General features: G+C 48.8%; 1 protein-coding gene across 1 annotated transcript; it reads left to right on the plus strand.

The window, feature by feature from the left end:
- The first annotated feature begins 7,594 nt into the window (after positions 1 to 7,594).
- LOC132583701 (uncharacterized) lies at positions 7,595 to 39,919 on the plus strand. The gene is given in 4 exon segments (XM_060255368.1): positions 7,595 to 7,739; positions 34,256 to 35,669; positions 35,671 to 36,064; positions 36,311 to 39,919. Coding segments are annotated over 4 exon segments (5,562 nt in total).
- Positions 39,920 to 72,089: the final 32,170 nt, after the last annotated feature.

The raw sequence follows: 72,089 nt of genomic DNA on the forward strand, positions 1-72,089 counted from the left end.
AGATGAACAATAAGATAGATGTTGGAAATGTAAAAAACATGAAGGTTCTTTCTACCATATGAGGTGGACTTGTGAAAGAGCAAAAAGTATTGGCAGATGATTCAGCAAGAAATTTCTAAGATCTTGGGATATGAATTTAAGAAAGCTGCAGAGACTTTTCTGGTGGGATTACAAATGGAAAAATTTCCAAAAGAAGATAGAACTATAATTTGGTACTTTCTTTCAGCTGCTAGGACATTATATGCGCAGTTGTGGAAGCAAGAAAAAATACCAGAGAAATGGGACTGGATTGTAAAAGTTATGGCATGGAGGGAAATGGACAAATTAACAAGAATTCTATGATTTAGAAGTTTTTTAAGATGGAGTGGAAAAAGTTCAGAAGATATGTAGAAAGAGTAGAAAGTAAAAGGACATTGGACCATTTTTGATAATGATTAAGTCTTTGAAAAAATGAGAATATTAATTTTTGTTTTATTAGTTAAGGGTACCTTTAAATATTAATACTTTAAGTAAATAACACCGGCAGGGGTCAAGTAACGGGGGGAGGGGTGGGTAGAAAGTAATATATGGGATAGATAAAAGAAGTTATTAATGATGCAAGAAATGCAAGAAATTCTTTGCACCATAAGGCGCTCCGGACCATAGGACACACCTTCCTCCTGGGGGGCGATCCGCTGCCTCCGCCTCCGATCCTGGCGCTTCCCCTGCACCTGCCTGCCTGGCTCTAGCTTCTTCCAGCAAGCGCTGGGATCGCTCCACGCTGCCCCCACAGCAAACTCCGATCCTGGCGCTTCCCCTGCGCCTGCCTGGCTCCAGCTCTGACGCTTACAGCAAGTGCCAGGATCGCTCCCTCTGCCCTCCAATCCCGGCGCTTGCTGTAAGCATCAGAGCTGAAGCCAGGCAGACAGGCACGGAGGAAGCACGCTGCCCTTTCCACAGCCGGCGCTTGCAAAGCACTGGTTTTGTGGAGGGGGCGGGTGCTTCCTCCGTGCCTGTCTGCCTGGCTTCAGCTCTGATGCTTACAGCAAGCGCCGGGATCGGAGGGCAGAGGGAGCGATCCTGGCGCTTGCTGTAAGCGTCAGAGCTGGAGCCAGGCAAGCAGGCGTGGGGGAAGCGCCGGGATCAGAGGCGGAGGCAGCGGATCGCCCCCCCCAGGAAGGTAGGTACCTTCGCTCCATAAGACGCACACACTTCCCCCCCACTTTTTTGGGGGGGGGAGTGCGTCTTATGGTGAGAAAAATACGGTAACTTGTTACAAGAAATGCAAGAAATATAACTTGTTACCATATGTTACCAAATAAAATTGTTTTAACATAACAATAGCAGCAGCAGCAGCAGCAGCAGCAGCAGCAGCAGAAGAAGAAGAAGAAGAAGAAGAAGAAGAAGAAGAAGAAGAAGAGAAAGAAGAAGAGTTGGATTTATACTGCGCCCCTCACTCAGCATCTCAAGAGTGGCTTACAATCTCCTTCCTTTCCTTTCCCCACAGAAGACACCCTGTGAGGTAGGTAGGACTGCGAGAGCTCTGAGAGAATAGTGACTGACGCAAGGTCACCCAGCTGCTGCATATGGAGGAGTGGGGAGTTAAACTCAGTCCTCCCAAATTCTCCTGCTCTTAATCAGTCCACCAAACTGGCTCGCAACCAGTCCAGAAGATAAGCAAAATAAGCACTGATAATATGTGAAAATTCTTAAACAAATTCTACAGGTCCCTTGAATAACACACATTTTGGTTATGAGCCATAACCTGACGGAAGGGCTCTTTCCAGCGCCGCTCAAAGAGGCTGTGGTCCGTCCCCTCTTAAAAAAACCATCTTTAGACCCGGCCCAATTGGCACACTATAGGCCGGTCTCAAATTTGCCCTTCCTGGGCAAACTTATCGAGAGGGCAGTGGCGAGGCAGCTACAGACTTTCCTGGAGGACGCTTCCGTCCTTGACCCACTCCAGTCCGGCTTTCGCCCAGGTCACGGGACGGAGACGGTGTTGGTTGCCCTGGTAGATGACCTTCAACGGCATCTGGATCGGGGTGGCTCGGCAGTGCTGATGCTGTTGGACCTATCGGCGGCGGTCGATACGGTCGACCATCGGTTACTGACTTGCCGCCTCGCCGACGCGGGGATTCAGGGGCTGGCCTTGCAGTGGCTTTCCTCTTTCCTTGAAGGTCGGGGACAAAGGGTCGCAATTGGGGGGGAGCTATCCCGGAGGCACACACTTAATTGTGGAGTGCCCCAGGGAGCGGTTCTCTCCCCGATGTTATTTAACATCTATATGTGACCTCTTGCCCAGATTGCCCGAAGGTATGGGCTGGGGTGTCACCAGTATGCGGATGACACCCAGCTCTATCTACTTATGGACGGCCGACCGGTCTGCGCCCCAGAAAATCTGGACCGGGCACTACAGGCCGTGGCTGAGTGGCTCAGACTGAGTGGACTAAGACTGAATCCTGCGAAGACAGAGGTCCTTTGTTTGGGCCGTCGTGGTTCAGGGGGGGAAATCCCCCTACCAGCTTTTGACGGTGCGCCGCTGATGGCGGCGGACAGGGTCAAAAGCCTGGGGGTGCTACTGGAGCCGTCCCTAAAGATGGAGGCTCAGATAGCAACCACTGCCAAGTCCGCGTTTTTTCATCTTAGGCGGGCAAGGCAGTTGGCCCCCTTCCTGGACCGCGACGACCTAGCAACAGTGATCCATGCTACGGTCACCTCGAGGTTGGATTACTGCAATGCCCTCTACATGGGGCTGCCCCTGTGCCGGACCCAGAAATTGCAGCTGGTGCAGAATGCCGCGGCCCGGCTGTTATTGGGCCTCCCAAGGTGGGGGCACATTCGGCCGGGTCTTCGGGCTCTGCACTGGCTTCCAATAATATACCGGGTCCGGTACAAGGTGCTGGTCATTACCTTTAAAGCCCTATATGGCCTGGGACCTGCCTACCTGAAGGACCGTCTCTCCCCACACGTTCCCCAGAGAGTACTGAGGTCTGGGACGCAAAACCTTCTCACCATCCCCGGGCCCAAAGAAGTCCGTCTCAAGACAACCAGAGACAGGGCCTTTTCTACAATGGCCCCCACATGGTGGAACCAGCTGCCGGAAGAGGTGAGGGCCCTGCGGGATCTTACTCAGTTCCGCAGGGCCTGTAAGACAAGCCTCTTCCGGCTAGCCTACGCCTGACTAGATTAATGTAGCTTATCAGACTTTAGTGAAATATACGGTATAGTTTTAATGTTAAGATTTTATGGTTTTTAAATGCTTTGACTTTTTAATTGTAATAATTTTGCACTTTGTTTATTGTTTTATCGTTTGTTGTGAGCCGCCCTGAGCCATTTTATGGGAAGGGCGGGATATAAGTAATAGAATGAATAAATAAATAAATAAATAAATAAATAAATAAATAAATAAATAAAACCATTCTAATAAGCCGAAGAATTAGGGGATTCATGGTCTCAAGACCAGGATGAATGGGACACATGATCATCTATCCTTGTGTTTTAGAGGAAACTAACAGAGTAAACATGGAAAAAATAGGTGAGTTGAAAGCATGAAATTGCCATTGGATGGAGATCAGAACCCAAAAGTCAATTATCCTTTCCTTTGTGACTTATGTGCAAGTTGCCCTTGGGCAAATCCAACCAGCTGCGGCTGCCACCTGTATCTATCTTGTCTTGAGCATCAAAGGACTGACAAATCCTGCTTGTGATGTTTATACAGAGAGAAATTATGAGTTTTGGAGGCAGCGAAGTGGGTCAACGAAGGCAACAGATAAGGCGAAGGCATGCAGCCAGCAGTGACAGATCCTGCTTTTTAATAATGATTCTTCCGCTGGATGCATCACAAGGAATGCTTTTTTTATCTTTGTGAGTTCAGATAACCTTTGCGATTGTCTTCTGGGCATTGGTGCCTTCTAGTGTTGATACAGGATTTTCTGCATCATGATTGCAGTCATCCTCAAGATTTGGTTGGCCTTGACATATGAAAAACAAACCAAAAAAACCCCCCAAAGTATGACGATTGAGCCAAGTAATTCAAACCAAAAAAGATTAAGAACGCATTTGGTTGGTAAATAAGGAAGTCTCCAGTGGTGTCTCATTTCCTGCGGTTCAAACCGTCAGAGCTGTATAAAAAGGCCACCAATGGGCCAGGTTCCTCATTCGCTCGCCTTCGCTTGCCTTCACTGCTTCTTCAATCTGTGAACAGGGTAAGTAAACTCCACCCCACCCCCCTTATACTGAGGAGCTGGGAACCATAGAATTTAATGGGATGCTTTGCTTTAGAATTTAGTGGGATGTGTGACGCAGAGTGGTCAAGCTGCAGTACTGCAGTCGGAGCCCTCTGCTCATGACCTGAGTTCAATCCCAGCGGAAGCTGATTCAGGTAGCCAGCTCCAAGTTGACTCAACCTTCCATCCTTCCAAGGTCGGTAAAAGGAGTGCCCAGCTTGCTGGGGGGAAAGTGTAGAGGACTGGGGAAGGCAATGGCAAACCACCCCGTAAAAAGTCTGCCGTGAAAATGTTGTGAAAGCAACGTCACCCCAGAGTCGAAAACGACTGGTGCTTGCACGGGGGACTACCTTGACCTTTACCGTTTTTTGCTGCAGTATGCGTAAGGATGTACAGCAATATGAAGTTTCAGACAGATGGGATCCTTACTTTTTCAGAGGGTGTTGGCCTAAAGCGGAACTGCTAGATCTGAGTCTAGTAGAACCTTGACGACCAACAAGAATTTCACAGTGTGCGCATTCAAGATTCAAACTTCCCTTTATCATATCGTCAGATCCTTACTGGTTCTGAAAGAAGCTTTCTTGGACTTGACCCTGAATGTAGCAAGTTTTTAAAATGCACAGAACGGTTCTCAGGGGATCAAATTCCCATACTGCTTCTGGGTCCAGAATCCGGCGGCGCGAGTCCTGACGGGAACGCCATGGATGGCACACACTCTACCTGCGCTGTGCCAGCTGCACTGACTTCCGGTTGAGTACGAGTCAGATTCAAGGTTCTGGTTATGACCTTTAAGGCCTCGAGCAGTCTGGGACCGATGTATCTATGGGACCGCCTCCTCCACTTTGTTCCTGGAAGAGCACTACGCTCTGCAAATAGAAATCTGCTGGTGGTCCCTGGCCCTAAAGAGGTCCGGCTGTCCTCAACGAGGACCTGGTGGAACACTCTTCTGGTGGAACACCTGGTGGAACACTCTTCTGGTGGAACACCTGGTGGAACACTCTTCTGGTGGAACACCTGGTGGAACACTCTTCTGGAAGACACTAGAGCCTTGCTGAATCTTTTACAGTCTCACGGGGCTTGCAAGGCAGAGATGTTCCGCCAGACTTTTGTTTGAGGATAGTGACGTATTCCTCTCCCTCCAACCCCTCAATGTGGGGGGGCGGGTTCCCTACCCTGATGCAGTGTCTAGAAAACAGGAACTGATAGCACTTCATAACAGACATCATTGGGTTTATAACCCGTTTTTAGTAACTGGTTTAAAAGATTATCGTATGTTTTTATTGTTGCACATCGCCTAGAGCAGTAGCCCCCAACCTTTTTGGTACCAGGGCCCGGCCCCAGGGCTGGCCCACCCACAGCGGTCCCGGGGTTGGCAGGGTGGGGGCACCGAATTCGGCCTCCCTTTGCATCGCCCTCTCATGGTGCATCCTCCCCCCCTCCATTTTCACAATTTTAAGGTCAAGGAAGGGGCGGTGAAGCACCTCCCGGGCTCTTTAAAGGCTGACCTCCCCTCACAGATCAGCTGACCGGTGGGGAAAACCATGGCAGCAGTGGTGAGCGACCTGCTGAAAAAGTGGTGCTGCCCTTGCCTCCTCCCCACTTCCTTCCCACGCCCAGGAAGGAAGTGGGGAGGAGGCAAGGGTAGCACCGGGGGGGGGGGCGGCCTTTAAAGAGCCCAGGAGATGCTTCACCGCCGCTTCCCAGGCGGTGTGAAAAAGGAGGGAAGAGGAGGCACTGTGGGGAAGGTGGGTGGGGGGTGGCAGCTGCGCGGCCCAGTTGCTTACAGGCTATGGACTGGAACCTGTCCACGGCCTGGGGGTTGGGAACTCTAGGCCTAGAGTTCAGCTTTGGCTGGGATGAAGCAATTAATATAATAATAATAATAATAATAATAATAACAACAATAATAATAATAATATGCTCAGGGACCTGTCTATCTGCGGGACCACCTTTCTCCTCATATTCTCCAGAGAGCACTGCGTTCAGGGACAACAAATCTATTGTCCAACCCTCGACCAAAGGAGGCTAGGTTGCGTTTGATGTGAGCTAGGGCCTTCTCGGTGGCAGCACCAGAATTGTGGAATGCTCTCCCGGAGGCCATAAGGGCCCTGCGGGATCTTTCTACTTTCCGCAGGGCCTGTAAGACCGAATTGCCCACCCACAGTGACAGCAAAGCCAAAGGTGTCCCTGTGCTTAGTCCCTCTGTTTATCTTTGGATAAGCATATGGAGCAGAGGTCCATCAGTGGCTATTAGCCACAGCGTATTGTTGGAACTTTCTGTCTGGGACAGTGATGCTCTGTACTCTTGCTGCTTGTGGGGGGGGGCACAGTGGGAAGGCTTCTAGTGTCCTGGCCCCAATGGTGGACCTCCTGATGGCGCTTGGGTTTTTTGGCCACTGTGTGACACAGAGTGTTGGACTGGATGGGCCATTGGCCTGATCCAAATTGGCTTCTCTTATGTTCTTAGCCACAGCATGTTGTTGAGGCAGTGATGCTCTGTATTCTTGGTGCTTGGGTGGGGGCACAATGGGAGGTCTTCTAGTGTCCTGGCCCCACTGGTGGACCTCCTGATGGCACCTGGGTTTTTTTGGCCACTGTGTGACACAGAGTGTTGGACTCGATGGCCCATTGGCCTGATCCAACATGGCTTCTCTTATGTTCTTAGCCACAGCATGTTGTTGGAACTCTCTGTCTGGGGCAGTGATGCTCTATATTCTTGGTGCTTGGGTGGGGGCACAATGGGAAGGCTTCTAGTGCCCTGATCTACTGATGGGCCCCCTGATGGCACCTGGGCCTTTTTGGCCACTGTGTGACACAGAGTGTTGGACTGAATGGCCCATTGGCCTGATCCAACATGGCTTCTCTTATGTTCTTAGCCACAGCATTTTGTTGGGGCAGTGATGCTCTGTATTCTTGGTGCTTGGGTGGGGGCACAGTGGGAGGGCTTCTAGTGTCCTGGCCCCACTGGTGGACCTCTGGATGGCACCTGGGTTTTTTGGCCACTACGTGACACAGAGTGTTGGACTGGATGGGCCACTGGCCTGATCCAACATGGCTTCTCCTATGTTCTTAGCCACAGAATGTTCTCTCTGTGTGGGGCAGTGATGCTCTGTATTCTTGGTGCTGGGAGGGGAAACATGGAAGGACTTCTAGAGTCCTGGCCCCACCAATGGACCTCCTGATGGCACCTGGGTTTTTTGGCCACTGTATGACACAGAGTGTTGGACTGGACGGGCCATTGGCCTGACCCAACATGGCTTCTCTTATGTTCTTATGCCCCTTGGTTTCTGGTTGTGATTTCCTATTTCGTTTTGCCAAAAAAGGTGCATTTGCCAATAAGGGTTATTCTCTGATTTTTTTTAAGGTTCACCTCAAGGAACACCAAAATGAACGGCGGCTGTGGAGGATGCCGACTCATCGTGATTAACAGCGGTAACAGCGGCGGCGGCTGCGACTGTGACTGCGGCGACTGCTGCGGGGGAGGGAACAATTCAGGTTGCCGAGTGATCATGCTCCCAAATTCGTGCTGCGGTGGGTGTTGTCAACCACCTCAACCGATGGTGTACAGCTGCGGAGGAAACAACAGGGGCGGCTGCTGCGGCTAAGCGATCCAGCGAGTCTCCGAAGTCCAAATCTAAAAGCTGAAGATCCCTCTGAGATCCGCGGGAGATCCGGTTGGTTCTTTCCTGCTGCAGATGTTGCGATGCTCCCTCCCCATCCTCTTCCAGCTACTTACTCTTCACCTTCCCTTCCCTGCCTAGAGATCATGTGCAGCACATAATCTGTAAGAACGGAAAAGCAAATATCCATTGTGGGAAGATGATGCGTTCTTTCTGGCTCCCGACCGAGGAATGTGTTTATCTTCTGGGAGTGAGAATTGCTGTTCCTGCTGTAATGTCATTTTCTCTTCAGGGACAATAAAGCTTGAAAGCATGGAAACGTTCTGTGTTCTAGTGTTCATTGCAGAATAACAAACGCTTCTCCACCTAGGTTCCACATTCTGCCTCGCTACACTGTCCCAGAGGTCTTCATTCTGCTGTCTTCTTCTCCAGCAATAACCAGACAGTCCCTCAGTCCCGCTGGCATCTCTCAAAACAGAATTCCTTGCCGTTCTCTCACTAGGGATGTCTCTCGGGCCTGCAAAACCAGCTGGGCACCTGGGTCATCTCGGCTGCTCTTCTCTGTCTGGTGTAGTGGTTAAGTGTGCGGACTCTTATCTGGGAGAACCGGGTTTGATTCCCCACTCCTCCACTTGCACCTGCTAGCATGGCCTTGCGTCAGCCATAGCTCTGGCAGAGGTTGTCCTTGAAAGGGCAGCTGCTGTGAGAGCACTCTGCAGCCCCACCCACCTCACAGGGTGTCTGTTGTGGGGGAGGAAGGTACAGGAGATTGTGAGCCACTCTGAGACTCTTTGGAGTGGAGGGTGGGATATAATTCCAATATCTTCTTCTTCATCATCCCTGAGTAGCCATTCCTCTGGTTCAAAAGTTAGAATCTGCGACCTTACGCATGGCGCAGGTCGTTGGTCAAGATATTGGTGACGTTGGATTTAGATCCCACCCTAAACTCTGAATTTCAGAGTCACAGAGCCGTCACAATCTCTTTTATCTTCCTCCCCCACAACAGACACCCTGTGAGGTGGGTGGGGCTGAGAGGACTCTCCCAGAAGCTGCCCTTTCAAGGACAGTCCCAGAGCGGTCACAATCTCCTTTCCCTCCCTCCCTCACAACAGACACCCTGTGAGATGGGTGGGGCTGAGAGGGCTCTCCCAGCAGCTGCCCTTTCAAGGACAGTCCCAGAGCGGTCACAATCTCCTTTCCCTTCCTCCCTCACAACAGACGTGAGGCAGGTGGGGCTGAGAGAGCTCTCCCAGAAACTGTCCTTTCAAGGACAACTCCTGCCAGAGCCATGGCTGACCCAGGGCCATTCCAGCAACTGCAAGTGGAGGAGTGGGGAATCAAACCCGGTTCTCCCAGATAAGAGTCCGCACACTTAACCACTACACCAAACTGGCTCATGCTGCTCCAGAATCAATTCTGGCCTTCCGGTAAAATCTTCGGTCAGGAGAATTTCCTCCTCAGCCAGCAGGTCTGGCTCTGTGCATCCCTGGGCCAATTCAAAAACCAAAGTGCACTAATCCAAAGTAACAAACTCTTCACAGCCAGGTGCAGTAGTTTTGCACAGAGTAGAAACAGGAATTTGACTCCCACAACCTCAGGGTGATCCCAACCGCTGCCACCGTGTCAAGGACTTGGTCCATCCCGGCTCCGGTTGAGAACTCCTTGTTAAGAAAGGTAAGGGCAATACTACAGCAGGGGTGGCCGAACTGTGGCTGTGCGAAAGACTTGGAAAAGGTATTTCTCTTTTAAAATCAATTCTCCAAGCCAAGCCAGCTGGAGGCTTGGAGAACACCTTTAAAGTTGCTTTCTTTCCACCTCTCTGTCCCCTTCCCCAATTTATTTCCCTTCCTCCTTTCCTTTCCTTTCCTTTCCTTTCCTTTCCTTTCCTTTCCTTTCCTTTCCTTTCCTTTCCTTTCCTCCCTCCCTCCCCCTCCTTCCCTCCCTCCCTCCCTCCCTCCCTTCCTTCCTTCCTCCCTCCCTCCCTCTCTCCCTTCCTCCCTCCCTCTCTCCCTTCCTCCCTCCCTCCCTCCCTCCCTCCCTTCCTTCCTTCCTTCCTTCCTCCCTCCCTCCCTCTCTCTTCCTTCCTCCCTCCCTCCCTCCCTCCCTCCCTTCCTTCCTTCCTTCCTTCCTTCCTTCCTTCCTTCCTTCCTTCCTTCCTTCCTTCCTTCCTTCCTCCCTCCCTCCCTCCCTCCCTCCCTCCCTTCCTTCCTTCCTTCCTTCCTTCCTTCCTTCCTTCCTTCCTTCCTTCCTTCCTTCCTTCCTTCCTTCCTTCCTCCCTTCCTCCCTTCCTTCTAGCTCTCAGCATCTGATGTTTATTCTATGTGACTCTTATGTTTGGCCCCCCCTGCTGTTCAGAGAGACTAATTCTCACTGTAGCCTAGAAGGTGGGGGCCACCAGTCCTTTCTGACTACTCCCAATAGCACAGGAGTGAAAGGACAAGTTTCCTGGCCTCTCATGGAGTTAACAAGAAACAGCCCTGCAGGGTAGGACAGCAACCTGATTTTCCCAAACGAAAATGTTATCCAGTAGGCGGCGAAAGGTCCAGGCTCTGGACTTAGGCTTTGAGGCTAACGAAGGCAAAAATCCACAATGGGATAAAAATATAATTATTTTGATTAAGGTGAAAAAAGCAGGCAAGACGGAAGTGAAGGAATAAAGCAACAAACTCTATGCTGGTCCGACTTGGCTCGTACAGTAAAACAAAGTTCCACGTTACCAAGTGTAACCCAGAAGCTATTGGGGCCAGCAACAAAGAGACTCTGGCCTTCAGAGAAAGGTGGGCGCAGTAGCCTACAGGAGCAACAGGTCAAGATGGAGGCCACCAAATAGGGTTGTGTAATATGGTGGGTTCTTAGGCATTGATGAGGCGAGGCGGTAGTGAATAAGAGCTCTTTATTGGGTACTGCCCCTTGTTCCCAAGACCCAAGCTCAGTCCTTCAGGCTCCAATGAGCCAGGCAGGGACACCATCCATAACACATTGTCAGTTCCCAGGTGGGGGCAGGGGATCCCCCAGTTTGGAGGCCCTCCCCCACTTCAGGGTCATCAGAAACCAGGGGGGGGGATGTCTGCTGGACACTCCATTATTCCCCATGGTGACCAATTCCCATAGGGAATAATGGAGAATTGGTCCATGGATATCTGGGGCTCTGGGGAGCTGTTTTTTTTTTTTGTTTTTTAGGTAGAAGCACCAGATTTTCAACATAGCATCTGATACCTCTCCTCAAAAGACCCTCCAAGTTTCAAAAGGATTGGACCAGGGGATCCAATTCTATGAGCCCCAGAAGGTCCCCCTATCCTTCATTATTTCCAATGGAGGGAAGGCATTTAAAAGGAGTGCGGTCCCTTTAAAATGTGATGGTCAGACCTCCCTTTGGAGTTCAGTTATGCTTGTCATACCCTTACTCTGGGCTCCACCCCTAATATCTCCTGGCTCCACCCTCCAAAAGTCTCCTGGCTCCACCCCTAAAGTCCCCAGATATTTCTTGAATTGGACCTAGCCACCCTACCACCAAAGCTGAGCTGAGTAACCATTGACATCCCTCGTACCAAGTAGTCACTGAGCTCCAGAAGGGCAAACGCAACCTAACTTTATAGGGAAAGAATTCTGATGGCCCCCAGGCCTGATTGGACCAATCAGAAACCTGAGAGGTGACGTAGCTCTCTCTTGAGTTGCTAAGCACGTGATTTACAGGGGGACAGAAACATAAGAACACAACAGAAGCCATGCTGGATCAGGTCAAAGGCCCATCCAGTCCAACACTCTGTGTCACACATTGGCCAAAAAATTCCAGGTGCCATCAGGAGGTCCACTAGCGAGGCCAGGAGACTCGAAGCCCTCCCATTGTGCCCCCCCCCCCCAAGCACCAAGAACACAGAGCATCACTTGCCCCAGACATGAGAACATAAGAGAAGCCATGTTGGATCAGGCCAAAGGCCCATCCAATCCACCACTCTGTGTCACACAGTGGCCAAAAAAACAGGTGCCATCAGGAGGTCTCCCCCTGCACATCACGTGCTTAGCAGCTCAAGAGAGAGCTACATCACCTCTCAGGTTTCTGATTGGTCCAATCAGGCCTGGGGTCCATCAGAATTCTTTCCCTATAAAGTTAGGTTGCGTTTGCCCTTCTGGAGCTCAGTGACTACTTGGTACGAGGGATGTCAATGGTTACTCAGCTCAGCTTTGGTGGTTGGGTGGCCAGGTCCAATTCACTAGAAGCCCTCACCCTGTTGCCCCTCCCAAGCACCAAGAATACAGAGTATCACTGCCCCAGACAGAGAGTTCCAGCAATAACCTACTGCATGTTTATTTTACCACTTTTCCCTCAGGTGCAAATCATGTCTCCAGGGCTTTGGTATTTACTCTCTGAAAGACCAAGGTGAGAGGGAAGGCAGGAGTGGTACTCCCTTCCTGTCAGCGAGGTCCTTATAACCATTGTTTCACGGTCTCTGGGAAAGAATGCACAGGCCTCTTGAGCCTGAAACAAAGATTTTTATACAGGCAGAACTCTGGAAGAAACCCTCTTTGCTCATTATAACTTCCGCGGCATAATTGCTAACTCGTAGAAATTGCAGGCACACAAAGCATATGCTTGGCTGACATTTGACTGGAAGTTGTTTGTGCTCAGGGCCAGATTAAAACAGATATGGATACTTTGGGGCGGACTTAAGTATAGGATTGAAAACCCTGCGTCGGGAAATTCCTGGTGATTTGGGTGTGGAGCCTGGGGAGGGTAAGACTTGGGAAAGGGAATATAACACCATAGAATAGAAGAGCAAGGCCAATTTCACACGCACCCTTACGCTGCTCTCACGTCTTCTCCGTGTGGTGTCCTCTCTTTGTTTTAAACAATTTATTGGTAGCATATGGTTACAAAGCTTATCTATTTCTTAATTTTTTCTTTTTTCACATTAACCCATATGACATTTCCATCCCCCCTCCCTCCAATGTTGACTTCCCCGAGGTTATAAGTTCAAATCCATACTAAAGGCACTTCTGACTGCTCAAAGTTCCGTATATATATTCTTACAACTAAAAAAATGTCCAATATTTCTTTACTTTCCAAGTTTTCTCCATATATCCTTTAAATTTTCTCCACTCCCTTTTGAATATCTCTAAATCATAGTCTCTTAGTGTTCTGGTTAATTTGTCCATTTCACACCACGATAAAACTTTCATGGTCCATTCCCATTTCTCTGGTATTTTTTCTTGCTTCCAAAGCTGCGCGTACAAAGTCCTAGCAGCTGATAACAGGTACCAAATTAAAGTCCTGTCTTCTTTTGGGTATTTTTCTAATTGTAATCCAAGTAAAAACGTCTCTGCAATTTTCTTAAAATCATAGCCCAAAATTTTGGTGATTTCTTGTTGTATCATCTTCCAGAATTCTTTCGCTCTTTCACATGTCCACCACATATGGAAGAAAGAACCTTCATGTTTTTTACATTTCCAACATCTATCCGACATTTTCTTACTTATCTTAGCCAATTTTTTCGGAGTCATATACCACCTATACATCATTTTAAAACAGTTCTCCTTAATGCTTTGACAAGTTGATATCTTCATTGAGTTCTTCCAGAAGTTGTTTGTGCTCAGGGCCAGATTAAAACAGATATGGATACTTTGGGGCGGACTTAAGTATAGGATTGAAAACTCTGCGTCGGGAAATTCCTGGTGATTTGGGTGTGGAGCCTGGGGAGGGTAAAACTTGGGAAAGGGAATATAACACCATAGAATAGAAGAGCAAGGCCAATTTCACACTCACCCTTACGCTGCTCTCACGTCTTCTCCGTGTGGTGTCCTCTCGATTTTCCACTTTTCCCGATTTTCCATTGGTGCTGGGGGGGGGGGCAAAGTGGAAGGGCTTCTAGCCCCACTTGTGAACCTCCTGATGGTACTTGGGGGTTTTTTGGCCACTGTGTGACACAGAGTGTTGGACTGGATGGGCCATTGGCCTGATCCAACATGGCTTCTCTTATGTTCTTATGTGACATAGAGTGTTGGACTGGATGGGCCACTGGCCTGATCCAACATGGCTTCTCTTATGTTCTTCTGTGACACAGAGTGTTGGACTGGATGGGCCACTGGCCTGATCCAACATGGCTTCTCTTATGTTCTTCTGTGACACAGAGTGTTGGACTGGATGGGCCACTGGCCTGATCCAACATGGCCTCTCTTATGTTCTTATGTGACACAGAGTGTTGGACTGGATGGGCCATTGGCCTGATCCAACATGGCTTCTCTTATGTTCATTTGTGACACAGAGTGTTGGACTGGATGGGCCATTGGCCTGATCCAACATGGCTTCTCTTATGTTCATTTGTGACACAGAGTGTTGGACTGGATGGGCTATTGGCCTGATCCAACATGGCCTCTCTTATGTTCTTATGTGACACAGAGTGTTGGACTGGATGGGCCATTGGCCTGATCCAACATGGCTTCTCTTATGTTCATTTGTGACACAGAGTGTTGGACTGGATGGGCCATTGGCCTGATCCAACATGGCCTCTCATGTTCTTATGTGACACAGAGTGTTGGACTGGATGGGCCACTGGCCTGATCCAACATGGCTTCTCTTATGTTCTTCTGTGACACAGAGTGTTGGACTGGGTGGGCCACTGGCCTTAACCAACATGGCTTCTCTTATGTTCTTCTGCTCACTATTTGTGCTGGGGCTGCAGCAAACATCACGGTTTTCACGCAGCAAATGGAAACCGCTAAAGCCAGTTTCCATTTGCTGCATGAAAACCACAATGTTTGCTGCAGCCCTAACGCAAATAGTGGTAAATAGGGAGGACGCCGCGCGGAGAAGACGGACATGAGGGCAGAGTAAGGTGAGTGTGAAATCGGCCCTTGTATCCTGTAGCGCCTAAAAGACTAACAGAAATTTGCGGCAGGGGACGAACTTTCATGAATCACGTCTTCAGGTACCTTCCAATACCTGGTAGCTTCAAATTTCAGATTCGGTTTAAGTCTAAGCATGATCCTTAAGGATTCGACAATCTAGAGTTGGGGCTGACATATTTCACCATTCCCCACTCTACAAGGCTCTGCGGATTTCCCAAACTGCACTTCTTTTTGCTTCTAAAAGAATGAAAGGGAGCTTCTCATGAATGGCCAAGAACCACAGCACATTTTTTGGGGGGGGCCCCCAACAAAATGGCTCTTCAGAGGAGACCAGCCAAGTGGAAACATTTCTGGCCAAGGAAACAAGGGCCTCAGCAACTGATGGAGGATACTTTCTGCTGAGTACACCTCTCGCAACCAGGAAGGAAGTGTCCCAGCTGTATAATGGAAGGCTTAGGTTGAGCATTCCAAGCTAGCTTACCTTCAAGCCATTAACCTGTTTCATGTCTTCTGGGCAGCCAGATCATTATCTCTTAGGTTACCGTCTGAGTTGGCAATTAGTTTTTCCACTTTTGAGTAGAAGGTGGTGTGTGGTAGGTAGGGATGCCAGGCCCCCTGATGCGGGCAAGGGTTCCCCCTGTTTTGAATGCTCCTCTCTCTTCTTTACCATCTCTAAACAGGCAAGAACCTGTAAATAAATTGGTGGACCTCCTGATGGCACCTGGCGTTTTTTTGGGCCACTGTGTGACACATAGGGTTGCCAAGTCCAATTCAAGAAATATCTGGGGACTTTGGGGGTGGAGCCAGGAGACTTTGGGGGGTGGAGCCAGGAGACATTAGGGGTGGAGCCAAGATCCAGGCTGTGACAAGCATAATTGAACTCCAAAGGGAGTTCTGGCCATCACATTTAAAGGGACGGCACACCTTTACAATTCCTTCCTTCCATAGGAAATAATGAAGGATTGGGGCACCTTCTTTTGGGGCTCATAGAATTGGACCCCCTGGACCAATCTTTTTGAAACTTGGGAGGTATTTTGGGGAGAGGCACTAGATGCTATACTGAAAATTTGGTGCCTCTACCCCAAAAAACAGCCCCCCAGAGCCCCAGATACCCGCAGATCAATTCTCCATGATTTTCTATCTGAAGAAATCGCCATAGGGAATAACAGAGTTCCCAGCAGACATTTCCCTCCCCTCCCCCCGCTTTCTGATGACCCTGAAGCGGGGGGAGGGCCTCCAAACCAGGGGATCCCCTACCCCCACCTGGGGATTGGCAACCCTAGTGACACAGAGTGTTGGACTGGATGGGCCATTGGCCTGATCCAACATGGCTTCTCTTCTGTTCTTATGTGACACAGAGTGTTGGACTGGATGGGCCATTGGCCTGATCCAACATGGCCTCTCATGTTCTTATGTGACACAGAGTGTTGGACTGGATGGGCCATTGGCTTGATCAACATGGCTTCTCTTCTGTTCTTATGTGACATAGAGTGTTGGACTGGATGGGCCATTGGCTTGATCCAACATGGCTTCTCTTATGTTCTCATGACATACCTGTGTCATCTGGAAGTGACGTAGGCACATTGGGGGGACACATTCTGGTTTTGGGGTAGAAGTTAATTCTACCATAGAAGTTTTGACCATAAACCAGAGCATCGCCCTCAATGTGCCTATGTCCAGGTGACATGTGTGCATCGCATTTGTTTCTAGCTTTTCCCTTCCCTGCTCCCGTTAGGTTTGCACCCACCCCATGCCCAATGTCCCAACAGACTTGGCAAACCTACCTGTAGGCCACATCTGACCATATCCCATCGCCTAAATTCTTGTAATAGCCAGGGCTTTTTTTGAGCAGGGATGTAGTTCCAGCTTGCTTGGCACCAGGGGGTGTGGCTAATATGCAAATGAGTTCCTGCTGGGCTTTTTTCTACAAACAAGTCCTGTGTGTTACAATGGTGATGTCACGGGGTGTGGCCTAATGTGCAGTTGATTTCCTGCTGGGCACATTCTACAAAAAAAGCCCTGTGTGGAACAATGGTGATGTCAAGGGGTGTGGCCTAATAAGCAAATGTGGTTCTGCAGGGCTTTTTCTACAAAAAAAAAAGCTCTGCAAGACCATAATCTCTTAGGACCTTTTGATTTCCTCTAAACTGCCCAGCCAGTTGGACAGAATTTTATTCAGCTTTTACTCTGGGTGTCCTGTAGGTGATCCTTGGATTATTTTTAAAGAAAGGGGCAAAGCCACATATCATTGGCCCCTTGTTTACCATTCACAGAAGAACCAGGGCTGCACGGTGGAGCATTTATTCGGAAGAGCGTGCAGACGGGTCCCAAGCATAGTACCTCCATTTAGAAGGATCGCAGAGCCAGTTTGGTGTAGTGGTTAAGTGTGTGGACTCTTATCTGGGAGAACCGGGTTTGATTCCCCACTCCTCCACTTGCACCTGCTAGCATGGCCTTGGGTCAGCCGTAGCTCTGGTAGAGGTTGTCCTTGAAAGGGCAGCTGCTGTGAGAGCCCTCTCCAGCCCCACCCATCTCACAGGGTGTCTGTTGTGGGGGAGGAAGGGAAAGGAGATTGTGAGCCGCTCTGAGACTCTTCGGAGTGGAGGGCGGGATATAAATCCAATATCTTCTTCTTATCTTCTTCTTCTTCATCTAAAGCTGAAGTACTGCAGTCCTAAACTCTTCTCATGACCTGAGCTCGATCCCCAGTGGAAGCTGGGTTTTCAGGTAGCCGGTTCGAGGTTGACTCAGCCTTCCATCCTTCCGAGGTCAGTAAAAGGAGTCCCCAGCTTGTTGGGGGGAAAGTGTAGATGACTGGGGAAGGCAACGGCAAACCACCCTGTAAGAAGCTGGGTTCAGGTAGGCGGCCCGAGGTTGACTCAGCCTTCCATCCTTCCGAGGTCGGTAAAAGGAGTCCCCAGCTTGCTGGGGGGAAAGTGTAGATGACTGGGGAGGGCAACGGCAAACCACCCTGTAAGAAGCTGGGTTCAGGTAGCCGGCCCGAGGTTGACTCAGCCTTCCATCCTTCTGAGGTCAGCCAAATGAGTACCCAGCTTGCTGGGGGGAAAGTCTAGATGACTGGGGAAGACAACGACAAACCACCCCGTAAAAAGTCTGCTGTGAAAACGTTGTGAAAGCAATGTCACCCCAGAGTCGGAAATGACTAGTGCTTGCACAGGGGACCTTTCCTTTCCCAGGTAGCACATCCCGAAAAAGCCTTTTCCACCTGAGCGCTTCTGCGATCAAGACAGAGAGCACTGAATTTGAAGGACCCGCACTCTCAGGTGGTAAAAGAACATATGATCCTATTTGAATTGAAACAGAGCTACGACGTGTTTGTTATTATGCAATGAACACTAGAATGCAGGTTTCCGTGCTTTCAGAGTTTATTGTCCCCAAAGAGAAATGTCAGTACAGCAGAAAAAGCAATTAAAGGAGATCTTCCATTCCCAGAAGATAAAGAGATTTGGCGTTAGGTAGTGAGAAAGAGCACACCATCCTCATGTTTGCTTTTATGTTGTCGCAGATAATGTGTTGAACATGATCTCTGGGCAGAAAAGGGAAAGTGAAGAGTAAGAAGTTTAATAGGATGAGGAGGGAGCATCACAACGTCCTCAACAGGAAAGAACCACAGATCTCAGAGGGAAGCTTCAGCTCCTAGGTTAGGATTTTGAGGACTTCCTGAATTGCTTACTAGCCCCTGTTTCCTCCGCAGCAGTACACCATTGGTTGACAGCACCCACCACTGCATTGAGCCGGGAGACATATCACGCTGCAGTTGTTATTATTTCCCCCACAGGAGTTGCAGTCGCAGTCGCTGTCGTTATTATTTTTGCAGATTATGATCATTTTGTTGCATCCACCACAGCAGCCGTTCATTTTGGTGTTTCTTGAGGTGAACCTTAAAAAGCAACCAGAGAAGAACCCTTATTGGCAAAGGCGTCTTTGCTAAAGGCTCAGAGAGAAATAGGAAATTGCAACCAGAAACCAGGGGGCACTAAACAGAGGGGCACTTAAGGCTTTTCTGTCACTGTGGGTGGACAAAACAGTGTCTGTGCTATACTGTTTCAGCCCAAATGCTACGACTTCTTTTGTAGGAAAATGCTTCTTTTGTAGGAAAAAAACAATTAATCCCCTGATCACAGAGAAAAAAAGCCCTACCGTTTTAGTAAGATAGCAAGGGGTTATGCTGTAATAGGTACGAATGTTGGACTATAACTTGGGAATCCTAAATTCAAATCTTCTTATTGGAAGACACTGGACAAGTAACTGCCTTTCAGACTAAACTGTTCATGGGTCTGTCATGTAACCTAAAACGTAGAAGAGAATATCTAGAGATCTTGCCTTGAGATCTATGGAGAAAGAGCAAGACAAAAATGTGTTTTCTAGACTGAGGGGGCAAGCTAGAAGCCCTCTCTTTGGCTTCACAGGATCTTCATTGAGGCTAGATGGCCATCTGACAGAAATGGAGATTCTGTGAATTTAGGAGGAGGTATTTGTGAGTTTCCGGCATTGTGCAGGGGGTTGGACTCGATGACCCTGGAGGTCCCTTCCAACTCTATGATTCTATGGCTTCTAGGTTTTTCTGTGCGAGGAATTTTCTTTCTCTATGGAGGATTGTTGATGAGCCCCATCCTTCATTCTGAAGAGGTACTAGCCAGGCACTAGGTAACTATGAAACCCCCTTTCCTGTGTCTTCGGAAAAGAAGATAGAAACTGTATGAAGTCAAGCAGAACAAACTATCACTCGTAGGAGATCAGTGGGATAAAAATACCCCTTATATATAAATAGAATCATTTGTAGATATGACTGCCAATCATAGCCTCCACATACGCAGGTAGTACACCTCAAGTGCCAAAAGAGCTTCTGCTTTCTTGCTCAGCATGCAATGTTCCAAGAGACAATCGGTTCATCTTAGTTATACCCAGAAAGGCATTTTTAATGTTGTTAAAGGAAGCAGTATGGGATAAAAAAAAAAGGTAAAGGTAGTCCCCTGTGCAAGCACCAGTTGTTTCCGACTCTGGGGTGACGTTGCTTTCACAACATTTTCACGGCAGACTTTTTACAGGGTGGTTTTGCCATTGCCTTCCCCAGTCATCTACACTTCCCCACCAGCAAGCTGGGTACTCCTTTTACCGACCTCGGAAGGATGGAAGGCTGAGTCAACCTCGAGCTGGCTACCTGAACCAGCTTTCACCGGGATAGAACACAGGTCGCGAGCAGAGGGCTCCGACTGCAGTACTGCAGCTTTACCACTCTGTGCCACGGGGCTCTTTAGTGATTTTTAGGGATAGGATTCCCTAAAAACTGTTCTATGCATTTAAACTGTCTGCTACATTCAGAGTTGAGTCAAAGTTCTGTCAGAACCAGTAAAGATCTGACAAGGGCTTGTACCAAATGGCCTGTATGGCCCCTCCCAGCTCTGTGATTCTATGACAATAGAACAAAGGGGGCTTTAACTCTTGTATGCTCATACACTGAAAATCTTGGTCCTCTAATGGACTCAAATCTAGCTGTTCTGTTGCAGACCAGAACCCTCTGGAACAGTAAGGATTCCATCTGTCTAAAATATCGCATTGCCTTACAAGACAGCCAGTTTCGTGTAGTCCTATGATTCTCTGCCGAGATGACCAAGGAAGCTTTGGATCTTGAACGCTCATACGGTGAGATTCTTGTTGGTCTTCAAGGCTCTACTGGACTTAAATCTACCTGTTCTGCTGCAGACCCACACCCTCAGGATTTCATCGGTCTAAAATTTCATATTGCCTTGCATCCTTATATACATTGCATGAAGTCCTACAGTTCCCGCATAAAAAGAGAGAGAGAAAAGCTTACTTACCCTGTTCACAGATTGAAGAGTCAACGAAGGCAAGCGAAGTCCAGCAAATGAGGAACCAGGCCCACTGGCGGCCTTTTTATACAGCGCCGAACAATCTGACCCCCAGGAAATGAGACACTGCTGCAGAATTCCTTATTTACCAGCCCAATTTTTTTTACCCTTGGTGGCATCTCCCAGTTTGAATTAATTGATTCAATTGTAATTTTTTTCTAATACAGAGAGCCCCAAGGGTCCTGAGGGTGACTATAATAATGATCCAGAAATTCCTGTGCCAATACTAGAAGGCAGCAGTGCCCAGAAGACGGTTGAGAAGGATATCTGCCCTAATACGGATAATGACAAAGAAGAGACGTTTCTTGTGATGCATCCAGGGGAAAGAATCATTATTATGTGGGGGAGGAATGAGTGAATTTCTTGCAATGTGCAGGGGTTTAGACTATGTGACCTTGGTAGTCCCTTCCATTTCTATGATTCTATGAAAAAGCAGGATTTGTAGCTGCTAACTGCCTGGAGTTGGGAGTAAGCAGTGATGTGGCTAAGCTTGCGGATGACATTAAATTGTTCAGGGTGATGAGAACCAGAGAGGATTGTGAGACACCCCAAAGGGATCTGTCGAGGCTGGATGAGTGGGCGTCAACGTGGCAAATGAGGTTCAACATGGCCAAGTACAAAGTAATGCTCATTGGGGCCAAAATCCTAACTATAAATACAAGTTGATGGGGTGCGAGATGGTGGAGAATGACCAAGAGAGAGATCTGGGGGTCATGGTAGATAACTCATAGAATCATAGAAGGGATCTCCAGTGTCATCGAGTCCAACCCCCTGCACAATGCAGGAAACTCAGAAATACCTCCCCCTACTCACTGAAAATGTTGAGACAGTGTGCGACTGCAATAAAAAAGGCCAACACTATGTTGGGAATTATTAGGAAGGAAGTTGAAAACAAATCAGGAAGTATCATAGAAATCGATGGTGCGGCCTCATTTGGAATACTGTGTATAATTCTGGTCAGCACACTTCAAAAAAATATTATAGCATTAGAAAAAGGGCAGAAAAGGGCAAGTGGAATGATTATAGGATTGGAACACTTTCCCTATGAAGAAAGGTTAAAACACTTGGGGGCTCTTTAGTTTTGAGAAACATCGACTGAGGGGTGACATAAAGCAGGAGTCAAGTGGCACCTTTAAGACCAACCAAGTTTTATTGAGAACGTAAACTTTTGTGTGCTCTCTCTATGAGGGGTGACATGATAAGAGATTTACAAGATTATGCATGGGATAGAGAAGGTAGAGAAAGAAGTATGTTTCTCTCCTTCTCACAATGTCATGGATATTCAATGAAATTGCTGAGAAGTCAGGTTAGAATGGATAAAAGGAAGTCCTTCTTCACCCAAAGGGTGATTAACACATGGAATTCACTGCCATAGGAGATGTTAGCGGCTGCAAGCACAGACATCTTCAAGAGGGGATTCAATAAACATATGGAGCAGAGGTCCATCAGTGGCTATTAGCTGAGCCCTGGGAGAGATGGGGAAAGATGTGCTGCTGAAACAGTGAGTGTTTGTCTTTTCTGAACTGCTTTTTCTTAACCGCTGAGGGGGAATTAGCTGGGTGCTACTCTGTGGGAGAAGGGAGTCTGTGTTTGTGTGGTTGCTGTGGAACTGCTGTTCATTTTGAGTGGGCTGTAGGTGATTGCATCTGATGATGGGGAGTGTTTCTGTTGCCTAGAGCTGACTGCTGGCCCCACCCTTTTTACATTTATAAGGCTGCACTTTTGCCAGAGGCACGAGCCTTTGGCATGAACCGAAGGGCAAGAGCTAAAGGGCTCTTGGCCTGCAGCTCTTAGCATGGGAGCTCTGAAAGAATCCAGAAGGTCCAAGGTAAAATTGGGGAGTTGGAATGCTTAGTGTTGGGGGAAAATATAGACATTATGGGTATTTCAGAAACGTGATGAAATGAGGAGAATCGGTGAGACACGGTGATTCCTGGATATAAGTTATATCGGAAGGATAGGGAGGAAAGGGTTGGAGCTGGGGTGGCTCTGTATGTCAGAGAGGGCATACAGTCCAGTAAGACTGAGCTCAGAGAATTAGATTCCCTTCTAGAAATGCTTTGAGTTGAAATAGTGGGCCCAAAAGGAAGTTTAATTCTGGGAGTTCATTATCACCCACTGGGTCAAAAGATAGAGGGTGATAAAATGACGAGAGAATTAAAGATTGTGTAAAAACTGTGTCATAATAGGTGATTTTAACTGCCCGCACAATGATTGGGACAATATGTGTTTCAGTTGGGAAGAAGAGATTGAGTTTCTAGAGACTCTCAATGACTGTGCTATGGAGCAGATGGTCACGGAACCTACCAGGGGTGGGGTGATCCTGGATTTGGTCCTAAGTAATGTTCAAGACCTGGTGAGAGATGTAAAAGTGATTGCACCGCTGGAGAGCAGTGACCATAATATTATTGATAACATTTGTATACATAGGGAGTTGCCCCAAAAGACCAACACAACCACTTTTAACTTTAAAAGGGGTAACTTCTTTGAGATCAGGAGGCATGTGAAGAGGAAACTGAAAGGAAAGATAAATACAGTCAAAACCCTTGGGGAAGCTTGGAGATTATTCAAAACTATCATCTTAGAACCTCAGATAAAATATATATTACAACTCAGGAAAGGCACAAATAGGTATTTTAAAAAGCCTGCATAGTTAACAAACAAGTAATGGAAGCTGTAAAAGGTAAGAAGGGTTCCTTTAAGCTGTGGAAAGCTAGTCCAAGTGAGGTTAATAAAAGGGAACAGAAGCTGTGGCAAATCAAATGCAAGTCTGTGATCAGGCAAGCAACAATGGACTATGAGGAACATATTGCAAAAAACATAAAGACCAACAATAAAATTTTCTTCAAATACATTAAAAGCAGAAAACCAGTGAGGGAGGCAGTGGGGCCCTTGGATGACAGAAAGATAAAAGGATTACTGAAGGAGGACAGGGAAATGGCTGAGAAACTAAATGCACTTTTTGCCTCCGTCTTCACTGTAGAAGATGAGAAATGTTTGCCCACTCCAGAACCGCTTTCAGGAGGGGTGTTGAAAGACCTGAGTCAGATTGAGGTGACGAGAGAGGATGTCCTATGACCAGAGTCTTGTGAGAACAAATTCTACTTTGTGAACTACTGGCATTAAAGTTGTGAGCTACTGCATAAATTAGTGTGCTCTGGGGTCATCCTTCCTGAGCTATGACAAAAACGCATGAGCTGGAGGCTAAAAATCTGTGAGCTAGCTCATGCTAACTCATTTTAGGGAGAATATTGCCTATGACTGATAGATAATTGAAAAACTTGTAAGTCCCCAGGCCTGGATGGCATACATCCAAGAGTTCTGAAATAACTCAGAAGTGAACTTGTGGATCTCCTGACAAAATATGTAATCTTTCATCGAAATCTGCCTCCATTCCTGAGAACTGGAAGGTAGCAAATGTCACCCCCATCTTTAAAAAGGGTTCCAGAGGAGATCCAGGAAATTTCCAGCCAGTCTGTCTGACTTCAATACCGGGGAAGTTGGTGGAAACTGTTATTAAAGAGAGAAGTAGGCACATTGATGAACAAAATTTAGTGAGGAAGACTGTTTTGTAAGGGAAAATCTTAGTAAACACAATTTTATTGATAACATATGGTAACCATATCCATTAATACCTTCTTTTTTATCTATCCCATATGCTATTTTCTAGTCCCCCCTCCCCCCCATTACTTGACTCCTGCCGAAGTTATATACTTGAAATACTAACATTTAAAGGTACCCTTAAACCATAAGAACCTATATTCATATTCTACTTTTTTCTAGTATTATCATTATCAAAAAATTGTCCAATATCTTTTTATATTCCATTCTTCTTCTACATAACATCTAAACTTTTTCCATTCCTTTTCATACACTTCCAAATCATAGTCTCTTAAGATTCTTGTTAGTTTGTCCATCTCACTCCATGTTATAACTTTTACAATCCAATCCCATTTTCCTGGTATTTTTTCTTGCTTCCATAACTGCACATACAATGTCCTAGCCGCTGAAAGCAAGTACCAGATCAAAGTTCTATCTTCTTTTGGAAATTTTTCCATTTGTAATCCCAATAAAAAAGTCTCTGCTACTTTCTTGAATTCATATCCCAAGATTTTTGAAATTTCTTGTTGAATCATCTGCCAATACTCTTTTGCTCTTTCACAAGTCCACCACATATGGTAAAAAGAGCCTTCATGTCTTCTACATTTCCAGCATCTGTCTAGCATCTTTTTATTGATCTTTGCCAATTTTTAGGAGTCATATACCACCTATACATCATCTTAAAACAATTTTCTTTTATACTCTGACATATTGATAATTTCATAGAGTTCTTCCAAAGATACTCCCATGTATCCATCTGTATTTCTTTATTTACATTGATTGCCCACTTAATCATTTGAGATTTTACTACCTCATCTTCCGTAGACCATTTTAACAGTAACTTACATATTTTTGAAATTAATTTTTCATTATCTCCAAGCAGAACTTTTTCCATTTCTGTTTGCTCACATCTTATTCCTTCAGTTTTGATATCATTCTCCACCAGGCTTTTTATTTGTTGCATTTGAAACCAATCATATTTTTATTCAACTCCCCAGCAGTTTTCAATTCTATTCTGCCACTTTGTCTTTTTAGTAATTGATTGTATGACAATCCTCTCTCTTCACTGGTTTCAGCTGTATTTTTTATTACTTCTGCTGGCACTATCCATAATGGTTTTCTCTCATCACCATATTTCTTGTACTTCATCCATGTATTGAACAAATTATTTCTGATATAATGGTGAGAAAAAAAACCATCCATCTTTTTCTTCCCATAGTACATATAAGCATGCCAGCTGAATTTATTTCCATGAGCTTCCAACATTAAAAGTTTGATATCCAACAGCATCATCCAGTCTTTTATCCATACTAAGCAAACTGCATCATGATATAGTCTTAAATCTGGTAGCTGGAATCCTCCTCTCTCTTTAGCATCTGTTAAATTTTTCATTTTAATCCTTGGTTTCTTCCCAGCCCATACAAATTCTGAAATCTTCCTTTGCCATTTATTAAATTGTTTCCTATCCTTCACAATCGGAATGGTTTGAAACAAATACATTATTCTCGGCAGAATATTCATCTTAATTGCAGCTATTCTGCCCAGCAATGACAGATTAAGTTGATTGTAAGGGAAAATCTTGTCTCACTAACCTGTTAGAGTTCTCTGAGGGGGTGAACAAACATCTGGACAAAGGGGACCCAATAGATGCTGTTCACCTTGACTTCCAGAAAGCTTTTGATAAAGTTCCTCATCAAAGGCTCCTTAGTAAGCTCGAGAGTCATGGAGTAAAAGGACAAGTCCTCTTGCGGATCAAAAACTGGCTATAATAGGAAATAGAGAGTGAGTATAAATGCTCAGTCTTCGCAGTGAAGGACGGTAAGCAGTGGGGTGCTCCAATGCTTTTTAACTTGTTCATTAATGATTTGGAATTGGGAGTAAGCAGTGAAGTGACTAAGTTAGAACTGAGAGAAGGAAGTACTTCTTTACTCAAAGGGTGATTAACACATGGAATTCACTGCCACAGGAGGTGGTGGTGGCTGCAAGCATAGCCAGCTTCAAGAGGGGATTGAACATATGGAGCAGAGGTCCATCAGTGGCTATTAGCCACGGCTTATTGTTGAAACTCTCTGTCTGGGGCAGTGATGCTCTGTGTTCTTGGTGCTGAGGGGGCAGTTGGAGGGCTTCTAGTGTCCTGGCCCCACTGATGGGCCTCCTGATGATGCCTGTTTTTTTTGGTCACTGTGTGATACAGAGTGTTGGAGTCGATGGGCTATTGGCCTGATCCAACATGGCTTCTCTTATGCTCTTGTGTTCTTATGTCTTTTCCTTATCTGTTGGCCTTCTTGACCCACTTGCCTGCTTCCAAACCTCAGTGTTTCTCTCAATGAAAACATAACAAACAGGATTGATAAAGTCGTTTAATGCTCAAGAGAAGATAGACACAGGTGGCAGCCTTAGCTGGTTGGATTTGCTGAAAAGCATGATCAGGGCGCTCCCCCCCCCCCAGCAGGAACACACAGGAACGCAGTTCCGGCTAACTCGGTTTCAGAGGGTATGTCTTAATATGCAGATAAGCACCTACCGTTTTTTTTCCTACAAAAAAGCCCTGTGCGAAACATTGATGATGTCAGGGGGTGCGGTCTAATATGCAAATGATTCCCTGCTGGGCTTTTTCTACAAAAAAGCCCTGAGTGGAACAATGGTGACGTAAGGGGCGTGGCCTAATACACAAATGAATCCCTGATGGGCTTTTTCTACAACAGAAGGCCTGCAAGCCTTTTGTGGAACCCCTTGATTTCCTCTTTTAGAACCCCTTGATTTCCTCTGAGCTGGCCAGCCAGTTGGACAGAATTTTTCACAGCTTTTACTCTGGGTGTCCTGTAGATATCCTTGACTTATTTTTGAAGAGAGAGGCAAAGCCTCATATTATTGGCCCGTTGTTTACGAGGCACAGAGTAACCAGGGCTGCATGGTAGAGCATCTTTTTGGTAGAACATGCAGACGGGTCCCAAACACAATACATAGCTTCTCCATTTAGAAGGATCTCCGGTATCGCATCCTGAAAAAGGCTTTTCTGCCTGAGACCTTCTGCAATCAAGGCAGAGAGCACTGAATTTGAAGGACCAGTACCAAGGGTGGAATTCTAAGAGGAGCTCCTTTGCATATTAGGCCACACACCCCTGATGTAGCCAATCCTCCAAGAGCTTACAAAAAAGAGTCTTGTAAGCTCTTGGAGGATTGGCTGCATCACAGGGTGTGTGGCCTATTATGCAAAGGAGCTCTTGCTAGAATTCCACCCCTGACCGGTACTCTCAACTGGTAAAAGACACCAGATTATATTTGAATTGAAATAGAGCTATGAAGTGTTCGTTACTATGCAATGAACACTAGAACGCAGAACGCTTTCCATGTTTTCAGGGTTTATTGTTCCCAAAGAGAAAAAAACAGTACAGCAGGGAAAGCAATGAAAGGAGAGCTTCCATTCCCAGAAAATCATGATCTCTGGGCAGGGAAGGGAAGGTGAAGAGTAAGAAGTTTAAGAGGATGGGGAGGGAGCATCGCAACAACTTCTGCAGGAAAGAACCAGCCGGATCTTTCATGGATCGCAAAGGGAGCTTCAGCATGTAGGTTAGGACTTTGGCGACTTGCTGGATTGCCTAGCAGCTGTAACAGCCGTCCCTGTCGTTTCCTTAGCAGCGGCACACCATTGGTTGACCCATTGGTTGACACATTGACATCGGTTGACCCATCGGTTGACCCATCGGTTGACCCATCGGCTGAGACATCAGGTGACACATCGGCTGACTCATCGGTTGACCCATCGGTTGACCCATCGGTTGACCCATCGGCTGAGACATCAGGTGACACATCGGTTGACACATCGGTTGACAACATCCACTGCAACCTGAACTTGGGAGACAGACCACATTGCAGCCGCCGTTGTTCCCTCCCCCACAACAGTCGCAGCCACCCCCGCTGTTGTTTGTCATTATGATGCACATGCATCCACTTCCTCCACCTCCGCAGCAGTTCATTTCTGCCTTTCTTGAGGGGAACCTGAAAAAGCAACCAGAGAAGAAACCTTATTGACAAACGCACCTTTGCTTAAAGGCTCAGAGAGAGATAGGAAATCACAACCGGAAACCAGGGGAGGCACTAAACGGGGAGACACGTTTGGCTTTGCTATACCGTTTTAGCTCAAAGTTTCTTTTGTTTTGTAGGCAAATAATAATAATAATCCCCTAAGCAGAGAAGGAAAACTTTTGGGACAAAAGCGAGTACTTATGATTATGGTGTAACGAGTAAGAATGTTGGATCAGAACTGGGGAGATCTAAGTTCAGATCTGCTTACTGGTTGACACTGGACAAGTAATGCTACATACATGGAATTCACAGCAACAGGAGGTGGCGGCTGCTACAAGCAAAGCCAGTGTCAAGAGGGGATTGGATAGACATATCCTTCTTCTTCATCATCATTACACGTATTTCAGTAAAGCATCTCACTAAATCCTATAGTACCCAGCTCCCCAGCATAAAGGAGAAGATATTGGATTAATGTTTCGCCCTATCCTCTTAATCTCAGATTCTCAGAATGGTCGCAATCTCCTTTACCTTTTCCCCACCACAACAGACACCCTGTTGAGATGGGTGGGGTGAAGAGAGCTTTTTACAGCAGCTTCCCTTTCAAGGGCAACTCCTGTGAAAGCTCTGGCTGACTCAAGACCATTCCAGCAGCTGCAAGTGGAGGAGTGGGGAATCAAACACGGTTCTCCCTGATAAGAACATAAGAGAAGCCATGTTGGATCAGGCCAATGGCCCATCCAGTCCAACTCCCTGTGTCACACAGTGGCCAATATAGACAGACAGACAGACAGACAGACAGACAGACAGACAGATAGATAGATAGATAGATAGATAGATAGATAGATAGATAGATAGATAGATAGACAGACAGACAGACAGACAGACAGACAGACAGACACATATCACTGTCCCAGGCAGAGAGTTCCAACAATAAGCTGTGGCTAATAGCCACTGATGGACCTCTGTTCCATATTTTTATCTAACCCCCTCTTGAAACTGGCTATGCTTGTAGCCGCCATCACCTCCTCTGGCAGTGAATTCCACATGTTAATCGCCCTTTGGGTGAAGAAGGACCTCCTTCTATCCATTTTAACCTGACTGCTCAGCGATTTCATTGAATGCCCACAAGTTCTTGTATTGTGAGAAAGGGAGAAAAATCCTTCTTTCTCTACTTTCTCCATCCCATGCATAATCTTGTAAACTTTTATCATGTCTCCCCGCAATTGACGTTCCTCCAAGCTAAAGAGCCCCAAGCGTTTTAACCTTTCTTCATTGGGAAAGTGTTCCAAACCTTTAATCATTCTAGTTGCCCTTTTCTGGACTTTTTCCAATGATAAGAGTCCACTCACTTAACCACTGCACCAAACTGGCTCTCAAGAGAGACACAGGGAGAAAAAGCTTACTTACCCTGTTCACACCTTGAAGAGTTCGTGAAGGCAAGGGAGTGAAGAACCTGTTTCACTGGCAGCCTTTTTATAGAGCGCCGAACAGTCAGACCCCCAGGAAATGAGGCAGAGCTGGGTAATTCCTTATTTCCCAACCACATGCTTCCCCTCTCCTTTTGGTGGCATCTTCCGCTTGGAATTAATACAGAGAGCAACCAAATCCTGAGGGTGACTATAATGACGATCCTGAAATTACTGTGCCTATAATATAAGGCAGCAGTGCCCCGAAGACAATTGAGAAGGATAGCTGACCTAATAAGGATAAAGACAAAAAGAGATGTTGCTCGGGATGTATCCAGGGGAAGAGTCATTGTTATGTGAGGAGAGGAATGAGTGAATTTCCTGCACTGTGCGGGGCTAAGGGTCAATGTGACCAAGTACGAGGTAATGCACTTCGGGGCTGAAAGTCCTAACTACAAATACACATTGATGGGGTGTGAACTGGCGGAGGCTGACCAAGAGAGAGATCTTGGGACTGTGGTAGATAATTCACTCACGGCTGGTGCTAGAGCTTTTGGTGCTCTAGACCAGGGGGCCCCAAACCCCCCGATCCGTGAACCTGTAGCGGTCCGTGTTCGGTTAGCAACTGGGCCGTGAGATGCACAATTATTTCAGTATATATTACAATGTAGTAATAATAATAATAATAAAAAAGATGACATTGGATTTATATCCTGCCCTCCACTCCGAATCTCGGAGTGGCTCACCATCTCTTATATCTTCCTCCCCCACAACAGACGCCCTGTGAGGTGGATGGGGCTGAGAGGGCTCTCACGGCAGCTGCCCTTTCAAGGACAACTCTGCGAGAGCTACGGCTGACCCAAGGCCATTCCTGCAGCTGCAAGTGGAGGAGTGGGGAATCAAACCCGGTTCCCCCCAGATAAAAGTCTGCACAATTAACCGCCACACCAAAATAAAGTGCACAATGGTATCATTCTCCAACCATTGTGCCCACCCGCCCACCCCCGGTCCTTGGAAAAATTGTCTTCCACAAAACTGGTCCCTGGTGCCAAAAAGGTTGGGGACCACCGCACTAGGAGAGATGTCCACTAGTGCGCCCCCCCCCCCCATTTTTTAAACCCCTCCTCCAGAGAATTGTAGGAGAAATAAAGAAACTTAAAACTATTTACATTTTTAATTAACAGTTTTTTATCTTAAATTTAATATTTTCATAGAAAAAAATGTGAGATTAAGCAATAAAAATTGTGAGAATGCTACTTGGTCCCTTTAGCAGGAGGTGCCAGGGACAAGACCTTCACATGACAATTTCTACTTGGTCCTTTTAGCAGGAGGTGCCAGGGACAAGACCTTCACATGACCATTTCTGGATCCTTTTAGTAGGAGGTGCCAGGGACAAGACCTTCGCATGGCCATTTCTACTTGATCCTTTTAGCTGGAGGTGCCAGAGCCAAGACCTTCACATGGCCATTTCTACTTGAGCCTTTTAGCTGGAGGTGCCAGGGCCAAGACCTTCACAGGACCATTTCTGCTTGATCCTTTTAGTAGGAGGTGCCAGGGCCAAGACCTTCACATGGCCATTTCTACTTGAGCCTTTTAGCTGGAGGTGCCAGGGCCAAGACCTTCACATTACAATTTCTACTTGATCCTTTTAGTAGGAGGTGCCAGGGCCAAGACCTTCACATGACCATTTCTACTTGATACTTTTAGCTGGAGGTGCCAGGGCCAAGACCTTCACATGACCGTTTCTACTTGATCCTTTTAGGTGGAGGTGCCAGGGCCAAGACCTTCACATGGACATTTCTACTTGAGCCTTTTAGCTGGAGGTGCCAGGGCCAAGACCTTCACATTACAATTTCTACTTGATCCTTTTAGTAGGAGGTGCCAGGGCCAAGACCTTCACATGGCCATTTCTACTTGATCCTTTTAGCTGGAGGTGCCAGGGACAAGACCTTCATATGACCATTTCTACTTGATCCTTTTAGCTGGAGGTGTCAGGGACAAGACCTTCACATGACCGTTTCTACTTGATCCTTTTAGCTGGAGGTGCCAGGGCCAAGACCTTCACATGACCGTTTCTACTTGATCCTTTTAGGTGGAGGTGCCAGGGACAAGACCTTCACATGGCCATTTCTACTTGAGCCTTTTAGCTGGAGCTGCCAGGGCCAAGACCTTCACATGACCATTTCTGCTTGATCCTGTAGCATCGATCCAAAATCAATACCAATATCTAATCAATATATATGGCTTTAGCAATGTTAAGAATATATAAGAGTGCTTGCAAAAATAATCTTCTATAGCAGCTTGAAACAAAGGTGTTAGCTTAGAGAGAGAAAAAAGGGAACTGCGACAGGTCATTGACCTTGTTAAAACCACAAGCTGAAAAACATAGAACAAAACCTGAAATGTTTCTAGAGAAAGAGGATCCAGGGTTTACAGAGGCCCTAGGAAAGACCCTAAAAAGGACCCAGAAGGTTGAAAAACAACTCGGGTTGTGGTGAAAATATGACGTAGGCTCCTTGAGAACATGAGTGTTTTGAGCTTACAGTTGAAGTGAAGAAACCCTATAAAAAAGAGCAGAAATCTGTAACGGTCGTTCAGACTTCCACCTTTGAGGCAGATGCCTAGGAAGTCTGATCCCACACGTGTGTTAATAAAGCTGTTTTTTCCCTGATTTTTTCGTCTCAGACCTCCTTTTGTCATTGCACCTCTCAGTAAGAACCACCAAGCGGGCGTTTTCCTGCTACATATTTTTGGTGCATTGGCCTTGGGTCAGGTCAGGGTTTTGTGCCCTGGCCGCTTGGCCCGACCGCTTGCCACTGCCGGCGGGGGAGATCTGATCAACGGTACGGAGCTCCCGGCCTTTTTTTCGGCTGACCGTCATCTCCTACCCCGTCTTCAGTCTCTGCACGGTCGGCGCCCAGACGGACCTGGACAGACGACAGGGACCAGCTTCTCAAATTAGCAACCACTCCGGATTGTAAGTATGAGCCGTGTACACTGTTGGTAGACCCTCCCATGGAGATTGCTTGGCATTAGGCCCATCTCGGGGGGAAGGCGCGCTTGGCCTCCGCGCTGCAGCACCCGCGGAACCCTGCAGTTCGGGGAAGACAGGGGCCCTGTTGGCCGCTTCCCACTGCAGCCTTCCAGACGGTGTCTGCTTTTCCGTAGGGACCTTAGGCGAGGACCGTGCTTCTTCGGCCCTTTGTGGGGTGTGCCTAGCCCCCCGGCTCAAAAGCCGTGTATTGAAAAACAGAGAAACAAAAATCCAAAAAAAAAAAAAAAAGAGTGGAGAGAAAGGGGCATCACACCTCCCCTTGAGTCTTGCAATTCCACTAGAAGTAACTTGATCTGTCTGGTATGTTTGCTGTGTGCATGATGTGTGCCTGAGACAATACTTTGTATTGAAGCGATTGCGGATCTGTCAGTACCGCGTTTCCTGCCTGCGCGAGCACGGTAGGCCGGGACCACAGAGAAGCGGCTGAATAGGCTCCTGTATGTGTTCTCCCCTCTCCCCTCATTGTTTTAGTTGTCCTGTTTGTCTAGCAGGGGGAGAGCCGCAGCCTCATCCATGCCTTTATGAAACAGCTGATTATGACTCATGGACCCCTGGTATTAGGTTTCTCAACTTGATTGGCCCCTGGGTATACACGCCCGGCAAGCTGTCCCTCAAGTGGGAAGCGATTCTTTGCCATTTCCTTAGAATTCAGCTGTGGGCGGGATCCAGCAGGAAGACCACTGCGTGGCTCTTGAACCGACGCAGGAGGTCCTGTAGGACCCCCTCCACCCGCGGATGGCCCTCCGGTTGGACACGCTGGTACTTCTTTAGGCAGCAGGAGGGTGGCCGCATTCACGCCTGGACAATCCCTAACCGCACCGCACAACCCCTGCGAGATAAGGGGCCGGTGCAGTGGGGGAACGTAGACTGGGCTCCACTGCTGGCCCGGGACCCCGAAGCCTTGCAGCATTTTCATTATTTGCATTGTGATGACTGTAATTAGTAGAGCACCCCATCATTATTGAAACTGCTAGCCCAATGCGTAGGAGCAGTGGTGATTACCAGCTACCCCCGGCCTTGAGCCAGAACGATCAGCTCTATTGGAGCCCACCCCAAAGGTTCCGACGAATTGTCTACCCTTGGCTGCGCCTTACCGATATTTGGGTTTGGGTGTGGCAGCAGCAGCTGTGTCAAAATTATAGCCTACAATTGTGGAAGGGGAATCTTCCAGGGCACTCGGGATCTGCTTGGCTGATAAAGAGCCGGAGGAAATCCGCGGAAGGGGGGCGGTGGAACACCTATTGGTCCCGGTGGTACTTTCTCCGGTGGGAAGCCGGTGGACGATTGGCGGCCTGGGAGATTAGAAACCAAACTGCCCGGCCCGACTTGCACCTTTTGGGGTTGGCAGATTCTCCAGAGGCTAGGGCTGCCGCTTGGCAGTATCAAATCTTGCATAGTAACCCGGCCGTGCTTTCCGCGGCCTTGGGGGCGCTGCATTCTTTTCGGTGCTCCCAGTGCCCTGATATACCTTACCCCGTTCCCTCCTCCCTGCCACCCCCTTCGGGAAAAACTTCGGACCCTCCAGCGTCCTGCTGCGTCCCCTGGGAACAGACTGCCCCACCGCCGTCTGGGGAGGTTGATCCCTTTGTTGGGTTGTTCTGTTAAGCCATCGAGATGGGCGGCTCCCAGTCCACTAACACCCCCTTGGATTGCATGTTGGCCCACTTCAAGGAGGGCTTCACTGATGACTATGGCGGGCCAGGTCAGACGCCCTTTCGGTTGAGGGCATTTTGCGAGTCTGAATGGCCGACGTTTGGAGTAGGGTGGCCCGCAGAAGGCTCTTTCTCTGTGGACCTGGCCCAGAAGGTCTATCATGTTGTTGTAACTCCACCGGGTGACCACCCGGACCAATTCCCTTACATTGACTCATGGCTGTCTTTGCTCCAAAAGCCACCCCCCTGGTTGAAACAATGCATGAAGTCAACAAAGAATATTTTGGTAGTGAAGCCGCAAGAGCGGCCCCAGAGGACAAAGAGCGGCTGCCGCCCTCAGAGGGCTGGCAGCGCACCCGACCTTGGGAAGGCTTCCTACCCCTGTACAACAGAAGTGTGCGACCCTCAGAGGTCGTTGGTGCAGTCCCAGTCGAAGCCAATATACCCCAGCTTGGAGGGGGGCATGGAAGCACTCGATTTTGAGTGGCCTCCCCCTTATGTTCCCGCGCCTCCACCCGCGCCACCCCTGCCGACGGTTCGGCATGTGGGTGCTGCGGGAGGGGGAGCGCGTGCCCCCGTTCAGGCGGCTCCGCCTGCGGTGCCGGCCCCAGTGGTGGGCACGCCGCCGGCAGCAGGGGTGAGGCAGCATCATACGATCACAAGGTCCCAGGTGCCGACAGCCTCGGGCTCAACGCCATGGGGAGGGGAGTTCCCGTGGTGGAGTCCTTCCCTGGCTGAGATGGTTGACAGGAGAATGGAAGCCAGGAGAGGTTCTTTCCCGGGTTGCCCCGCGTCCCCCGCCGTCGCCAGTCTGCCCCCTCCCGGTTCTCCCCTGCAGCAATTTGTGCGTACCCCCGGCAGTGCAATTCGGGTTAAGACCCAGGCGGCTGAAGACGAGGAAGGTGCCCCCACAGGGAGCACAGCGGCCCTGCCCAGCCCTAGCGCCTCTCCAAGCACCCCGGCGGCCCAAGTAATGCCGCTGCGGCAGGTCCAGACACCTCAGTTTTTGGGACCAGGCAACCAGGTGCAGGGAGGTCAGAGCCGCTATCTTTACACTCCCTTCTCTTCTGCCGACCTTTTAAATTGGAAAACTCATACGGCCTCCTACACTGAGAAGCCAGAAGCTCTTACAAATCTTCTGACTAGCATAATGGGGACTCACAGCCCAACGTTCTTGGACTGCCAGCAACTTTTCTTGACTCTTTTCACGACTGAAGAGCGTCAGCGCATTTTTAGAGCGGCCAAAAAGAAGGCTGAGGAAGCCACCCCAGCCGGGGAGGCTAACCCTGCCCAATGGTTGGCCGAGAGTTTCCCCGACGCTGACCCTGGGTGGGACGCAAACAACACCGATCATATGAGGCTCTTAAGAGCTTAAAATCGGTGAGGTCTTGCAGAAGCCCGACGAGGCTCCCGGAGCCTTCCTTGAGCGATTGTATGAGGCCTACCGCTTGTATTCGCCCTTTGACCCCGAAGCAGCTGAGAATCAGCGGATGGTAAACTGTGCGTTTGTAAGCCAGGCCGCGTCGGACATAAAGCGAAAGCTGCAGAAGCAGGAAGGATTTGCTGGCATGAATATTACTCAGTTGCTAGAAATTGCCCAAAAGGTGTTTGTAAATCGGGAGCAGGAAGTTAAAAAGGCAGAAGACAAAAAGATGAAAATGAAGGCTGCCCTGCTCGCCGCGGCCATAGGAGAGCGAAATAGGAATCAAAACAATGGGAGAGCTCGAGCCATGCCCCCGAGGGGACCCCAGAGGACAGGAGTTGTGAGGCCACCGTTGGCACGAAATGAATGCAGTTTTTGCCATGAAATTGGACATTGGCGAAATTCTTGCCCGCACAGAAGCCTAGCTGCCCCTCCCGTTTCTGGGGGCAGAGGAAGAGGTCGCGGGGGAATGCCGCCCATGAGGGGGCGGGAGAGGGGACCCCGCTACGACCAGAGAGAACCCATGGGAGACATGGATTTCATAGGCCTGGCTGCTATGGGACTCCAGGACCCATGGGATGAATAGGACAGACCGGGTTCCCTATCACTTGGCCCCGGGGAGCCCATGGTCAAGACCAAGGTAGGGGGCCGTGATCTATCGTTCATGATTGATACCGGTGCTGAATTTTCAGTCGTAAATACACAGGTGGCCCCCACCACCAGACAGACTGTGCCCATTGCGGGAGCCACTGGGAAAACCGGCCCAAGACCTTTTCTCCAAGAACGCATTTGTGACTTGGGAACGCATTTGGTCCAGCACAGATTCTTATATGTTCCTGAATGCCCTCTCCCTCTGTTGGGTCGCGACCTCCTATCCAAATTAAGAGCAGCCATCTATTTCGAAGAAGATGGCCAAGCCAGTGTAGAGTTCCGGGCTAAGCCCGCCGGTGTTCTTGTGCTCACTTGCCCTTTGGAAGAGGAGTGGCGACTCTTCCAGGGACCCCCAGAGAAAAGTCTCATAGATCAATGGGCCTCCGTTGTCCCTGGGGTGTGGGCGGAAGACAATCCACCGGGCTTGGCCCGCCACCATGCTCCAATCATTATTGAACTTCAGCCAGGTGTGCAGCCTGTTCGTCTGCGGCAGTACCCCATCCCTTGGAAAGCCATAGAAGGCATTCAAAAACATTTGGACAGACTATTGAAATATGGCATCCTCAAAGAGTGCCAGAGCCCTTGGAACACCCCACTGCTCCCAGTTCAAAAGCCCGGAACAGGCGAGTTTAGGCCATGCCAGGATCTACGCGCAGTAAACAAAAAAACTGTAACCTTGCACCCGGTAGTGCCAAACCCCTATGTCTTGTTGGGGTTGGTACCACAACAGGCGGACTATTTCTCAGTCTTGGATCTCAAAGATGCGTTCTTTTGCCTGCGAATTGCCCCTGTGAGTCAGCCTATATTTGCGTTCCAATGGCAGGAGCAGAGCACTGGAAGAAAGCTCCAGTACACTTGGACGCGCCTTCCCCAAGGTTTCAAAAACAGCCCCACTCTCTTCTCCAATGCATTAGCACAAGACCTGCGGGACTTCGACGCCGTCCCGGGTGAGTGTGTCCTAATTCAGTATGCTGATGACTTATTAATAGCTGCCCAAGGACAGGAGCGCTGCTACCAGGCGACCCTCGAACTTTTGGACTTGTTGTGGAAGGCAGGGTATAAGGTGTCAAGGAAAAAGGCGCAGCTGTGCCAAGCCCAAGTGCGGTATTTAGGGTTCCACGTATCCCAGGGAACTCGCACATTGGGCCGTGAAAGGAAAGAGGCTGTTTGCGCCCTGCCAGAGCCCACGTCCAGACGTCAGGTTCGGGAGTTCCTGGGGGCAGCAGGGTTCTGTCGAGTTTGGATCCCAAATTTTGCCTTGATTGCCAAGCCCCTGTACGAAGCTACTAAAGGAGGGGAGCGAGACCCATTCCTGTGGACTGCTGAACAGAGAAATGCTTTTCAAGAACTGAAACGGCTGTTGATGGAAGCCCCTGCATTAGGGCTGCCCGATGTGGAAAAGCCTTTTACCCTTTTCGTTCATGAACGGCAGGGAGTGGCGATTGGTGTGCTGACTCAAGCTCTGGGCTCCTGGCAGCGCCCTGTCGCCTACCTCTCAAAGCAACTGGACTCAGTCGCTAAAGGGTGGCCAAGCTGCATCCGAGCCGTCACTGCGACTGCAGAACTCATCAAGGAAGCCGACAAGCTGACCTTGGGGCACGAGCTCGAAGTGCAGGTGCCCCACGCCGTCCTGACCCTGATGGACTATAAGGGTAACTATTGGTTCACAAACAGTCGGATGACGAAGTACCAGGCCATGATGTGTGAGAACCCGCGAATTCGCTTGACTGTCACGGGAGCTCTGAACCCCGCATCTTTGCTGCCTATCAGTGACCAACCTATTGAGCATGACTGCATCCAGACCATGGATGAGATCTACTCCAGCCGTCCCGACTTGACGGACACCCCCTTGTCCGATCCAGATGTTGAGTACTACACAGATGGAAGCAGTTTCATGCAGGGCGAGCATCGTTATGCCGGCTATGCGGTCGTCACATGTCAGAGAACTGTGGAAGCACGACCCCTGCCGCCAGGAACATCTGCCCAGAAGGCCGAATTGATTGCCCTGACCCGTGCATTGGAACTGGCAGAAGGAGTGACGGCGAACATCTACACCGATTCCAAGTACGCCTTTTTGACTTTGCACGCCCATGGAGCATTGTATAAGGAAAAAGGACTTATAAATGCTGCGGGGAAGGCCATCCGGTACGGGCCGGAAATTCTAAAACTATTAGAGGCCGTTTGGGCCCCACGCAAGGTCGCCGTAATGCACTGCCGGGCTCATCAAAAACCCCTTAGTCCCGTAAGTATGGGAAATCGGAAAGCAGATGAGGCTGCCAAATGGGCAGCAACCCAAGGTGTTGAGAAGGGGCGAGATGCGTCCGCCTACCCCGTATTTCAGGTTAAATTGTCTGAATGGTGCCCCCGATATAGTAAAGCTGAGGAAGCATGGGCCGAGGCCCAAGGGGCTTCCAGAGCCCGAGTTCGGGGGTGGATCCAGCTACCTGATAATAGGTTGGTTGTACCTGATTCCCTCGCGTGGCCCCTTGTGCTACAAGCTCATGATGGAACTCATTTTGGGAAAACTGCGTTGGCAGAATTGCTCGATAGGCAGGTGTATATTGCAAAACTGCATAGTTTATGTGAAAAAGCTGCCCTTCGTTGTGTTTCTTGTGCCCAAAACAACCCACGACAGGGTCCAAATCGTCCCCCAGGTATCCAGCACATAGGGACAACCCCCTTTGAATCTATCATCACTGATTTTACAGAAATGCCTCGAGCAGGCTGTTGGAAATATTTGCTTGTGTTTGTGTGCACCTACTCTAACTGGATTGAAGCTTTTCCGACAAGAACGGAAAAGGCAGCAGAAGTAGTGAAACATTTATTGAAAAGCATACTCCCTTTCTGGGGTCTTCCAGTAACAATTTCCTCCGATAACGGACCGGCATTTGTCCATAAAATTGTACAGGAGGTGTCACGGGTGTTACACATTAATTGGAAGTTGCACGCAGCCTATAGACCACAGTCTTCGGGTAAATGCGAACGGGCCAACAGATCGATAAAAGCTCAGCTTTCAAAATTGTGTCAGGAGACTAGTCTGAAATGGCCGGACGCATTGCCCATTGCCTTGTTCAGATTGCATTGCATGCCTAAGAAAGGGCTAAAGGTTAGCCCATATGAAGTGGTTTTTGGTCGACCACCACCTATTGTAAAAGGGATAAAAGGTGACCCAGCCCAGATTGGGAATCTTGTTTGGTTCCAAGAGATACAGTCATTAGGGAAAGCAATGAATGATGTATCTAAATATGTGTTAGAGACTCTCCCTTTGCAGGTCCATAATCCGGTCCACCCGTTCCAACCCGGGGACTCCGTGTGGGTAAAGATTTGGCGCACCCAGCCGCTCCAGCCACGGTGGAAAGGCCCGTTCACTGTCTTGCTTTCTACCCCAACTGCAGTTAAAGTCCAAGGACTGCCCAGGTGGATCCATTGGACACACTTGAAGCGAGCGGCCACTGACTGGCAGGTGCAGCCGGCTCCCGGGGACGGGTTGCGACTGAAGCTCACAAGAAGAAACCGCCCTCTGGACCTCACTCACCGGAAGTAGTGGGGTTCCACAGGCAACTCCCTCTGGAATCCTTGCTTACCGGAAAGAGCAGGATTCCACAGGCACCTGAGACGACCCTCCGCTGCAGTCACACAGGAGCTGACTGCTCTACGCGCGGGAAAAGAGCCATCACGGAGCGTCGGCCGAAGTGCGGCGAAGATCTGTGTATATACATGTTTGAGCTAGAGGCTACCCCTGAGGCGAGTGTAGTATTAGCTGTTTTGCTTGCCATAGCAGTCCTGGTAATCCTGTTCCTCGTATTTTACCCTTATCTGAAACGACTGTGCCAAGCAAGGTTGATCGACAGGTTCCTTAGAGATCATCTGGACAGGTTCCTTAGAGATCATCCACCCCCAGCGTAAATGCTCCCAGAGTTTTTTCAAACCCACGGCTACCTTTTGCCCCTGCTGGGGGGAACAGTTTTCACGCTCGTTTTTCTTGCTGCCATTTGTATTACGCTGTGCTATATAAGCTATAAGGAGAATAAGAAACTGAAACAGAGGTTTAGAGCGGTTACGAACCCCAGGAGAGATGCTGCGTGTCACCCGCATTGCTATTGCATTGCTCTGGATGGAAATGCTGATGGGATGGGGGATGGGGGTCCCACCGAACTGGCCGGGGCTGTGGCCAAGGGATGTAGGGATGCGGCCCCCGCCTCCGAAACCGCAACCTCCCCGTGTCGTGAGGTGCCATGCTTGGAAGGTCCCTCTGGACACCCAGATTTCGTTCGACACGGGTGATGTGCGTTTCCCACGAACCTGTGGAAACCGTAGAAAGCAGTCCTTTAACCCCCGAGCGTTCCATAATCCCGCTTCAACCTATAGCCCGCTCCAGGAACTCCTTTCCCCAGACATCCGAAAGGTCTTAGCCCCTTTTCCTTTCGAGAAAACTCCAGACCATCCCTATCGGGCTCCACTAGAGTATGTGTCAAAAGTGGCTAACCTCTCAAAATGCTGGCTCTGTGCCCACACTCGTGAAGCGGGCGGAGCCTTGGCTTGGGGGCCTTTGCATGGTCCTGATTGGATAATGAATTCATCCAACTCCCCTTATATAGGCTTCCAGACTTTTGGCCTAAAAGTTTTCCAGACCCCAGACGGTAGAAATACATCTTGGAACCCCCACAATAGTTTTCGAGTAAAAGGCCGGGATGGCATTATGTTTGACTTGCACCCCATTGCAGCGAAACATCAGAAGCAATACCCTTGGTGTGTCACGGGTAGTGGAAGTGGCCCAAGCGTAGGGTACTTGAGAGATGAAAATTGCCGATATGTCCTTTTCTTAGACCCAAACAAAGTCGGCTGGCAGACACGGGGTAGCATGGCAGGTTCAGTGTCATATTTACGAACTGGTGACTACGCCTTGCAGATAGGTACCCGAGGCACATTGTGGGAAGAAACCAAAGAGGGGCTCTGGGGAACCGAAGAGGGGCTGTGGACAAAATCCCACGAGTCTGTTTGGCTTACAGGTCTGGCCTATTTACAAGTCTGCAATACTAGCACGTATTCCAGCACATTGATTTTGTTTAAGAACATGTGTAACGCCTCCTATGCCCTGGTAGACGGTATCTACATTGATCTCCCAGGGGTGTATTGGATATGTGGGAAAACAGGTTACAAGTACCTACCCATTCATTGGAGAGGGATGTGCTCTGTGGGCTACCTAACGGTGGCAGGGCACCTCCGAAATGATGTAATGGCACATGAGGCCTTGAACCTAGGGTACCCCACAGCCCGGACAGGCTTTAATTTAAGGACAAAACGAAGTTCTTACGAGAAGAGCTCAGGCCTACTTGACTTTCTGCGTGCCCTCATACCTGGTTGGGGAGTCTCTGATTTGCAAATCTATACTAGAAATCTTTCTCGCATACTGCAAGAGGGGCTCAAGAAAACAGCCTCCTCCCTATTTACTCTGCAAAAAGAGGTTGACAGTATTGCTAATGTGGTTCTCCAGAATCGCAGGGTCCTAGACCAAATGCTTTCAGAGCAGGGTGGTGCCTGTGCGTACCTGGGAGAAGTCTGTTGTTTTTATGTCAATAAATCCGGTCAGATCCTTTCAGGAGTAAAAACCCTTAGGGGCCTGGTCAAGCAGGCCCAGGGAGCCGATAAAGCGTTCGATTCTGGGTCAGACCTATTTCAATGGCTGACCAGCTGGCTCCCAGACTTCTCTTGGCTACGGCATGGGTTTGTTATAGCCCTCACATTCATAATAGCCGCCCTGATCATCTATGGATGTATCCGCTGCCTACCAGGGATACTGAAGCATTGTCAGAAGTTGCTTTTACCCTCGGATGGAGAACCCGTGTATGAAATGATGAAAACCATCCGCCAGCAATATGTGGCAAAGCAGGCGGGCCCCGAACAGGCTAATGAAAAATCAAACTCCGTTTGAAAGAGGGGAAATGTAGCATCGATCCAAAATCAATACCAATATCTAATCAATATATATGGCTTTAGCAATGTTAAGAATATATAAGAGTGCTTGCAAAAATAATCTTCTATAGCAGCTTGAAACAAAGGTGTTAGCTTAGAGAGAGAAAAAAGGGAACTGCGACAGGTCATTGACCTTGTTAAAACCACAAGCTGAAAAACATAGAACAAAACCTGAAATGTTTCTAGAGAAAGAGGAACCAGGGTTTACAGAGGCCCTAGGAAAGACCCTAAAAAGGACCCAGAAGGTTGAAAAACAACTCGGGTTGTGGTGAAAATATGACGTAGGCTCCTTGAGAACATGAGTGTTTTGAGCTTACAGTTGAAGTGAAGAAACCCTATAAAAAAGAGCAGAAATCTGTAACGGTCGTTCAGACTTCCACCTTTGAGGCAGATGCCTAGGAAGTCTGATCCCACACGTGTGTTAATAAAGCTGGTTTTTCCCTGATTTTTTCGTCTCAGACCTCCTTTTGTCATTGCACCTCTCAGTAAGAACCACCAAGCGGGCGTTTTCCTGCTACAATCCTTTTAGTAGGAGGTGCCAGGGCCAAGACCTTCACATGGCCATTTCTACTTGAGCCTTTTAGCTGGAGGTGCCAGGGCCAAGACCTTCACATGACCATTTCTGCTTGATCCTTTTAGCTGGAGGTGCCAGGGCCAAGACCTTCACATGACCATTTCTACTTGATCCTTTTAGCTGGAGGTGCCAGGGACAAGACCTTCATATGACCATTTCTACTTGATCCTTTTAGCTGGAGGTGTCAGGGACAAGACCTTCACATGACCGTTTCTACTTGATCCTTTTAGCTGGAGGTGCCAGGGCCAAGACCTTCACATGACCGTTTCTACTTGATCCTTTTAGCTGGAGGTGCCAGGGCCAAGACCTTCACATGACCATTTCTGCTTGATCCTTTTAGTAGGAGGTGCCAGGGTCAAGACCTTCACATGGCCATTTCTACTTGATCCTTTTAGCTGGAGGTGCCAGGGACAAGACCTTCATATGACCATTTCTACTTGATCCTTTTAGCTGGAGGTGTCAGGGACAAGACCTTCACATGACCGTTTCTACTTGATCCTTTTAGCTGGAGGTGCCAGGGCCAAGACCTTCACATGACCGTTTCTACTTGATCCTTTTAGGTGGAGGTGCCAGGGACAAGACCTTCACATGGCCATTTCTACTTGAGCCTTTTAGCTGGAGCTGCCAGGGCCAAGACCTTCGCATGGCCATTTCTACTTGATCCTTTTAGCTGGAGGTGCCAGAGCCAAGACCTTCACATGGCCATTTCTACTTGAGCCTTTTAGCTGGAGGTGCCAGGGCCAAGACCTTCACAGGACCATTTCTGCTTGATCCTTTTAGTAGGAGGTGCCAGGGCCAAGACCTTCACATGGCCATTTCTACTTGAGCCTTTTAGCTGGAGGTGCCAGGGCCAAGACCTTCACATTACAATTTCTACTTGATCCTTTTAGTAGGAGGTGCCAGGGCCAAGACCTTCACATGACCATTTCTACTTGATACTTTTAGCTGGAGGTGCCAGGGCCAAGACCTTCACATGACCGTTTCTACTTGATCCTTTTAGGTGGAGGTGCCAGGGCCAAGACCTTCACATGGACATTTCTACTTGAGCCTTTTAGCTGGAGGTGCCAGGGCCAAGACCTTCACATTACAATTTCTACTTGATCCTTTTAGTAGGAGGTGCCAGGGCCAAGACCTTCACATGGCCATTTCTACTTGATCCTTTTAGCTGGAGGTGCCAGGGACAAGACCTTCATATGACCATTTCTACTTGATCCTTTTAGCTGGAGGTGTCAGGGACAAGACCTTCACATGACCGTTTCTACTTGATCCTTTTAGGTGGAGGTGCCAGGGACAAGACCTTCACATGGCCATTTCTACTTGAGCCTTTTAGCTGGAGCTGCCAGGGACAAGACCTTCACATGACCATTTCTGCTTGATCCTTTTAGTAGGAGGTGCCAGGGCCAAGACCTTCACATGGCCATTTCTACTTGAGCCTTTTAGCTGGAGGTGCCAGGGCCAAGACCTTCACATGACCATTTCTGCTTGATCCTTTTAGTAGGAGGTGCCAGGGTCAAGACCTTCACATGGCCATTTCTACTTGATCCTTTTAGCTGGAGGTGCCAGGGACAAGACCTTCACATGACCATTTCTACTTGATCCTTTTAGCTGGAGGTGCCAGGGACAAGACCTTCACATGACCATTTCTACTTGATACTTTTAGCTGGAGGTGCCAGGGACAAGACCTTCACATAACCATTTCTACTTGATCCTTTTAGCTGGAGGTGCCAGGGCCAAGACCTTCACATGACCATTTCTACTTGATCCTTTTAGCTGGAGCTGCCAGGGCCAAGACCTTCACATGACCATTTCTACTTGATCCTTTTAGCTGGAGGTGCCAGGGACAAGACCTTCACATGACCATTTCTACTTGATACTTTTAGCTGGAGGTGCCAGGGACAAGACCTTCACATAACCATTTCTACTTGATCCTTTTAGTAGGAGGTGCCAGGGCCAAGACCTTCACATGGCCATTTCTACTTGATCCTTTTAGCTGGAGGTGCCAGGGACAAGACCTTCATATGACCGTTTCTACTTGATCCTTTTAGCTGGAGGTGTCAGGGACAAGACCTTCACATGACCGTTTCTACTTGATCCTTTTAGTTGGAGGTGCCAGGGACAAGACATTCACATGACCGTTTCTACTTGATCCTTTTAGGTGGAGATGCCAGGGACAAGACCTTCACATGGCCATTTCTACTTGAGCCTTTTAGCTGGAGCTGCCAGGGCCAAGACCTTCACATGGCCATTTCTACTTGAGCCTTTTAGCTGGAGGTGCCAGGGCCAAGACCTTCACATGACCATTTCTGCTTGATCCTTTTAGTAGGAGGTGCCAGGGTCAAGACCTTCACATGGCCATTTCTACTTGATCCTTTTAGCTGGAGGTGCCAGGGACAAGACCTTCACATGACCATTTCTACTTGATCCTTTTAGCTGGAGGTGCCAGGGACAAGACCTTCACATGACCATTTCTACTTGATCCTTTTAGCTGGAGGTGCCAGGGACAAGACCTTCACATAATCATTTCTACTTGATCCTTTTAGCTGGAGGTGCCAGGGCCAAGACCTTCACATGACCATTTCTACTTGATCCTTTTAGCTGGAGGTGCCAGGGCCAAGACCTTCACATGACCATTTCTACTTGATCCTTTTAGCTGGAGGTGCCAGGGACAAGACCTTCACATGACCATTTCTACTTGATACTTTTAGCTGGAGGTGCCAGGGACAAGACCTTCACATAACCATTTCTACTTGATCCTTTTAGCTGGAGGTGCCAGGGCCAAGACCTTCACATGACCATTTCTACTTGATACTTTTAGCTGGAGGTGCCAGGGCCAAGACCTTCACATGACCGTTTCTACTTGATCCTTTTAGGTGGAGGTGCCAGGGCCAAGACCTTCACATGGACATTTCTACTTGAGCCTTTTAGCTGGAGGTGCCAGGGCCAAGACCTTCACATTACAATTTCTACTTGATCCTTTTAGTAGGAGGTGCCAGGGCCAAGACCTTCACATGGCCATTTCTACTTGATCCTTTTAGCTGGAGGTGCCAGGGACAAGACCTTCATATGACCATTTCTACTTGATCCTTTTAGCTGGAGGTGTCAGGGACAAGACCTTCACATGACCGTTTCTACTTGATCCTTTTAGCTGGAGGTGCCAGGGCCAAGACCTTCACATGACCGTTTCTACTTGATCCTTTTAGGTGGAGGTGCCAGGGACAAGACCTTCACATGGCCATTTCTACTTGAGCCTTTTAGCTGAAGCTGCCAGGGCCAAGACCTTCACATGACCATTTCTGCTTGATCCTTTTAGTAGGAGGTGCCAGGGCCAAGACCTTCACATGGCCATTTCTACTTGAGCCTTTTAGCTGGAGGTGCCAGGGCCAAGACCTTCACATGACCATTTCTGCTTGATCCTTTTAGTAGGAGGTGCCAGGGTCAAGACCTTCACATGGCCATTTCTACTTGATCCTTTTAGCTGGAGGTGCCAGGGACAAGACCTTCACATGACCATTTCTACTTGATCCTTTTAGCTGGAGGTGCCAGGGACAAGACCTTCACATGACCATTTCTACTTGATACTTTTAGCTGGAGGTGCCAGGGACAAGACCTTCACATAACCATTTCTACTTGATCCTTTTAGCTGGAGGTGCCAGGGACAAGACCTTCACATGACCATTTCTACTTGATCCTTTTAGCTGGAGGTGCCAGGGACAAGACCTTCACATGACCATTTCTACTTGATACTTTTAGCTGGAGGTGCCAGGGACAAGACCTTCACATAACCATTTCTACTTGATCCTTTTAGCTGGAGGTGCCAGGGACAAGACCTTCATATGACCGTTTCTACTTGATCCTTTTAGCTGGAGGTGTCAGGGACAAGACCTTCACATGACCGTTTCTACTTGATCCTTTTAGTTGGAGGTGCCAGGGACAAGACCTTCACATGACCGTTTCTACTTGATCCTTTTAGGTGGAGATGCCAGGGACAAGACCTTCACATGGCCATTTCTACTTGAGCCTTTTAGCTGGAGCTGCCAGGGCCAAGACCTTCACATTGCCATTTCTGCTTGATCCTTTTAGTAGGAGGTGCCAGGGCCAAGACCTTCACATGGCCATTTCTACTTGAGCCTTTTAGCTGGAGGTGCCAGGGCCAAGACCTTCACATGACCATTTCTGCTTGATCCTTTTAGTAGGAGGTGCCAGGGTCAAGACCTTCACATGGCCATTTCTACTTGATCCTTTTAGCTGGAGGTTCCAGGGACAAGACCTTCACATGACCATTTCTACTTGATCCTTTTAGCTGGAGGTGCCAGGGACAAGACCTTCACATGACCATTTCTACTTGATCCTTTTAGCTGGAGGTGCCAGGGACAAGACCTTCACATAACCATTTCTACTTGATCCTTTTAGCTGGAGGTGCCAGGGCCAAGACCTTCACATGACCATTTCTACTTGATCCTTTTAGCTGGAGGTGCCAGGGCCAAGACCTTCACATGACCATTTCTACTTGATCCTTTTAGCTGGAGGTGCCAGGGACAAGACCTTCACATGACCATTTCTACTTGATACTTTTAGCTGGAGGTGCCTGGGACAAGACCTTCACATAACCATTTCTACTTGATCCTTTTAGCTGGAGGTGCCAGGGCCAAGACCTTCACATGACCATTTCTACTTGATCCTTTTAGCTGGAGGTGCCAGGGTCAAGACCTTGTGCATGTGTGAAAGATGTTCTACCACCGAGATATGGCTCTCACCCCATGGCTCTGTCAAAGTAGAGTAGGAAGGATGAGTGATAGCATGCAACCTCAACAGGAGTCAATTCTTAGAAATTGCAAATGGCTCTTCTTCAGCTTTTAAAAAGGTAAAGGTAGTCCTCTGTGCAAGCACCAGTTATTTCCGGCTCTGAGGTGACATCGCATCATAACGTTTCCACTGCAGACTTTTTACGGGGTGGTTTGCCATTGCCTTCCCAGTTATCTACACTTTACACCCAGCAAGCTGGGGACTCATGTTATCAACCTGGGAAGGATGGAATTGATTCATTTTCTGAAGCTTGATATTGCTTCTACCTCAATTAATTTCGGTGTTTTTCTACTCAACGACACTTTTTAAAACTCTGCAGCCCATGAGAGAGAAACTGGAAAAATTGGACTTTCAGGCTTCTCTCATCAATCATGAGTTGTAACAACCTTTAGCTTTAAATTTAACTCTTTAGCTTGGAGAAACGCAAACTGTGGGGTTACATGATAGAGCTTTACAAGATTATGCATGGGATAGAGAAGGTAGAGAAAGAAGGACTTTTCTCCCTTTCTCACAATATGATAACTCGTGGGGGTTCGATGAAATTGCTGAGCAGTCGGGTTAGAATGGATAAAAGGAAGTACTTCTTCACCCCAGTATGGCACCATAGAATGTTTCAAATTGTAATTGTATTTTATTGATTCTAAATTGTCATTTATAATTATACAAGAGCCAGTTTAGTGTAGAGGTTAAGTTTGCGGGCTCTTATCTGGGAGAACCGGGTTTGATTCCCCACTCCTCCACTTGCACCCGCTGGAATGGCCTTGGGTCAGCCATAGCTCTGGCAGAGGTTGTCCTTGAAAGGGCAGCTGCTGTGAGAGCCCTCTCAGCCCCACCTTCCTCACAGGGTGTCTGTTGTGGAGGGAGAAGATATAGGAGATTGTAAGCCGTTCTGAGTCTCGATTTCAGAAAGAAGTGAGGGGTATAAATCTGCAATTCTTCTTCTTCATCATCTTTTTCTTCGTCTTCTTGTCTGAATTGAATTGATTGTCAGCCTCCCCGAGTCCACTTGCAGAGAGGGCAGGTTAGAGATGGAAGGTAATAAATAAATAAATAAATAATAACACCTCCCCCTGATCTCATCCAGGTTTCCTGAGTCTCAGCAAGCCTGGATGAGGTTGGGGAAGCAGAAGCATTCTCAGATCCGAGCTCTGAGCATGCTCATTGTTGAGGCACTCCACTGACCCCGCTCAGCCTTCCTAGGTTCCAGGAAGTCTGGCTAGGGTTGGGGTCGGCTGTCTTCACATCCCCCAGGTCTGACCCTGGAAATGTGAAAGTGGCCAGACAGCGCTTGTGCAGTGAGCTCCCAGGAGCCTGCCAGGCTCTGAGGAGCACACTATGAAGGTGCTGTTCACGTTCACATTCCCCGGGTCTGCAACAGACCAAGGAAATGTGAAACCATCCAAGCAGCATCAGCACTTCGTGGAGACTGCTTTTCATTGGGGAAGGAAGATTCCAAGGAGCACACACTCTGCACGTGGGGAAAGGGGGTGCCTGGCGGAACCCTATAGGCCTGGTGGCACCCTAGGCAGCCACCTACTTGGCCTGCTCCAAGGCACTGGCTATGAACTCACAGAAAATGTAAGCAGGGCTCAGGGCTCAGTACTGGGTCCCATGCTCTTTAACTTGCTCATAAATGATTTGGAGTTAGGAGTAAGCAGTGCAGCGGCCAAATTTGCAGATGACACTAAATTGTTCAGGGTGGTGAGAACCAGAGGGGATTGTGAGGCACTCCAAAGGGATCTGTTGAGGCTGGCTGAGTGGGCGTCAACGTGGCAGATGCGGTTCAATGTGGCCAAGTGCAAAGTAATGCACATTGGGGCCAAGAATCCCAGCTACAAATACAAGTTGATGGGGTGTGAACTGGCAGAGACTGACCAAGAGAGAGATCTTGGGGTCATGGTAGATAACTCACTGAAAATGTCAAGACAGTGCGTTTGCAATAAAAAAGGCCAACGCCATGCTGGGAATTATTAGGAAGGGAATTGATAACAAATCAGCCAGTATCATAATGCCCCTGTATAAATCGATGGTGCAGTCTCATTTGGAATATTGTGTACAATTCTGGTCCCTGCACCTCAAAAAAGATATTATAGCATTGGAAAAAGTCCGGAAAAGGGCAACTAGAATGATTAAAGGTTGTCCTTGAAAGGGCAGCTGCTGTGAGAGCCCTCCCAGCCCCACCCACCTCACAGGGTGTCTGTTGTGGGGGGAGAAGATATAGGCGATTGTAAACTGCTCTGAGTCTCTGATTCAGGGAGAAGGGCGGGGTATAAATCTGCAGTCCTCTTCTTCTTCTTCCTGCTGTGCTCTTTCTACAAAAAAAGTCCTGTGTGGGACAATGGTGATGTCAGGCGGCGTGGCCTAATATGGAAATGAGTTCTTGCTGGGCTTTTTCTACAACAAAAGGCCTGGCTACAGCCCATAGTCTCTTAGGACCCCTTCATTTCCTCTGAGTTGGCCAGCCAGTAGGACAGAATTCTACTCAGCTTTTACTCTGGGTGTTCTGTAGGTGATCCTTGAATTATTTTTAAAGAGAGAGGTATCCTTGGTCTCATATCCTTGGCCCCTTGTTTACGAGGCACAGAGGAACCAGGGCTGTGTGGTAGAGCATGTAGAGTGGTCCCAAACACGGTACCTAGCATCTCCATTTAGAAGGATCACAGGTAGCACATCCTGAAGAAAACTTTTCTGCCTGAGCACTTCTGCCAGCAGTCAGGTTAGATCTGAGAAAAGGAAGTCCTCCTTCACCCAAAGGGTGATTAACACATGGAATTCCCTGCCACAGGAGGTGGTGGCTACAAGCATAGCCAGCTTCGAGTGGGGTTGGATAAACATATGGCACAGAGGTCCTTCAGTGGCTATTAGCCACAGCGTATTGTTAGAACTCTCCATCTGGGGCAAGTGATGCTCTGTATTCTTGGTGCTCCGGAAGGGCAATGATGTGAGGGCTTTTAGTGTCCTGGCCCCATTGGTGGACCTCCCGATCACACCTTGGGTTTTTTGGCCACTGTGCAACACAGAGTGTTGGACTGAATGGGCCATTGGTTTGATCCAACATGGCTTCTCTTATGTTCTTATGTGACACAGAGTGTTGGACTGGATGGGCCATTGGCCTGATCCAACATGGCTTCTCTTATGTTCTTATGTGACACAGAGTGTTGGACTGGATGGGCCGTTGGCCTGATCCAACATGGCTTCTCTTATGTTCTTATGTGACACAGAGTGTTGGACTGGATGGGCCGTTGGCCTGATCCAACATGGCTTCTCTTATGTTCTTATGTGACACAGAGTGTTGGACTGGATGGGCCGTTGGTCTGATCCAACATGGCTTCTCTTATGTTCTTATGTGACACAGAGTGTTGGACTGGATGGGCCGTTGGCCTGATCCAACATGGCTTCTCTTATGTTCTTATGTGACACAGAGTGTTGGACTGGATGGGCCTAGGGTTCCCAAATCCCCCGCTAGGCCTGGAGACCCCCAATTTGGAGCCTCCTCCCCCCGCTGGCCATAAAAGGGAAAGCGGGGGAAGGGGAGGGGGAGAACGGCAGCCCTTCCCACCCAGCCCCGATCGCAGCAGCCAGAGCTCTTCCGTTTTCTCAGGCTGCTTCCCGCCCCCAGTCAGCTGGCCGGTGAAGGGAGGGGAGCCCAGCCCCGCCCCCAAAGGACCATGTGCCTTTGCGCCTCCAGAGGTGAGTGAGTTCTGCCGGCTTCCTATTCCATGCCATAAAGTGCCCAGCTGGTGTGCCTGTGTTGCTGTGAGAAGCTGGCAGCAACTCGTGAGTACAGAGTCCCCTGCATCAGATTTGCCAGAAATGGGGGGGGAGGGGGAGGGGGGAGAGGGAAACGTCTTCTCATAGGGTATAATGGGGAATTGATCTGGAGGTTTTGGGGGCTCTGGGGGGGCTGTTTTTTGAGGTAGAGGCACCAAATTTTCAATATAGTATCTAGTGCCTCTCCCCAAAGTATCCCCCAAATTTCAAAACGATTGGACCAGGGGGTCCAATTCTATGAGCCCCAAAAGAAGGTGCCCTTATCCTTCATTATTTCCTGGGGAAGGAAGACATTTAAAAAGGTGTGCTGTCCCTTTAAATGTGATGGCCAGAACTCTCTTGGAGTTCAATTATGCTTGTCACACTCTTGTTCCTGGCTCCGCCCCAATGTCTCCTGGCTCCGCCCCCAAAGTCCCCAAATATTTCTTGAATTGGACTTGGCAACCCTAGATGGGCCGTTGGCCTGATCCAACATGGCTTCTCTTATGTTCTAATGCCACCAAGGCAGAGAGCACTGAATTTGACGGACCAGTATTCTCAACTGGTGAAAGATGACATAATGGGATCGTGCTAGGATTGAAATATAGCTAGAAAGCGTGTGTTATGATGCAATGAACACTAGAACACAGAAGGTTTCCATGCTTTCAGAGTTTATTGTCCCCAAAGAGAAACGACAGTACAGCAAGGAAAGCAGTTAAAGGAGAGCTTCCATTCCCAGAAGATAAAGACATTCGGTGTTAGATAGTGAGAAATAGCACACCATCATCTTCACGAGGTGGACATTCGCTTTTACGTTCTTACAGATTATGTGCTGAACAAGATCTCTGGGAAGGGAAGGTGAAGAGTAAGAAGTTTAAGAGGATGGCTAGGGAGCATCACAACGTCCTCAGCGGGAAAGAACCAACCGGATCTTCCACAGAACTCAGAAGAATCTTCGGCTCGTCTGTTTGGATTTGGGGGGGCTTTCTGGATCGCTTAGTGGCAGCAGCCGCCACTCCTGTTTCCTCCAGAAGTGTACACCATCGGTTGACAACATGGTTGGCAACACCCGCCGCCACACGAATTTGGGATCACGATCACGTGGGAGCCGCCGTTGTTGCCTCCCCCCCCACAGTCATCGCAGTCGCAGCCACCCCCGCTGTTGTTTGTCATTATGATGCACATGCATCCGTTTCCTCCACCGCAGCAGTTCATTTCGGCCTTTCTTGAGGGGAACCTGGAAAAGCAACCGAAGATGGACCTTTATCGGCAAATGTGCCTTTGCTAAAGGCTCAGAAATAGAAATAGAAAATCACAACCGGAAACAGAGGGACGACGCCTCTCGGCTTTGCCGTACCGTTTTAGCTCAGAAGTTTCTTTTGTTATGTAGGCAAAAAATAATAATAATAATAATCCCCTAATCACTGAAGAAAAGCCTTTAGGACAAAAGCGAGGACTTGTGGGTATGGTGTGATGACTGAGAATGTTGGACCGGAATTGGGGAGACCCAAGTTCAGATCTATTTATTGGTCGACACTGGACAAGTAATGCCACATGGAATTCACAGCCACAGGAGATGGCAGCGGCTGCAAGCATAGACAGCTTTAAGAGGCGATTGGATAAACGTATGGAGGAGAGGTCCAACAGAGGCTCTTAGCCACAGCATACTGATGGAACGCTCTGTCTGGGGCAAGTGATGCTCTATATTCTTGGTGCTTGGGGGGGGGCACAGTGGGAAGGCATCTAGTGTCCTGGCCCCACTGATGGATCTCCTGGTGGCACTTGGGTTTTTTGGCCACCGTGTGACACAGAGTGTTGGACTGGATGGACATTGGCCTGATCCAACATGGCTTCTCTTATGTTCTTAAGACACTAACTCTGTCTGGGGCAAATGATGCTCTGTATTCTTGGTGCTGGGGGGGGGCACAGTGGGAAGGCTTCTAGTGTCCTGGCCCCACTGATGGATCTCCTGGTGGCACTTGGGTTTTTTGGCCACCGTGTGACACAGAGTGTTAGACTGGATGGACATTGGCCTGATCCAACATGGCTTCTCTTATGTTCTTAAGACACTAACTCTGTCTGGGGCAAGTGATGCTCTGTATTCTTGGTGCTTGGGGGGGGCAACAGTGGGAGGGCTTCTAGTGTCCTGGCCCCACTGATGGATCTCCTGATGGCACTTGAGCTTTTTGGCCACCGTGTGACAAAAAGTGTTGGACTGGATGGGCCATTGTCCTGATCCAACATGGCTTCTCTTAGATTCTTATGTATGGGGCAGTGATGCTGTGTATTCTTGGTGCTTGGGAGGGGCAACAGTGTGAGGACTTCTAGTGTCCTGGTCCCACTGGTGGACCTCCTGATGGCACTTGGGCTTTTTTGGCCACTGTGTGACACAGAGTGTTGGACTGGATGGGCCATTGTCCTGATCCAACATGGCTTCTCTTAGATTCTTATGTATGGGGCAGTGATGCTGTGTATTCTTGGTGCTTGGGAGGGGCAACAGTGTGAGGACTTCTAGTGTCCTGGTCCCACTGGTAGACCTCCTGATGGCACCTGGGCTTTTTTGGCCAGTGTGTGACACAGAGTGTTGGACTGGATGGGCCATTGGCCTGATCCAACATGGCTTCTCTTATGTTCTTATGTCTCTCAGCCTAAACTGCTCACAGGTCTGTTGTGTAACCTAAAAGTTAGAGGAGAAGATCTAGGGATCTTGCCTTGAGATCTTTGGAGCACGGGGAAGATGAAAATGTGGTTTCCAGATTGAGGGAGCAAACTAGAAGACATCACTTTGACTTCTAGGTGTCCCAAGAATTTTCTTTCTATACGGAGGAGCACTGACTGATATGAACCCCCATCCTTCATTCTCAAGTGGTACTGGCCAACCCCAGGTAACGATGAAAACTCAGTTCCTGTGTCTTCAGAAATGAACATAGAAGCTGAACAATGTCAAACAGAACAAGCTATGATTCGTGGGAGATGAGTGGGATAAAAATGCCCCTAATAAATAAATAGAATCATTTGTAGATATGAGTGCCAATCAAAACCTCCACACACGCAGGTAGCACACCTCAAGTCCTAAAGGTGCTTCTGTTTTCTTGCTCAGCATGTGATGTTCCAAGAGACATAATAATAATAATAATAATAATAATAATAATAATAATAATAATAATAATAATAATAATAATAATAATAATAAATTTTATTTCTACCCCGCCCTCCCCGCAAAGCGGCTCAGGGCGGCTAACAGTAAGTAATATATTAACATAAATAGTAAAACATTAGATTAACAATTAAAATTACACATAAAAACCCGTTAATTCAATTAAAATACTTAATTTACATTACATTATATATATCTGGCGGTAATAGCTGTTCTGGCGCTGATTCTGCCAGTTTAAATGGTGTTAAAGATGGCGGTTCTTCGTTCATTGCAACTCAGCAGTCCGTATCATTATAGGCGCGTCTAAAAAGGGCAGTCTTGCAGGCCCTGCGGAACTGGTCGAGGTTCCGCAGGGCCCGCACCTCCTCCGGGAGCTGGTTCCACAGTGCAGGTGCCGCAACTGAAAAGGCTCGCACCCTGGTGCTTTGGAGCCTGGCCTCTCTCGGCCCAGGGATGGTCATTTTGTTTTTACTTGCTGACCTCAGTGCCCTCTGGGGTTCATACGGGGAGAGACGGTCCCTTAGGTAGGCAGGTCCTCGGCCATATAGGGCTTTAAAGGTAATAACCAACACTTTGTACTGGACTCGGTAGATAACTGGCAGCCAGTGCAGTCCGCGCAGCCCCGCCTGTATGTGCTCCCATTTCGGGAGCCCCAGTAACAGCCTGGCCGCCGCATTCTGCACTAGCTGCAGCTTCCGAGTCCGGCACAGAGGTAGCCCCAAGTAGAGGGCATTACAGTAGTCCAATCTTGAGGTGACCGTTGCATGGATCACTGTTGCGAGGTCGCGGCGTTCCAGGAAGGGGGCCAACTGCCTTGCCCGCTTCAGATGAAAGAATGCTGACTTGGCAGTGGCTGCTATCTGGGCCTCCATTGATAATGAAGGCTCCAGTAAAACACCCAAACTCTTAACCTGGCGCACTGGTTCCAATGGTGCGCCGTCGAAGGTTGGGAGAGCTATTTCCCCTCCCTGGGCGCCGCGACCCACGCAAAGGACCTCTGTCTTTGCTGGGTTCAACTTCAACCCACTCAATCTAAGCCACGCCGCTACAGCCTGCAAGGCCCGATCCAGGTTCCCTGGGGCGGAGCCAGGCCGGCCGTCCATTAGTAGATAGAGCTGGGTGTCATCTGCATATTGATGGCAACCCAGCCCAAACCTCCGGACAATCTGGGCAAGGGGGCGCATATAAATGTTAAACAGCATTGGGGAGAGAACTGCTCCCTGAGGCACCCCACAATCAAGTGTGTGCCTCTGGGATCGCTCGCCCCCAATGGCCACCCTTTGTCCCCGATCGGAGAGGAAGGAGGAAAGCCACTGTAAGGCCAGCCCCCTAACCCCTATGTCGGCAAGGCGGCGCTTTAGTAACTGATGGTCGACTGTATCAAATGCCGCCGACAGGTCTAATAACATCAGTACCGCAGAGCCGCCCCGATCCAGATGCCGCTGGAGGTCATCCACCAAGGCGACCAGCACTGTCTCCGTCCCATGGCCCGGTCGGAACCCAGACTGGCACGGGTCAAGGACGGAAGCGTCATCTAGGAACCTCTGTAGCTGCAACGCCACTGCCCTCTCAATAATTTTGCCTAGGAATGGTAGATTAGACACCGGACGGTAATTCGCCAATTCGGCCGGGTCTGCTGTACATTTTTTTAAGAGAGGGCGAACCAACGCCTCTTTCAGAGGCGTTGGGAAGTGCCCCTCTACGAGGGATCTATTTATGATGTCCCGTAAAGGACTTCTGAGCTCCCTCTGGCAGGATTTAATCAGCCAAGAGGGGCAAGGATCCAAATCACATGTTGTTGGGCGAGCAGCGGAGAGGATCCCATCAACTTCCTCCAGGTCGAGCGGGTCGAAGCGATCCAGGACCAACCCCGAAGACAGGCACGGAGCCTCAATTTCACTCACTGTTTCCAAGGTGGTAGGCAGGTCTTGGCGGAGCAATGAGATTTTATCCGCAAAATATTTCGCAAATGCCTCACAGCCAATCTCCAATTCTCTAATATTTGGTTTGCCTTGTGGCAAAGTTATAAGGTCCCCAATTATTCTAAACAGTTGTGCTGGGCGCGAATCTGCGGATGCAATCTTGGCTGCAAAGTAATTTTTCTTTGCGGCCTTGACTGCCATCTCATACGACTTCATAAGCGTTCTGTAGGATGTTCTCATTGCTTCGTCCCGAGTATGTCTCCACTGCCTCTCTAGTCGTCTGAGCCCTTGTTTGAGTTGGCGCAATTCCAAGGTGTACCATGGGGCCAACCTCCTACGAGGGCGCAGAAGGCGCCGGGGTGCTATTTCGTCAATGGCCCTGGTTAATCGGTCTTGCCAGGTTTCCACAAGGCCATCGAGGGAATTGCTAGTGGGCCAGGGTTCCCTCAGGGCTGTTTGGAACCGTTCCGGGTCCATCAGGCTCCGAGGGCGAGCCAAAATAGGCTCTCCGCCCATACAGGGTTGGGGTGGCGTCCCCACACGAGCCTTAAGGGCTAGGTGATCCGACCATGGTACCGCTTCCAGCGCGATATCGCTCACCGAAATCCCGGACGCAAAGATCAGGTCTAGTGTGTGTCCGGCTTGGTGCGTGGGAGTCGTAACAAATTGAGAGAGCCCCAGTGTCGCCATGGAAGACACTAGGTCCATCGCCTGAGTGGAGGCCGTGTCGTCGGCATGGACGTTGAAGTCACCCAAGACCATAAGCCTCGGGAACCTCAACGCCCAGCCCGCCACTGCCTCCAATAGTGATGGTAAGGCGCCGGTTGGTGCGTTAGGCGGACGGTACACCAACCAGACTGCCAACCCCTCTCCGGCATCCCACGCCAAACCAGCACATTCAATACCATCGATCCTTGGGTCCGGGAGGGCCCGAAAGGAGTAATCCTCCCGTATGAGTAACGCCACTCCTCCCCCCCGCCCGCTGGTCCGCGATTGGTGAAAGACCGAGTATCCCGGGGGGGCCATTTGGGAGAGAGCCACTGTCTCCCCTTCCCTCACCCAGGTCTCGGTCACGCAAGCCAGGTCCACGTCCTGTTGGAGCAGAAACTCCCTCAGGATCGCAGTCTTGTTGTTTACGGACCTGGCGTTGCATAACACCAATGACAGAGGCGAGCCATTCCTCTTGGCCCCCTCTTTGGCCCCCTCTTGGCTTCCTCTTTAATTCATCTTAGTTGTACCCAGCATGGCATTTTAAATGTTGTTAAAGGAAGCAGTATCGGATTGAATTCCCTAAAAACTATTCTAAGCATTTAAACAGCCTGCTGTTTAAGTTAAGTCAAAATTAAGTTAAGTCATAGTTAAGTCAAAATTCTTTCAGATCTGATAGTCATTTGGACTAGATGGCCTGTATGATTGCTTCCAACTCTGTGATTCTATGACAATATCATGAAGAAGAAGAAGAAGAAGAAGAAGAAGAAGAAGAAGAAGAAGAAGAAGAAGAAGAAGAAGAAGAATTGCAGATTTATACTCCACCCTTCTCTCTGAATCAGAGACTCAGAGCGGCTTACAATCTCCTTTATCTTCCTCCCCCACAACTGACACCCTGGGTCTGAGAGGGCTCTCACAGCAGCTGCCCTTCTCAAGGACAACCTCTGCCAGAAATATGGCTGACCCAAGGCCATTCCAGCAGGTGCAAGTGGAGGAGTGGGGAATCAAACCCGGTTCTCCCAGATAAGAGTCCACACACTTAACCACTACACCAAACTGGCTCTCCAGGGAGCTTTGAAACCTGTATGCTCATATTCTGAAAATCTTGATCTTCAAGGCTCTAGTAGATCTTCAAGGCTCTAGCTGCAGACTAGCACCCTATGGAACAGTAAGGATCCCATCTGTCTAAAATCTCATATTGCCTTACAAGAGAGCCAGTTTGGTGTAGTGGTTGTGTGTGGACTCTTATCTTGGAGAGCCGGGTTTGATTCCCCACTCCTCCACTTGCAGCTGCTGAAATGGCCTTGGGTCAGCCATAGCTCTCACAGAGTTATCCTTGAAAGGGCAGTTTCTGGGAGAGCTCTCTCAGCCCCACCCTCCTCACAGGGTGTCTGTTGTGGGGGGAGAAGATATAGGAGATTGTAGGCCGCTCTGAGATTCTGTCCTTGAAAGGGCAGTTTCTGGGAGACCTCTCTCAGCCCCACCCACCTCACAGGGTGTCTGTTGTGGGGGAAGAAGATATAGGAGATTGTAGGCCGCTCTGAGATTCTGTCCTTGAAAGGGCAGTCTCTGGGAGACCTCTCTCAGCCCCACCCACCTCACAGGGTGTCTGTTGTGGGGGGAGAAGATATAGGAGATTGTAGGCCGCTCTGAGATTCTGTCCTTGAAAGGGCAGTTTCTGGGAGACCTCTCTCAGCCCCACCCACCTCACAGGGTGTCTGTTGTGGGAGAGGAAGATAAAGGATATCGTGAGCCGATCTGAGACTCTGAGATTTGGAGTGGAGGGTGGGATATAAATCTAATAGCTTCTTCTTCTTCTTCCTTACAGATATTTCAGTAAAGCATCCCGTTAAGTCCCACGCTATCCCACTCCCAGCATAAAGAGAGAGAAAGCTTACTTACCCCGTTCACAGCTTGAAGAGTCAATGAAGGCAAGTGAATAAAGAACCTGTTTCAGTGGTGGCCCTTTTATAGAGCGCCGAAAAGTCAGACCCGCAGGAAATGAGACACAGCTGGGTAACGTCTTATTTACTAAACACGTGCTTTCCCTCCCCCCCCTTTGATGGCGTCTTCCACTTGGAATTAATTGACTCAATGTTCACCTTTTTTTTTTTTTTTTAATACAGGGAGCAACCAAATCCTGAGGGTGACCTATAATAATGATCCTGAAATTCCTGTGCCTGTAATATAAAGCAGCAGTGCCCGGAAGAGAGTTGAGAAGGATATCCGACCTCATAAGGATAATAACTAAGATGTTTGTGATGCATCCAGGGGAAGAGTCATCATTGTGTGAGGGGAGGGATGAGTTAATTTCCTGCATTGCGCAGGGGATATGAACCTATGAAGCTGCCTTCTACTGAATCAGACCCTCGGTCCATCAAAGTCAGTCTTGTCCACTCAGACTGGCAGCGCCTCTCCAGGGTCTCCAGCTGAGGTTTTTCATGCCTGGACCGTTTTTTAGTGGAGGTGCCGGGGATTGAACCTGGGACCTTCTGCTTACCAGCAGATGCTCTACCACTGAGCCACCATCCCTCCCCATGGCTTTCCAGTGTCCTAGGCAGAGGTCTTTCCCATCTCCTACTGCCTGGGCCTTTCAACTGAAGATGCCGGGGGTTGAACATATGAACATATGAAGCTGCTTTCTACTGAATCAGACCCTCGGTCCATCAAAGTCAGTATTGTCTACTCAGACTGGCAGCGGCTCTCCAGGGTCTCAAGCTGAGGTTTTTCACGCCTAATTGCCTGGACCCTTTTTTAGTGGAGATGCCGGGGATTGAATCTGCTTCCCAAGCAGAAGCTCTGCCACTGAGCCACTGTCCCTCCCCCTGAGGTGGTTGGACTAGGAATTGGACTAGGTGTCTGTGGAGGTCCCTTCCATTCCTTGGATTCTATGAAAAAGCAGGATCTGCATGGAGTTGGGAGTAAGCAGTCAGGGCCAGATTAACAATTAGGCCAAGTAGGCACTGGCCTATGGGCCCCCACACCTTTAGGAGCCTCGGGCCGGCTTCCCCCTCCCCCTCTGCTTGCAGCCCTCCCAGCCTGCACATGTCTTCAGCAACTGAGCCGCTCTTTCTCTGACATGCCTGGTGCGGCTGATGCTGGCGTCGTCGCCAAGTTTGCCTCTCTCTGCCTCTACCCCACAGCTTTGTCAAAGGAACTTTTGAGAAGGTGGCTGCAGCAGGGGCCGCAGGCCAAGGGGCGGCTGCTCCAACTCTGAGTTAATTTGAGAGGGGGCCCCTCCAAGATTTTGACTGCCTCCACAGGGTTTAATCTGGCCCTGGAAGCACTGAAGCGGCTAAGTTTGCGGATGACGCGAAATAGTTCGGAGTGGTGAGAACCAGAGTGGATTGTGAGGCACTCCAAAGGGACCTGTCGAGGCTGGGTGAGTGGGCGTCAACGTGGCGATTGAGGTTCAACGTGGCCAAGTGCAAAGTTCTACTTGATCCTTTTTTGGTGGAGGTGCCAGGGCCAAGACTGTCACATGACCATTTCTACTTGATCCTTTTAGCTGGAGGTGCCAGGGACAAGACCGTCACATGACCATTTCTTCTTGATACTTTTAGCTGGAGGTGCCAGGGACAAAACCTTCACATGGCCATTTCTACTTGAGCCTTTTAGCTGGAGGTGCCAGGGACAAGACCTTCACATGGCCATTTCTACTGGATCCTTTTAACTGGAGGTGGCAGGAACAAGACCTTCTCATGGCCATTTCTGCTTGATCCTTTTAGCTGGAGGTGCCAGGGCCAAAGACCTTCACATGGCCATTTCTGCTTGATCCTTTTAGCTGGAGGTGCCAGGGCCAAAGACCTTCACATGGCCATTTCTGCTTGATCCTTTTAGCTGGAGGTGCCAGGGCCAAGACCTTCACATGGCCATTTCTGCTTGATCCTTTTAGCTGGAGGTGCCAGGGACAAAACCTTCACATGGCCATTTCTGCTTGATCCTTTTAGCTGGAGGTGCCAGGGACAAGACCTTCACATTACCATTTCTGCTTGATCCTTTTAGCTGGAGGTGCCAGGGCCAAAGACCTTCACATGGCCATTTCTGCTTGATCCTTTTAGCTGGAGGTGCCAGGGCCAAGACCTTCACATGGCCATTTCTGCTTGATCCTTTTAGCTGGAGGTGCCAGGGACAAAACCTTCACATGGCCATTTCTGCTTGATCCTTTTAGCTGGAGGTGCCAGGGACAAGACCTTCACACGACCATTTCTGCTTGATCCTTTTAGCTGGAGGTGCCAGGGACAAGACCTTGTGCATGTGAGTAAGATGCTCTACCACCGAGATATGGCTCTCACCCCATGGCTCTTTCAAAGTAGAGTAGGAAGGATGAGTGGCAGCGTGCCACCTCAACAGGAGCCATTTCTTAGTAACTGTAATTAGCTCTTCTGCAGCTTTTAAGAAGAAGACTGCAGATTTATACCCCACCCTTCTCTCTGAATCAGAGTCTCAGAGCGGCTTACAATCTCCTCTCCCCACAACAGACACCCTGTGAGGCGGGTGGGGCTAAGAGGGCTTCTTCTACAAGAAAGTCCTGTGTGGAACAGTGGTGATGTCAGGGGGTGTGGCCTAATAGGCAGATGAATTCCTGCTGGGCTCTTTCTACAAAAAAAGCTATGTGTGGAACAATGGTAGCCAGTTTGGTATAGTGCTTAAGTGTGCGGACTCTTATCTTGGACAACCAGGTTTGATTCCCCACTCCTCCACTTGCAGCCTCTGGAATGGCCTTGGGTCAGCCATAGCTATTGCAGGAGTTGTCCTTGAAAGGGCAGCTGCTGTGAGAGCCCTCTCTAGCCCCACCCACCTCACAGGGTGTCTGTTGTGGGGGGAGAAGATATAGTAGATTGTAAGCCACTCTGAGTCTCTGATTCAGGGAGAAGGGTGGGGTATAAATCTGCAGTCTTCTTCTTCCTGCTGGGCTTTTTCTACAACAAAAGGCCTGGTCATAGCCCATAGTCTCATAGGACCCTTCATTTCCTCTGAGTTGGCCAGCCCGTAGGACAGAATTTTACTCAGCTTTTACTCTGGGTGTTCTGTAGGTGATCCTTGAATTATTTTTAATGAGAGAGGGAAAGCCTCATATCCTTGGCCCCTTGTTTACCAGGCACAAAGGAAACAGGGCTGCACAGTTGATCATCTTTTCGGTAGAGCACGGAGACGGGTCCCAAACACAATACCTAGCATCTCTATTTAGAAGGCTCTCAGGTAGCGGCCCCGTGGCACAGAGTGGTAAAGCAGCCGTACTGCAATACTGTGGTCTGAATTCTCTGCTCACGTCCTGAGTTTGATTCCAGCGGAAGCTGGATTCAGGCAGCCAGCCCAAGGTTGACTCAGCCTTCCATCCTTCCAAGGTAGGTAAAATGAGTACCCAGCTTGCTGGGAGGAAAGTGTAAAAGACTGGAGAAGGCAATGGCAAACCACCCCGTAAAAAGACTCCTGTGAAAGCGTTGTGAAAGCAATGTCACCCCAGAGTCGGAAACGACTGGTGCTTTTACAGGGGACCTTTCTTTTCCATGTGGCACATCCCCAAAAAGCCTTTTCTGCTTGAGCGCTTCTGCCAGCAGTCAGGTTAGATCTGAGAAAAGGAAGTCCTTCTTCAACCAAAGGGTGATGAACGCATGGCATTCACTGCCTCAGGAGGTGGGGGTGGCTACAAGCATAGCAAGCTTCGAGTGAGGATTGGATGAACATCTGGCGCAAAGGTCCATCAGTGGCTCTTAGCCACAGCATATTGTTGGAACTCTCTGTCTGGGGCAAGTGATGCTCTGTATTCTTGGTGCTTGAGGGGGGACAGTGGGGGGGCTTCTAGTGTCCTGACCCCACTGGTGGATTTCCTGATGGCAGGCCTGTAGCCAGAAAATGTTGGGTGGAGGGGCCCGGGAGCTAAAAAGTTTGGTGGGGGTGGGTGCAGAGCTTGACTGCTTCTTCCCTCCAGTGCCCACCCCAGCTATGCAGCCTGCTTTTTCTGCTGTGATCTCTCTCTCTCTCATATCTAGGGAACTATTATTATTCTATTTATGAACAGTAGCCTCCAGCCAAGAATCTTTGATTTTGATCAGGGTCAAAGGTGGGGGTGACGACCCTCCAATGTTGGAGGTTGACGACCCTACCGATGACCACCCTCCTTTGTTGGAGTCCCGCTTGCACACTCTTGGGCGGAGGGATGGAGGAAGACAATGCAGAGCACTTGGGTTTGGCTCGTGCCGATGCTGGACTTCTCTTCGGCTCTCCTGCCCCCCATAACTTTACCAGGTGGGAGGGAGAGGCAGGCACCATGGAGGAGGGCGGGGGCTGACAGAGTGGTGGTGGGGCGACAGAGTAGTGGTGGAGAGAGCGGGACTGCTAGAGCTATGGTGAGAGCAATGGCAGCGGGGGCGGGGAGAGCAGGGCACTAAAAGGAGGGACCATATAGTTGGAAGGGGGGGTTAGATGGAGAGGCCTAGCCCCCCTCCCCGGGCCCCCCGTGGGTACAGGCCTGCCACTGTGTGACTGGATGGGCCACTGGCTTGATTCAACATGGCTTCTCTTATGTTCTTATGTGACACAGAATGTTGGACTGGAGGGGCCATTGGCCTGATCCAACATGGCTTCTCTGATGTTCTTATGTGACACAGAGTGTTGGACTGGATGGGCCATTGGCCTGATCCAACATGGCTTCTCTGACGTTCTTATGTGACACAGCGTGTTGGACTGGAGGGGCCATTGGCCTGATCCAACATGGCTTCTCTTATGTTCTTATGTGACACAGAGTGTTGGACTGGATGGGCCACTGGCCTGATCCAACATGGCTTCTCTGATGTTCTTATGTGACACAGCGTGTTGGACTGGAGGGGCCATTGGTCTGATCCAACATGGCTTCTCTTATGTTCTTATGTGACACAGAGTGTTGGACTGGAGGGGCCACTGGCTTGATCCAACATGGCTTCTCTTATGTTCTTATGTGACACAGAGTGTTGGACTGGAGGGGCCATTGCCCTGATCCAACATGGCTTCTCTTATGTTCTTATGTGACACAGAGTGTTGGACTGGAGGGGCCATTGGCCTGATCCAACATGGCTTCTCTGATGTTCTTATGTGACACAGAGTGTTGGACTGGATGGGCCATTGGCCTGATCCAACATGGCTTCTCTGATGTTCTTATGTGACACAGCGTGTTGGACTGGAGGGGCCATTGGCCTGATCCAACATGGCTTCTCTTATGTTCTTATGTGACACAGAGTGTTGGACTGGATGGGCCACTGGCCTGATCCAACATGGCTTCTCTGATGTTCTTATGTGACACAGCGTGTTGGACTGGAGGGGCCATTGGCCTGATCCAACATGGCTTCTCTTATGTTCTTATGTGACACAGAGTGTTGGACTGGAGGGGCCACTGGCTTGATCCAACATGGCTTCTCTGATGTTCTTATGTGACACAGCGTGTTGGACTGGAGGGGCCATTGGTCTGATCCAACATGGCTTCTCTTATGTTCTTATGTGACACAGAGTGTTGGACTGGAGGGGCCACTGGCTTGATCCAACATGGCTTCTCTTATGTTCTTATGTGACACAGAGTGTTGGACTGGAGGGGCCATTGCCCTGATCCAACATGGCTTCTCTTATGTTCTTATGTGACACAGAGTGTTGGACTGGAGGGGCCATTGGCCTGATCCAACATGGCTTCTCTTATGTTCTTATGTGACACAGAGTGTTGGACTGGAGGGGCCACTGGCTTGATCCAACATGGCTTCTCTGATGTTCTTATGTGACACAGCGTGTTGGACTGGAGGGGCCATTGGTCTGATCCAACATGGCTTCTCTTATGTTCTTATGTGACACAGAGTGTTGGACTGGAGGGGCCACTGGCTTGATCCAACATGGCTTCTCTTATGTTCTTCTGCGATCAAGGCAGAGAGCACTGAATTTGAAGGACCGGTACTCTCAACTGGTAAAAGGTGACATCATGTGATCATATTAGAATTGAAATAGACCTATGAAGTGTTTGTTATGATGCAATGAACACTAGAACACAGAAGGTTTCCATGTTTTCAGGGTTTATTGTCCCCAAAGAGAAATGACAGTACAGCAGGGGAAGCAGAAGATAAAGAGATTTGGCGTAAGATAGTGAGAAAGAGCACACCATCCTCATGTTTGCTTTTATGTGGTCACAGGAAGTGTGTTGAGCAAGACCTCTGGGCAGGGAAGGGAAGGTGAAGAGTAGAAAGTTTAAGGAGATGGTTAGGGAACATCACAACGTCCTCAGCGGGAAGGAATCGAGCGGATCTTCGATAGAACTCCGAGGGAAGCTTCAGCTCGTAGGTAAGGACTTTGGAGACTTGCTGGATGGCTTAGTAGCCTCTCCTTCCTCCGGAGGAGTACACCATCGGTTGACAACATGGTTGGCAACAGCCGCAACCCGAACTTGGGATCAGGATCACATTGCTGCCACCCCCGCTGTTACCTCCCCCAAAACAGTCGCAGTCACAATCGTCGCCACCGCTGTTGTTTTTCATTATGATGTACATGCATCTGTTTCCTCCACCTCCGCAGCAGTTCATTTCGGCCTTTCTTGAGGGGAACCTGAAAAAGCAACCAGCGAAGAACTCTTATCAGCAAATGTGCTTTTGCTAAAGGCTCAAAGAGAAATAGAAAATCACAACCGGAACCCAGGTAAATCGCAACCAGAAACAGAGGGACGCCTTTTGGCTTTGCCGTACCGTTTTAGCTCAGATGTTTGTAGGCAAAAATAAATAAGAGTTATCTCCTAATCATGGAAGGAAAAACTTTAGGACTACAGCGAGTAATTGTGGTTATCGTGTAATGAGTAAGAATGTTGGACCAGAACTGGGGAGACCCAAGTTCAAATCTGCTTACTGGTCAACACTCGACAAGAAGAAGAAGACTACAGATTTATACCCCACCCTTCTCTCTGAATCAGAGACTCAGAGTGGCTTACAATCTCCTATATCTTCTCCCCCCCATACCCTGTGAGGTGGGTGGGGTTGAGAGGGCTCTTACAGCAGCTGCCCTTTCAAGGACAACTCCTGCGATGGCTATGACTAACCCAAGGCCATTTTAGCAGCTGCAAGTGGAGGAGTGGGGAATCAAACCGGGTTCTACCAGATAAGAGTCTGCACACTTAGCCACCACACCAAACTGACTCTCAAGTAATGCTATATGGAATTCACTGCCACAGGAGTTGGCGGTGGCTGCAAGCATAGCCAGCTTCAAGAGGGAACTGGATAAACATATGGAGCAGAGGTCCATCAGTAGCTATTAGCCTCAGCTTAATGACGGAACTCTCTATCTGGGGCAGTGATGCTCTGTATTCTTGATGCTTCTTGGGGGGCAACAGTGGGTGGGCTTCTAGTGTCCTGGTCCCACTGATGGACTTCCTGATGGCACCTGGGTTTTTTGGCCACTGTGTGACACAGAGTGTTGGACTGGATGGGACATTGGCCTGATCCAATATGGCTTCTTTTATGTTCTTATGTCTCTCTGCCTAAACTGTTCATGGGTCTGTTGTGTAGCCTAAAACTTAGAGGAGAAGATCTAGAAATCTTCCCCTGAGATCTATGGCACAAAGGCAAGATCCCTCTCTTTGAGTGCTGAAAGATATGAGCCCCTATCCTTCATTCTCAAGAGGTAGTAGTCAAGCCCAAGGTAACTATGAAAACTCAGTTTCTGTGTCTTCAGAAATGAACATGGAAACTGAATGATGTCAAACAGAACAAGCTATCATTTGTAGGAGATCAGTGGGGTAAAAATACCCCATTTGAACAGTCTGCTACGTTCAGAATTGAGGCAAAGTTTCAGAACCAGAAAGGATCTGACGGGCTTGGACTAGATGGCCTGTATGGCCACTTCCAACTCTGTGATTCTATGACAATAGAACAAAGTGGGCTTTGAATCTTGTATCCTGGTCCCACTGATGGACCTCCTGATGGCACCTGGGTTTTTTGGCCACTGTGTGACACAGAGTTTTGGACTGGATGGGCCATTGGCCTGATCCAATATGGCTTCTTTTATGTTCTTATGTCTCTCTGCCTAAACTGTTCATGGGTCTGTTGTGTAGCCTAAAACTTAGAGGAGAAGATCTAGAAATCTTCCCCTGAGATCTATGGCACAAAGGCAAGATCCATCTCTTTGAGTGCTGAAAGATATGAGCCCCTATCCTTCATTCTCAAGAGGTAGTAGTCAAGCCCAAGGTAACTATGAAAACTCAGTTTCTGTGTCTTCAGAAATGAACATGGAAACTGAATGATGTCAAACAGAACAAGCTATCATTTGTAGGAGATCAGTGGGGTAAAAATACCCCATTTGAACAGTCTGCTACGTTCAGAATTGAGGCAAAGTTTCAGAACCAGAAAGGATCTGACGGGCTTGGACTAGATGGCCTGTATGGCCACTTCCAACTCTGTGATTCTATGACAATAGAACAAAGTGGGCTTTGAATCTTGTATCCTGATACCCTAAAAGCCTTGGTCTTCGAGGCTCTAGCGCAGCGATTCCCAACCCCTGGTCGGTGGAAAGGTCCATGGCCTCTTAGCAACCGGGCTGTTGTATATGTGCTTAGAATTGTATCTATAAGCTGGAGTTGTAGCCTGGCTCACTGAAGGACAGAGCTTGGGAGACTCGGGAACAATAGGCAGCAGGATCCAAACCCTGCTGCCCTGCTCCAATCAAGATCGCCCGACTGATTTGAATGGTCCAATTACAGGCAGCATGGGAGCTTTGGGAGTTTTTATATAGGGGGCCCTGCAGCCCTAGTCTTCAGTCTTCGTAGGCAGTGCTATTCCATGCGCTATTCAATAAAGGAGCTGTGTTCACTACCACCTCGCCTCATTACTGTATAGAACCCCAGGTGGGGGGCAGGGGATCCCCTGGTTTGGAGGTCCTCCCCCCGCTTCAGGATCATCAGAAAGCGTTGGAAGGGAAATGTCTGCTGGGTACTCATGATTCCCTAAGGAGACTTATTCCCATAGGAAATAATGGAGAATTGTTCCGCGGGTATCTGTGGCTCTGAGAGCCCTGTTTTTTGAGGTAGAGGCACCAAATTTTCAGTATAGCATTCAGTTCCTCTCCCCAAAGTACCCGCCAAGTTTCAAAATGATTGGACCAGAGGATCCAATTCTATGAGCCCCATAAGAAGGTGCCCTTATCCTTCATTATTTTCTACGGAAGGAAGACATTTAAAAAGGTGTGCGGTCCCTTTAAATGTGAAGGCCAGAACTCCTTTTGGAGTTCAATTATGCATGTCACACCCTTGCTCCTGGCTCCGTCCCCAACATCTCCTGGCTCTACCCCCAAAGTCTCCTGGCTCCACCCCCAAAGCCCCTAAATGTTTCTTGAATTGGACTTGGCAACCCTATTTAGAACCCACCATATTATATGGGCCGTGAGTTGTATAATTATTTCATTATATATTACTATGTAACAATAATAATAATAAGAAGATGACATTGGATTTATATCCTGCGCTCCGCTCCGATTCTCAGAGTGGCTCACGATCTACCTTATCCTCCTCCCCCACAACAGACACCCTGCGAGGTAGGTGGGTGTAAGAGAATAGAATCATAGAGTTGGAAGGGACCTCCAGAGTCTTCTAGCCCAACCCCCTGCACAATGCAGGCAACTCACAAACACCTCCCCCTAAATTCACAGGATCTTCAGACACCCGTCTAGCCTCTGTTTAAAAACCTCCAAGGAAGGAGAGCCCACCACCTCCTGAGGAAGCCTGTTCCACTGAGGAACCGGTCTAACAGTCAGAAAGTTCTTCCTAATGTTGAGCCGGAAACTCTTTTTGATTTAATTTCATCCCATTGGTTCTGGCCCTACTTTCTGGGGCCACAGAAAACAGTTCCACGCCCTCCTCTATATGACAGCCCTTCAAGTACTTGAAGATGGTGATCCTATCACCTCTCAGCTGCCTCCTCTCCAGGCTAAACATCCCCAGCTCTTTCAACCTTTCCTCATAGGACATGGACTCCAGACCCATTACCATCTTCGTCGCCTTCCTCTGGACCCGTTCCAGCTTGTCTATATCCTTCTTAATATGCAGTGCCCAAAACTGAACACTATATTCCAGATGAGGTCTTACTAGAGCAGAGTAAAGCAATACCAGAGCAGAGAACTCTCCCAGAAGCTGCCCTTTCAATGATAGCTCTGGAAGAGGTATGGCTGACAAAAGGCCATTCCAGCAGCTGCAAGTGGAGGAATGGGGAGTCTAACTTAGTTCTCCCAGATAAGAATCTGCACACTTAACCACCACACCAAAATGAAGTGCAGAATTGTATCATCCCAAAACCATCAGCCCCACCCCCCCTTAATGGTTCGTGGAAAAATTGTCTTCCATAAAACCAGTCCCCGGTGCCAAAAAGGTTGGGGACCACAGCGCTAGTGGACTCAGATCTAGCTGCAGACCAGCACCCTCTGGTACAGTAAGGATCCCATCTGTCTAAAATGTCATATTGCCTTACAAGAGAGCCAGTTTGGTGTAGTGGTTAAGTGTGCGGACTCTTATCTGGGAGAACCAGGTTGGATGCCCCACACCTCCACTTGCAGCTGCTGGGAAGGCATTGACAAGGCATTGAGGTGGTCTCTCACCAACTCCTCTGGCAGCATTGTTTTATGATATAGCTTCCTTGTCAGGGCAATTAGTGAGCCAGCAGTCTGTTGCATGTACACGGCCTTCAGAACTTCCCAGGCCTCCTTAGCCTGCATCTTTCCCGACACGTGAACCAACTGGTCGTCTGCAACCCTGAGGATTATGGTGGCAAGGGCTTTCTGGTCCCATATGGTCTCTGCAGGGGTGGGTGCATTGGGAGGATTGGATATGCATTCCCACAGCCCTTCCCGTTTCAGATAGTGTTCCATCCACACCGCCCACACATAGTCGTTAAGGGAGTTAGCTTCTCCACCAGCAATGTAGCTGTAGCCTGAGCCATTCTGCTCTGCACCTAGTTATCAGCCTCGTTGGTCTTCTCCTCCGAGCAGCCTTCTCCCTCACTCCTGGAGCTTTCTTTTGTCTCCTTCCAACGAACCACCACTACTCAGGGTACGTAGGTGCATCGGAGCCCATAACCCTGTTGGCGTTTAGTGTGTGGTCTCTTGAGACTCGAAGGAATAAAGTTTGCACACAGCTGCTGTTAGGCAAACTATATACACTATTTATTTACAGATATTTACACAGACTAACAAAGTGCTCCGCATATACAACCACCATCCATCCACCACACGTAGCACTGGGCTACATTACATTTATACAGTTCAGCACAGTTCATTATCCAATCAGCTTAGTGCTGAGTCATTATACTCTTCCCCCTTACATCATCCTAGCTGATGCAATCTGGAGGACTGCCCGCTGTCAACTGTCAGTTAGATCATCTACTGTCATGTAGATCATTGCAGCTCTAGCTGTGGTCTGATGACTGTATACTCTGACAATTGCCTTACAAGAGAGCCAGTTTGGTGTAGTGGTTAAGTGTGCGGACTCTTATCTGGGAGAACTGGGTTGGATGCCCCACTCCTCCACTTGCAGCTGCTGGGAAGGCCTTCGGTCAGCCATAGCTCTCACAGAGTTGTCCTTGAAAGGGCAGCTTCTGGGAGAGCTCTCTCAGCCCCATCCCCTCACAGAGCATCTGTTGTGGGGGACTAAGGTAAGGGAGATTGTGAGCCGCTCTGAGACTCTAAGATTTGGAGTGGAGGGCAGGATAGAAATCCAATAGTTTCTTCGTCATCATCATTACACACATATTTCAGTAAGGAAAGGAAAGGTCCCCTGTGCAAGCACCAGTCGTTTCTGACTCTGGGGTGATGTTGCTTTCACGTTTTCACGGCAGACTTTTTTGGGGTGGTTTGCCATTGCCTTCCCCAGTCAGCTACATTTAGCCCCAGCAAGCTGGGTGCTCCTTTTACCGACCTCGGAAGGATGGAAGGCTGAGTCAACCTTGAGCCGGCTACCTGAAAACCCAGCTTCCACCAGGGATCGAACTCAGGTCGTGAGCAGAGCTTAGGACTGCAGTACTGCAGTTTTAACACTCTGTGCCACGGGGCTCATTGCATTTCAGTAAAGCATCCCATTAAGTCCTATGGTACCCAGCTTCCCAGCATAAAGAGAGAGAGAGAGAGAGCTTACTTACCGCGCTCACAGAATTGAAGAGTCCGTGAAGGCAAGTGAATGAAGCACCTGGTTCACTGGTGGCCTTTTTATAGAGCGCCGAAAAAGTCTGACCCCCAGGAAATGAGACACAGCTGGATAATTCCTTATTTACCAACCACATGCTTCCCCTCCCCCATTGGTGGCATCTTCTTCTTGTAATTAACTGACTCAATGGTCATATTTTTTTAATGCAGCCGAATCCTGAGGGTGACTATAATAATAATATTGAAATTACTGTGCCAATACAAAAAGACAGCAGTGCCCAGAAGACAGTTGAGAAGGATATCTGATCTCATAAAGGTAATGTAAAAGCGGAGACATTGCTTGTGATGCATCCAGGGGAAGAGTCATTATTATGTGAGGGGAGGAATGAGTGGATTTCCTGCATTGCGCACGGGGTTGGACTAGATGACCGTGGAGGTCCCTTCCATCTCTACGATTCTATGAAAAAGCAGGATCTGTAGCTGCTAACTGCATGGAGTTGGGAGTAAGCGGTGAAGTGGCAAAGTTTGCAGATGACACTAAATTGTTCAGGGTGGTGAGAACTAGAGAGGATTGTGAGGTGCTCCAAAGGGGTCTGTTGAGGTTTGGCAAGTGGGCGACAACATGGCAGATGAGGTTCAACATGGTCAAGTGCAAAGTAATGCACATTGGGGCCCAAAATCCTAACTATAAATACACGTTGAAGGG

Source organism: Heteronotia binoei, chromosome 1 (assembly GCF_032191835.1).
Source record: "Heteronotia binoei isolate CCM8104 ecotype False Entrance Well chromosome 1, APGP_CSIRO_Hbin_v1, whole genome shotgun sequence".
NCBI classification, from domain to species: Eukaryota; Metazoa; Chordata; class Lepidosauria; order Squamata; family Gekkonidae; genus Heteronotia; species Heteronotia binoei.